Below are 60,948 nucleotides of genomic sequence, written 5' to 3' on the forward strand. Positions count from 1 at the left end.
GATTGTCCGAATTAGAAGTAATGATGACTACTGGCTTGCCACACTCTTAGATCCCCGGTACAAGTCCAAGTTTTGCAAAATAATTCCAGCCATAGAAAGGGACGCACGTATGCAGGAGTATCAGCAGAAGCTGTTACTCGATCTTAGCTCGGCTTTTCCACCAAACAACCGTGCAGGTGCAGGGAGTGAATCTCCCAGTTGTAACTTGACAAACAGGGGACTGTCTCGTCATCAACAGTCAAACCGTACCAGCAGCACCGTATCTGGTGGTAACAGCAGTTTTATTGAATCGTTTCATAATTTTTTAGACCCTCCTTTGCAAGGCCACCAGAGACAAGAAGTCTGACACATAGTCAACGGCTGGAGAGGATGATACAGGAGTATCTCCAAATGAACATCGATGCCATGACTTTGCAAATGGAGCCTTGCTCATTTTGGGCTTCAAATCTTGAAAAATGGCCAGAGCTCTCCACTTACGCCTTGGAGATCTTGTCATGTCCCGCGGCCAGCGATGTCTCTGAATGTGTCTTCAGTGCTGCTGGGTGTGTGCTGACAGATAAGCGCACGCGTCTGTCCAGTGACAATGTGGACAGACTAATGTTCATCAAGATGAACAAGTCATGGATCAGCAAGGACTTTGCTACCCCGGTGTCATCCTGGGGAGAGTAAAGGCTTGTGGATTTGGATTGTGCTTGATGCAAGTCAACATGTGAAGTTTACAACTAGGGCACAAGTGATGCCACTGAAGTGGTGTGTGTGGGGCCCAATTTTTGGAAAAAAGGGAGACTCCGCTTGGAGTCCCCTTGCTGTGTTTTTAAAAATGATCCAAGATGAACAAGTCATAGTTCAGCAAGGACTTTGCTACCTACCCAGGTGTCATCCTGAAGACAGTTAAGGCTGGCGTATTTTTGAATGTGCTTGATGCAAATCAACAGGTCAAGTTTGCAACTGGGGCACAAGTGATGCCACTGAAGGGGTGTGTGTGGCCCAATTTTTGGAAAAAAGGGAGACTCTGCTTAGAGTCCCTTTGCTGTGTTTTACATGATTTTAGAAGGGCGTGCCATGCCTATATCTGTGTCTCCTCCTCTTTTTCCTCGTCCAGCTGTTTCGTTTTCGCATGAGTATATGTCCTTGTCACTTTCCCATGTGTTTGTGGTATGTTGTGAGTTGTTTGTCACCTTTTGGACACCTTTGAAGGTGTTTTCTATGTGTTTTTAGGTGTTTGCCTCCCATTGTTTTCAATGGGGTTCGAGAGGTTCGTCAAACGGTTCGTCGAACGGCACCTCGAACGGAGCCTTCAGAGGCTCGCTCATCTCTAGTAACCGCAGTCCTCCATGCTGAAACATCAGTGTCTCACAGACACATAGTAGTAGAATGATTAGAAATAGAGTGTTCTGCTCCTCCTCGCATTGTTCCTTTCAATTGTATTGGCATCTGTGATGGTGATGCCGATATAAATGAAAGTACGATCGTCGTCAGGAGGTCCACGGGGCCACAGTGACTCACGGGCCCAATCTAGACAGCTCACTAGTGAATCATCTAGAATAGAGTGGCAAAAATGAGGTGCTCAAAATATCCACTCTGATCTAGACGGCTCACTGCTGAATCACCTAAAACAGAGTGGCTAAAATGAGGTCCTCAAAAAATCCACTCTGATATAGACGGCTCACTACTGAAGCAGCTAGAACGGAGTGGCTAAAATGAGGTCCTCAAAAAATCCACTACGACACAATGTGGATATTATGAGGACTTTCAGCTGCGCTCTGTTACGGTTTTTGCTTTGAGGCTCCTCCCACTCTTCGAAAAAATCCATTGCAGTCACCTCAGTACCAAATGTACCTAATGTAGTGGCTAAAATGAGGTCCTCAAAAAATCCACTCTGATATAGACGGCTCACTACTGAAGCAGCTAGAACGGAGTGGCTTTTTTGAGGTCCTCAAAAAATCCACTACGACACAATGTGGATATTATGAGGACTTTCAGCTGCGCACTGTTACGCTTTTTGCTTTGAGGCTCCTCCCACTCTTCGAAAAAATCCATTGCAGTCACCTCAGTACCAAATATACATAATGTAGTGGCTAAAATGAGGTCCTCAAAAAATCCACTCTGATATAGACGGCTCACTACTGAAGCAGCTAGAACGGAGTGGCTTTTTTGAGGTCCTCAAAAAATCCACTACGACACAATGTGGATATTATGAGGACTTTCAGCTGCGCACTGTTACGCTTTTTGCTTTGAGGCTCCTCCCACTCTTCGAAAAAATCCATTGCAGTCACCTCAGTACCAAATGTACATAATGTAGTGGCTAAAATGAGGTCCTCAAAAAATCCACTCTGATATAGACGGCTCACTACTGAAGCAGCTAGAACGGAGTGGCTTTTTTGAGGTCCTCAAAAAATCCACTACGACACAATGTGGATATTATGAGGACTTTCAGCTGCGCACTGTTACGCTTTTTGCTTTGAGGCTCCTCCCACTCTTCGAAAAAATCCATTGCAGTCACCTCAGTACCAAATGTACATAATGTAGTGGCTAAAATGAGGTCCTCAAAAAATCCACTCTGATATAGACGGCTCACTACTGAAGCAGCTAGAACGGAGTGGCTTTTTTGAGGTCCTCAAAAAATCCACTACGACACAATGTGGATATTATGAGGACTTTCAGCTGCGCACTGTTACGGTTTTTGCTTTGAGGCTCCTCCCACTCTTCGAAAAAATCCATTGCAGTCACCTCAGTACCAAATATACATAATGTAGTGGCTAAAATGAGGTCCTCAAAAAATCCACTCTGATATAGACGGCTCACTACTGAAGCAGCTAGAACGGAGTGGCTTTTTTGAGGTCCTCAAAAAATCCACTACGACACAATGTGGATATTATGAGGACTTTCAGCTGCGCTCTGTTACGCTTTTTGCTTTGAGGCTCCTCCCACTGTTCGAAAAAATCCATTGCAGTCACCTCAGTACCAAATATACATAATGTAGTGGCTAAAATGAGGTCCTCAAAAAATCCACTCTGATATAGACGGCTCACTACTGAAGCAGCTAGAACGGAGTGGCTTTTTTGAGGTCCTCAAAAAATCCACTACGACACAATGTGGATATTATGAGGACTTTCAGCTGCGCACTGTTACGCTTTTTGCTTTGAGGCTCCTCCCACTCTTCGAAAAAATCCATTGCAGTCACCTCAGTACCAAATGTACATAATGTAGTGGCTAAAATGAGGTCCTCAAAAAATCCACTCTGATATAGACGGCTCACTACTGAAGCAGCTAGAACGGAGTGGCTTTTTTGAGGTCCTCAAAAAATCCACTACGACACAATGTGGATATTATGAGGACTTTCAGCTGCGCTCTGTTACGCTTTTTGCTTTGAGGCTCCTCCCACTCTTCGAAAAAATCCATTGCAGTCACCTCAGTACCAAATGTACATAATGTAGTGGCTAAAATGAGGTCCTCAAAAAATCCACTCTGATATAGACGGCTCACTACTGAAGCAGCTAGAACGGAGTGGCTTTTTTGAGGTCCTCAAAAAATCCACTACGACACAATGTGGATATTATGAGGACTTTCAGCTGCGCTCTGTTACGCTTTTTGCTTTGAGGCTCCTCCCACTGTTCGAAAAAATCCATTGCAGTCACCTCAGTACCAAATATACATAATGTAGTGGCTAAAATGAGGTCCTCAAAAAATCCACTCTGATATAGACGGCTCACTACTGAAGCAGCTAGAACGGAGTGGCTTTTTTGAGGTCCTCAAAAAATCCACTACGACACAATGTGGATATTATGAGGACTTTCAGCTGCGCACTGTTACGCTTTTTGCTTTGAGGCTCCTCCCACTCTTCGAAAAAATCCATTGCAGTCACCTCAGTACCAAATGTACATAATGTAGTGGCTAAAATGAGGTCCTCAAAAAATCCACTCTGATATAGACGGCTCACTACTGAAGCAGCTAGAACGGAGTGGCTTTTTTGAGGTCCTCAAAAAATCCACTACGACACAATGTGGATATTATGAGGACTTTCAGCTGCGCACTGTTACGCTTTTTGCTTTGAGGCTCCTCCCACTCTTCGAAAAAATCCATTGCAGTCACCTCAGTACCAAATGTACATAATGTAGTGGCTAAAATGAGGTCCTCAAAAAATCCACTCTGATATAGACGGCTCACTACTGAAGCAGCTAGAACGGAGTGGCTTTTTTGAAGTCCTCAAAAAATCCACTACGACACAATGTGGATATTATGAGGACTTTCAGCTGCGCTCTGTTACGCTTTTTGCTTTGAGGCTCCTCCCACTCTTCGAAAAAATCCATTGCAGTCACCTCAGTACCAAATATACATAATGTAGTGGCTAAAATGAGGTCCTCAAAAAATCCACTCTGATATAGACGGCTCACTACTGAAGCAGCTAGAACGGAGTGGCTTTTTTGAGGTCCTCAAAAAATCCACTACGACACAATGTGGATATTATGAGGACTTTCAGCTGCGCTCTGTTACGCTTTTTGCTTTGAGGCTCCTCCCACTGTTCGAAAAAATCCATTGCAGTCACCTCAGTACCAAATATACATAATGTAGTGGCTAAAATGAGGTCCTCAAAAAATCCACTCTGATATAGACGGCTCACTACTGAAGCAGCTAGAACGGAGTGGCTTTTTTGAGGTCCTCAAAAAATCCACTACGACACAATGTGGATATTATGAGGACTTTCAGCTGCGCACTGTTACGCTTTTTGCTTTGAGGCTCCTCCCACTCTTCGAAAAAATCCATTGCAGTCACCTCAGTACCAAATGTACATAATGTAGTGGCTAAAATGAGGTCCTCAAAAAATCCACTCTGATATAGACGGCTCACTACTGAAGCAGCTAGAACGGAGTGGCTTTTTTGAGGTCCTCAAAAAATCCACTACGACACAATGTGGATATTATGAGGACTTTCAGCTGCGCACTGTTACGCTTTTTGCTTTGAGGCTCCTCCCACTCTTCGAAAAAATCCATTGCAGTCACCTCAGTACCAAATATACATAATGTAGTGGCTAAAATGAGGTCCTCAAAAAATCCACTACGACACAATGTGGATATTATGAGGACTTTCAGCTGCGCTCTGTTACGCTTTTTGCTTTGAGGCTCCTCCCACTCTTCGAAAAAATCCATTGCAGTCACCTCAGTACCAAATATACATAATGTAGTGGCTAAAATGAGGTCCTCAAAAAATCCACTACGACACAATGTGGATATTATGAGGACTTTCAGCTGCGCACTGTTACGCTTTTTGCTTTGAGGCTCCTCCCACTCTTCGAAAAAATCCATTGCAGTCACCTCAGTACCAAATATACATAATGTAGTGGCTAAAATGAGGTCCTCAAAAAATCCACTACGACACAATGTGGATATTATGAGGACTTTCAGCTGCGCTCTGTTACGCTTTTTGCTTTGAGGCTCCTCCCACTCTTCGAAAAAATCCATTGCAGTCACCTCAGTACCAAATATACATAATGTAGTGGCTAAAATGAGGTCCTCAAAAAATCCACTACGACACAATGTGGATATTATGAGGACTTTCAGCTGCGCTCTGTTACGCTTTTTGCTTTGAGGCTCCTCCCACTCTTCGAAAAAATCCATTGCAGTCACCTCAGTACCAAATGTACATAATGTAGTGGCTAAAATGAGGTCCTCAAAAAATCCACTACGACACAATGTGTGAAATTATAAGCACTTTCTCGGCTGCGCTCTGTTACGTTTTTCGCCGTGAGGCTCCTCCCACTCTTCGAAAAAATCCACTGCAGTCACCTCAGTACCAAATATACATAATGTAGTGGCTAAAATGAGGTCCTCAAAAAATCCACTACGACACAATGTGTGAAATTATAAGCACTTTCTCGGTTGCGCTCTGTTACGTTTTTCGCCGTGAGGCTCCTCCCACTCTTCAAAAAACTGAATTTCAGTCACTTCAGTACCAAATGTACATAATGAAGGCTACAGAGAGATCCTCAAAAAATCCACTCTGATCCAATATGGTAAGTTATGAAGACTGTCAGCTGCGCGGTTCCGTTTTTCCTTGTGAGGCTCCGCCCACTCTTTCAATGTCAGTCATGCGGCCACGACTTGTGGAAATACGGTAAAATTAAAATTCCAGCAAAACTGAACAATCAGCGCTGTGTGGAATTATTTATATTGTAAAAAATAATAATAAAATGTAAGTTATAATAATAATGAAACTAAAAATTTGCCCTTTGGAAAAAAATAATAAATATAACAGTGTGAGCTTCTAATAAATAAAAACATGAAATCATTCCAATTATAAATCTGATTCCAGCCCCTGCTGTAGAAACTGAACTGTGTTGTATGGAGAAAAGATCACAGAGATCATCAAAAAATCAACTCTGATCTAGCCTCCTCACTAGTGAAGCAGCTAGAACGGAGTGGATAAAATGAGGTGACCAAAAACATGTGACTACAGCGAGGCCTCAAGAAATCAACTCTGATCTAGTCACTTCAGCAGTGAGCCGGCTAGATCAGAGTTGAAAAAATGAGGACCACAAAAAACCCACTCTGATCTAGACACTTCAGCAGTGAGCCGGCTAAATCAGAGTGGAAAAAATGAGGCCTCAAAAAATCAACTCCGATATAGCCGGCTCACTACTGAAGCAGCTAGATCAGAGTTGATTTTTTGAGGACCACAAAAAATCAACTCTGATCTAGACGCAACCCTAGATATATGGCTGCTCTGTGCTTCCAGGACCTGTGATGATGTCACATGGAGGGGAGGAGTCAGGGGTCACATGATCAGCTCCTCAGTGTATGCAGGGCTCTGCTGTGCTGGTTGTCATGGTGCTGGATGAGGGGAAGTTTATGTGTGGGGTCAGGAGGGGTTTACAGTGTGGATGTAGCAGAGCCGTGTGTGTACGAGGTGTACGGAGCGGAGCCGTGTGTGTACGAGGTGTACGGAGCGGAGCCGTGTGTGTACGAGGTGTACGGAGCAGAGCCGTGTGTGTACGAGGTGTACGGAGCAGAGCCGTGTGTGTACGAGGTGTACGGAGCAGAGCCGTGTGTGTACGAGGTGTACGGAGCGGAGCCGTGTGTGTACGAGGTGTACGGAGCAGAGCCGTGTGTGTACGTGGTGTACGGAGCGGAGCCGTGTGTGTACGAGGTGTACGGAGCAGAGCCGTGTGTGTACGAGGTATACGGAGCGGAGCCGCGTGTGTACGAGGTGTACGGAGCAGAGCCGCGTGTGTACGAGGTGTACGGAGCGGAGCCGTGTGTGTACGAGGTGTACGGAGCGGAGCCGTGTGTGTACGAGGTATACGGAGCGGAGCCGTGTGTGTACGAGGTGTACGGAGCGGAGCAGTGTGTGTACGAGGTGTACGAAGCGGAGCAGTGTGTGTACGAGGTGTACGGAGCGGAGCCGTGTGTGTACGAGGTGTACGGAGCGGAGCCGTGTGTGTACGAGGTGTACGGAGCGGAGCCGCGTGTGTACGAGGTGTACGAAGCGGAGCCGCGTCTGTACGAGGTGTACAGAGCAGAGACGTGTGTGTACAAGGTGTACGGAGCGGAGCCGTGTGTGCACGAGGTGTACGGAGCCGCGCGTGTACGAGGTGTACGGAGCGGAGCCGCGCGTGTACGAGGTGTGCGGAGCGGAGCCGTGTGTGTACGAGGTGTACGGAGCAGAGACGTGTGTGTGCGAGGTGTACGGAGCGGAGCCGTGTGTGCACAAGGTGTACGGTGTGGAACCGTGTGTGTACGGAGCGGAGACGTGTGAGTACGAGGTGTACGGAGCAGAGCCGTGTGTGTGCGAGGTGTACGGAGCGGAGCCGTGTGTGTGCGAGGTGTACGGAGCGGAGCCGTGTGTGTACGAGGTGTACGGAGTGGAGCCGCGTGTGTACGAGGTGTACGTAGCGAAGCCGCGTGTGTATTCATATGCAAGTGACACGCTCGGGTCAGGAGAGCCACCGGCCGGTCCGGACAGTGCTGTGCGATCCTCGTACGGGTCATCCGCTCCTGTGACTCCAGCATATCCTTACACCTAATGGAATATACCGTGATGGAGGAGAACACCGGCATATCCTCACACCTAATGAATATACCGTGATGGAGGAGAACACAGGCATATCCTCACACCTAATGAATATACCGTGATAGAGGATAACACCGGCATATCCTCACACCTAATGAATATACCGTGATGGAGGATAACACCGGCATATCCTCACACCTAATGAATATACCGTGATGGAGGATAACACCGGCATATCCTCACATCTAATGTAATATACCATGATGGAGAATAACAGGCATATCCTCACACCTAATGGAATATACCATGATGGAGGAGAACAGCGGCATATCCTCACACCTAATGGAATATACCGTGATGGAGGAGAACACTGTCATATCCTCACACCTAATGGAATATACCGTGATGGAGGATAACAGGCATATCCTCACACCTAATGAATATACCGTGATGGAGGATAACACAGGCATATCCTCACACCTAATGGAATATACCATGATGGAGGAGAACACCGGCATATCCTCACACCTAATGTAATATACCGTGATGGAAGATAACACCGACATATCCTCACACCTAATGTAATATACCGTGATGGTGGATAACACCGGCATATCCTCACACCTAATGGAATATACCGTGATGGAGGATAACACCGGCATATCCTCACACCTAATATATATACCGTGATGGAGGATAACACCGGCATATCCTCACACTAATGGAATATACCGTGATGGAGGATAACACCGGCATATCCTCACACCTAGTGTAATATACCGTGATGGAGGATAACACCGGCATATCCTCACACCTAGTGTAATATACCATGATGGAGGATAACACCGGCATATCCTCACACCTAATGGAATATACCGTGATGGAGGATAACACCGGCATATCCTCACACCTAATGGAATATACCGTGATGGAGGATAACATCGATATATCCTCACACCTAATGAGCATATATTTTATCTCTAGGATAAACCACTACTAGGACAACTCCTTCTGATTTCATGTGTTCCAGCCTTTACTCACCTATCGTCTCGGTGCCATTCCAGTGTTCTACAGTTCGTGTTCCCGGGGCTCACCAATCCCCTCGTCCAATCAACGCCGGCTTCTCTCTCCCCGTCTTCGAACTAAAAGATCAATCAAATCCTCTGCAAAGGGATTATCGAAAGAAAAAATACCCTGTTCCTCTCCCCATCCTACATTTTGAGTGATGGGGAGAAACGTGACCGCACCGGAGCTCCCTCCATCTGCAAAAAGAATTCATAACTGAAACTGAAGAGAATTCTGCTGCAACACAATTGTATGGCAATAATAAAAATTATATTAGATCTCGAGAGTAGGAACTTTAATTATTAAGGTGAGATTTCAATCTCAGCATTGCCTTATCACCAATTATTCATGAACTCCCTAAAACGCACAAAAACAAAGTTAAATTATATAACATATTATTTTTATTGGAGGAGACATAACGGTGCGGAGCCAACTGGTCCTTATCTATCATATTCTGGAACATGTGTAATGATGATACGCGAGATGTTACTGGATAATAACGAGGGTTTGAGGACTTTGGTTTTACATCATGATCCCTCACCAATTCTTCCAAATTACGATCCTCATCCATTTAGTTTAGCATTACAATGGCCTTCTGTTCAGAGAAGGAGAATCCTTCCAATTCGTTAAACATTGTAAATTTATTACTAGAGTATTTCTGACCTGAAACATTTCTATCCTCAGGAAAAAAATGCCAGAGACAAAATTTAAGCTCTTGTCCAGGACTTCAATCTGCTCAACCGATAAGACTGTGGGTGTCAAAACCAAAACATTATGTCACGTCTAGAGTTGAGCGCGGTTCGTGGTTCTCCAGTTCGCGGCTCGAGTGATTTTGGGGCTGTTCTAGATCGAACTAGAACTCGAGCTTTTTGCTAAAGCTCGATAGTTCTAGATACGTTCGAGAACGGTTCTAGCAGCAAAAAGACCAGCTAATTCCTAGCTGGCTTTCCGCTGTAATAGTGTAAGTCACTCTGTGACTCACACTATTATGAAATTTCAGTGTATAGTGTGCGGGAACAGCGCATTCAGATCACTGCTTTTTTTTTCCTTGTCTTCCTTCCCTAAGCGCGCGTGTAGTGGGGCGGGCCAGCATGTCAGCCAATCCCAGACACACACACAGCTAAGTGGACTTTTAGCCAGAGAAGCAACGGCATGTGTGATAGGATGTCCATGTCACATGTCCCTGCATTATAAAAACGAGTATCTGCCTGTCCAGAAGCCATTATCTCTTCTGCGTACTTGGTGTCAGACATCACTGGCGCAGCTCCTGTCTCTGATACTGCTGTATACGCTCCATACACAGCGCTGGACAGCTTAGGGATAGCACTTTCTATCAGTCCTTTTAAGGGCTCATACAGGCAGGGTCAGAGCCATAGGTGACAGGTCCGTGAAAACAGAGTTTAACAGCTACACAAGATGACAGCGTCTGTGTAGCTAAGGTCAGGGATTTCCTCGCTGCATTTCCCCATTAGGAGGGATAGAAAGGCAGGCTTCCTTTCCTCTACCCAGAGACCCACAACCCTGGCACTGTACCATCCTGTCCTCTGCACACTCCAACTCATTATAACTAAGCCATTATACTAGCAAACACTGAGTGAACTTAGTGGCATCCTAAACGTGGCTGTTGGACTGCTGTATTGCCCCAGTAGTGCAAAGATATTTGCAGCACGTCTGCCTGCATTGCACACTAAAACTCATTGTTACTAAGCCATTATACTAGCAAACACTGAGTGAACTTAGTGGCATCCTAAACGTGGCTGTTGGACTTCTGTATTGTCCCACTAGTGCATTGATATTTGCAGCACGTCTGCCTGCATTGCACACTCAAGCTCATTGTTACTAAGCCATTATACTAGCAATTTATGCTGCCAGTTTAAGGGCCGTAGTTGCATTGTCAAGGATATTTATTCTTTATTATTCTGCTGTTAATAAAGCTAGACCACCGCTGCAATCTACACCACCTCTCAATTTTTACTACCACATTTTAAGTGCACAATCTTATCGCAATCAAAATGAGTGGCAAAATGACTGATGCTCGTGGAAAGGGGAAGAGGCATGTTGGAAAAGGAAAAAAAGGGTTTGTCCGTGGGGAAGGTGGCAAAGCTCCATTAACATCTGCTGAAGATAGACCATCTACCAGCAAAAGTAAGATGTCTACTACTTACCGTGGACAATCCGATGTGCTCCCTTTTTTACGGACACGAACAACTGGAACAAAGGTAGATGATGGCCAAAAAAGGAAAATGTTTGAATGGATCTCAAGTGGTCCAACAAGTGCCCTCTCCGCCACCTCAACTACCGCATCCAAAAAACACCACTCCTCTGAGTTGTCATCCCACTCAAACTTGCTTTCTCCCAGCTCTGAAGTCTCCATCCACCCTGCACAGTATGGTGGAACTGAGATGGCTGAGTCTGCAGAGCTGTTCAGTCACACTATAGCCTGGGAATCAGAGGTCTGCTCCCAAGCTACAGTGAGTACAGACCAGGAAATGGTCTGCAGTGATGCCCAGAACCTTTGTGACTCTGATTCAGGCCGTGAGGACCAAGTTTCTGAGCATAATGTTGACCCTTTGTTACAAACTGTAACACCTGTGGTTATAGACAATGAGGAACATACTGATGACGATGAGACACAGATACCAGATTGTGATGACAACTTAAATATTCGGTCAGGTCAAGAAGAGGCTCGGTCTGAGGGTGAGGGGAGTGCAAACACAACAATTGATGATGAAGTTCTAGATCCCACCTACTGTCAACCCACAGTCAGGCACTCGAGGAGGTCAACAGACGCAGTGGAGGAGGATGCAACCGACGACGAAGTTACCTTGCGCCTTCCTGGACAGAGTCGGAGCACTGGTAGCACGTCTACAACTGCATCATCAGCCACCACTCTGCCTCTGAGCACTAGTCGGGGGGGCTCAGCAGGTCGCATGTCCTCTAACCCTTGCCTAGCCTGGTCCTTTTTTGACATAGAAAAAGATCGCCCAAATTATGTGATGTGTAAAATTTGTCGTGATTCTGTTAGTAGAGGTCAAAACCTCAGCAGTTTGACAACTTCTTCCATGAATCGTCACATGAATAAATATCATAGGTCCCAGTGGGAAGTTCACCGTGCTGCAATGCGGCCTAGCGGAGCGAACCATCCACGGCCTGCCCCTTCCAGTGCATCCGCGCGCTCTTCATCTTCTAGGACTGTGGGGACAGCTGTCACACCTGGTTTTCCACGCACAACTTCCACCACTGTAACCGCAACAGGCAGTTTGCTTGGTAGGTCGTCAGTTGGTTTGGAAGGGGAAACAAGTGCGTGTGTACAGCTCTCTCAGACATCGATAGCACCAACGTTGGATGAAGGCAACATCATGTCCCCGCCTGCACTTTCCTCACAAACCTGCATTTTTCCAGGGACAACCTACTCAACACCATCTACACACAGCAGCCAGATCTCTGTCCCTCAGATGTGGACAAATAAAAGGCCATTTCCTGCGACCCATGACAAAGCTAAGAGGTTGACTTTATCCCTCTGTAAGCTCTCGGCTACCGAAATGCTGCCTTTCCGCCTGGTGGACACACAGGATTTTCGAGACCTTATGTCTGTCGCTGTGCGCCAGTACCAGATGCCCAGTCGCCACTACTTCTCTAAGAAAGGTGTGCCCGCACTACACCAGCATGTCGCACACAACATCACCGCTTCCTTGAGAAACTCTGTGTGTGAACGGGTGCATTTTACCACCGATACTTGGACCAGTAAGCATGGACAGGGACGTTACATGTCGCTGACTGGGCACTGGGTAACTATGGTGATAGATGGTGAAGGGTCTGCTGCACAAGTCTTGCCGTCCCCACGACTTGTGTGTCAATCCTCTGTCTGTCCAAGTTCCGCCACTGCTTCTGCCTCCTCCACCTCATCTGTGTCCTCCACCTCCGCCCCAAGCCTGCCTGGTCAGGCCACCAGCGTTCTCACTGCGCAGAAGGAATCATGCACCCCTCATTACTATGCTCGCAGCAGAGCGCAACGTCATCAGGCGGTCTTTAGCTTGACATGTCTTGGGAATAGGAGTCACACAGCTGAGGAGTTGTGGTCAGCTCTGCAGTCCGAGTTTAATAAATGGTTGTCTCCACTCAACCTGCAGCCTGGTAAGGCCGTGTACGATAATGCTGCAAACCTGGGTGCGGCCCTTCGCCTGGGCAAGGTGACACACATGCCTTCTATGGCTCATGTGTTGAACCTTGTTGTCCAGCAATTTTTAACACACTATCCCGGCCTAGATGGCCTTCTGAACAGGGCATGAAAACTGTCTGCTCACTTCCGCCGTTCAACCGCCGCAGCTGAGCGACTTGCATTGCTCCAGAAGTCTTTCGGTCTGCCGGTTCATCGCCTGAAATGCGATGTGTCGACACGCTGGAATTCGACTCTCCACATGTTACAGCGACTGTGGCAGCACCGCTGAGCACTGGTGCAATACGTCATGATGTATAGCCTGGGCCAACGAGATGCAGAGGTGGGGCAGATCACCCTGATGGAGTGGTCTCAGATCAAGGACCTATGCACCCTTCTGCACAGTTTCGACATGGCGACGAATATGTTTAGCGCTGACAATGCCATTATCGGCATGACAATTCCAGTCATTTTCATGCTGGAGCACACGCTAAACACTATTCGGAGTCAGGGGGTGGTTCAACAGGAAGGGGAGGAAGTACATTAGGATTCATATGCGCAAGGGATAACAACATCACCAAGGTCCAGACATTCATCATCACCAAGCCGGCAGGCATGGGACGGTGGGGGAGAGGGATTAACAAGGGCGCATGGTAGCAGGCAAAATGTTGAGGAACGTGCAGGAGAACATGAAGAAATGGAGGACGAACTGTCCATGGACATGGAAGACTCAGCAGATGAGGGAGACCTTGGTCACATTTCAGTTGAAAGAGGTTGGGGGGAGATGTCAGAGGAAGAAAGGTTAGCACCTCTATGCCACAAACACAGCAAGGACTTGGTCCGCATGGATGCGCAAGACACTTGAGCGCCTTCTTGCTGCACTACCTACAACATGACCCTCGGATTGTCAAAATTAGAAGTGATGATGACTACTGGGTTGCCACACTATTAGATCTCCGGCACAAGTTTAAATTTTGTGAAATAATTCCAGCCATAGAAAGGGACGCACGTATGCAGGAGTATCAGCAGAAGCTGTTACTCAATCTTAGCTCGGCTTTTCCACCAAACCCCAGTGGTGCACGGAGTGAATCTCCCAGTTGTAACTTAACAAACATGGGACGGTCTCGTCATCAACAGTCTAACCGTACCAGAAGCACCGTATCTGGTGCTGGTGACAGCAATTTTATTGAATCGTATCATAATTTTTTTAGATCATCCTTTGCAAGGCCAATAGTGACAAGAAGTCTGACACATAGTCAACGGCTGCAGAGGATGATACAGGAGTATCTCCAAATGAACATCGATGCCATGACTTTGCAACTGGAGCCTTGCTCATTTTGGGCATCAAATCTTGAAAAATGGCCTGAGCTCGCCACTTACGCCTTGGAGATCTTGCCGTATCCAGCTGCCAGCATTGTCTCTGAACGTGTCTTCAGTGCTGCTGGGTGTGTGCTGACAGATAAGCGCACGCGTCTGTCCAGTGACAATGTGGACAGACTGACGTTCATCAAAATTAACAAGTCATGGATCCAGAATGAATTTACAACCCCTGTGTCATCCTGGGGAGAGTAAATGCTTGTGGATTTTGAATGTGCTTGATGCAAATCTAGCTGTGAAGTGTACAACTATGGCACAACTGCTGCCACTGAATGGGTGGGTGTGTGTGGGGCACAATTTTTGGAAAAAAGGGAGGCTCCGCTTGGAGTAACCCTTGCTTACATTGTTTTTAAAAGGAGCCAAGATGACCAAGTCATGGTTCAGCAAAGACTTTATCTACCTACCCCGGTGTCATGCTGGGGACGGTTAATTATGCCGTATTTTTGAATGTGCTTGATGCAAACTAGTTTGCAACTAGGGCACAAGTGCTGCCACTGATGGGGTGTCTGTGTGCCCAATTTTTGGAAAAAAGGGAGACTCCGCTTGGAGTAACCCTTGCTTGCTGTGTTTTTTTAAAAATGATACAAGATGAACAGATCTGAAGGCAAGATGAAGGCAACATCATGTCTCCGCCTGCACTTTCCTCACAAACCTGCATTTTTCCAGGGACACCCTACTCAACACCGTCTACAGACAGCAGCCAGATCTCTGTCCCTCAGATGTGGTAAAAAAAAAAGGCCACTTCCTGCGACCCATGACAAAGCTAAGTGGTTGACTCTATCCCTCTGTAAGCTGTTGGCTACCGAAATCTTGCCTTTCCGCCTAGTGGACACACAGGATTTTAGAGACCTTATGTCTGTCGCTGTGCCCCAGTACCAGATGCCCAATCACCACTGCTTCTCCAAGAAAAGCATGCCCGCGCTACACCAGCATGTCGCACAAAACATCACCACTTCCTTGAGAACATCTGTGTGCGACAGGGTGCATTTCAACACAGATACTTGGACCAGTAAGCATAGACAGGGTCATTACATGTCACTGACTGGGCACTGGCAAACTATGGTGAGAGATGGAGAAGGGTCTGCTGTACAAGTCTTGCCGTCCCCACGAGTTGTTTCAATCCTTCTTCTGTATGTAGAAGTTAATACACTGCTTCTGCCTCTTCAACCTCGTGTGGGTCCTCCACCTTGGCGCCAAACCCTGTGTGGTCAGGCCACACTTCCTTGCAACTGCGCGCACAAGGACTACCACACACCTCCTTACTATGCTGGCAGCAGAGCTCAATGCCATCAGGCGGTCAAAGTTTTACTTTGAAATGTATGGGAAATGTGAGTCACACCGCTATTACAGAGAATAGTAGTCAGGCAGGGTCAAAACATTAATTGAGGAACAGGAACAGAATGGGACGGCCAGGACTTAATCAGAAAACAAGCAGAGGTGAAATGCGGATCGGCCAACAAGGTACATAAACAGCAAGCAGGAAAAGTAGTCAGGTAACAAGCACACAAAATCATAAAACTGAACTGGGGGTAAAATTAACCAGAGGTTCATAGCTATGGCTGGCAGTGGTCTGCAGACAGGATGGGCATAAAAAAGGGTGTGGTGTCTTCCCATTGGTTGTAGCTGAATGATGGTACTTCATCTGTGAGACACCCACCAGCTACATTCAGCCAGAGATTCTGCATCTGTCAAGGTAATGCAGCCCAGTGGGTGAGCATAACCTGCGTCCACCTGCGCCGCTGGCATCGACTACTCTCCCATCATCAGCACTATTCATGAAAGGAACACGTTGTCACCTGGCGACCGGAGTACAAATTGACGGAGCGGACTCCGTTGGTGACTTAACAGCCGTGTGCGGCAATGATGCAAACCTGGCTGCGGGCCATCCTCAGGGCAATGTGACACACGTGCCTTGTATGGCTCACGTGTTGAACCGAATTCTCCAGCAATTTTTAAAACACCATCACGGCCTACATGGACTTGTGCAGCGGGCACGCTCGCTATGTGCTCACTTCCATCGTGCGCACACAGCAGCTCAACAACTTTCATCACTCCGGAAGTCTTAGGGTCTGGCAGTTAAACGCCGGAAATGCGATGTTCCGACACGCAGGAATTGGAATCTGCACATGTTGCAGCGTGTGTGGCAGCACCGCAGAGCCCTGCTGAAATACGGTATGACATATAGCCTGGGATAACTTGATCAAGAGGTGGTGCAGATCACGCTGCTGGAGTGGTGTCAGATCAAGGACCTATGCACCCTGCTACACAGTTCACAAATGTCGACGAAGATGTTTAGCACTGGCAATGTCATTCTCAGCATGACAATTCTGGTCATCTACATGATGGAGCACACTGTAATTATTATTCGGAGTCAGGCGTTGGGACAAGAGTAAGGGGAGGAAGTACAGGAGGAGTCATATGCGGAAGGGATAACAAGATCTACGAGGTCCAGATGGTCAGCGGCACCTATGCGGCATTCATGGTGAGGGAGAGGGATTAACAAGGGCGCATAGTATCAGCAAAAAGTGTTGATGAAAGTGCAGGAGCCCATGAAGAAATGGAGGACGAACTGGCGATGGGCATGGAAGACTCAGCAGATGAGTGAGAGCTTGCTCACATTTCGGTTGTGCGAGGTTGTGGGTAGAGGGCAGAGGAAGGATGCACGATTCTCACCTCTCTGCCACCAACACACCAAGGACTTGGTCCTCCTGGATGCACAAGACACATGAGCGCCTTCTTGCTGCACTACCTACATGACCCTCGGATTGTATGAATTTGAACTAATCCTGAATACTGGGTTGCCACACTGTTAGATCCCCGGTACAAGACAAAATTTGGCGAACTAATTCCTGCCATAGAAATAGACGCACGTATACAGGAGTATCTGCAGAATGTGGTACGCAATCTTAGATCTACTTGTCCACTAAACACCAGTGCTGCACAGAGTGAATCTCAACGCTTTGTCATGGATAGGAGGAAATGGTCTTTTACTTGTCCACATCGGAGGGACCGAGGGATGGCTGCTGTGCTGAGATGGCGTTGAGTACGGTGTCCCTGCACAGTTGCACTTTTGGTCATATCCCAAAATGAGTTGAAAAAGGACAGATGCTGTTGGAAAGGGGAACAGGTGTGTTGGAAAGGGGAAAAAAGTTTTGGTCCGTGGATTTGGTGGTTAAGCAACTGTAACATTTGCTGAAGAAACAACATCTGTTACAGTGGGACTGGCAGATTTGGATAAAGTGGTATATAATCTGTGACCGCTATATAACGAAAATTAATAAGAAAAGAAAGAGAAAGGTATATATCCCCATCAGCAGTCAGTGTCCACCGTGCTCCCAGTTGGAAAAGGAGAGGTTGGCAACTTGAAGGTTTGGTGGAGGATACAGAGCTGTGTGGCTATGAAACTAATAGTAGCCTGAACCGAGTTAGACGCCATTCGGATCTGGAGACTGTGAGCCCTGTTAGCGTCACAGGGTCCACATGCCCACCCAGCCCAGGAACTCCCTGTTAACAACACAGGGGCCATTGAGTACGCTGACCGTGTGCATTGGGGCCACACCTGTGGACAGCAGGCGCATCAGCAGCAGCAGGCCTGTTAATGCCACTGGGCTGCACAAGCAGGACTGTTAGGACAGGAGCTGGTCTTAACCGTTCTGCGTTACCAACTGTGGTGGTGGCCTGCATCCACCACCCGATCCCTGCCTACCTCTGGCCTAAAGCCGCAATGGGTTCAACACATGGAGGTGTGCTCTTTCGGAGCATAATAGAAGACTGCGCACCTCCTTGTTGGCTCCAGCCCCTTTTATAACCTGGGTCCGCCCCAAACCAGGGTGAACCACAATGCACCTCCTGGAGACAAAAGTAGAGTGACACGTCATGAGTGGCATAACTAGCGTCCTATTTGGAAACGCAACTTCAATGATGACCTCATGGCTGCCATGACCCAAACACCTCACCAGTCATCGTCTGAGCATCAATAATGCGGTGACAAGTCATAGGTGTGGGCCTCTGCAAGCCATTTGGGAGGACACCTGATGCCCTGTAGTCTATATGGGACCCCCACATCAGGGCCAGGGCCAAAGAGTTCATTACCGGACCTAGTCTCTGATGCAGGAAGTGCCTGAGCATGCTCAGTAGCATGAAATACAGTCTCTGAAAAAAGACTATCAGCTTTAGCATGGTGTCTATGCCCAAAACAGGACTTAGACCCGGCACGGAATGCAAGCACCTGTGCAAAGAGGCTTTTCACACTTAGTGTGGGAGCATGCGCTGTATCCCGAAATGAAAACTTAGCGTCAGGAATGGCACAGTCAGGCTGAGCATACTCACTAGGCGAAACACTGTAATTATGCTGCAGCTGGGGTACATCGGCACACGCATGCGCACTAGCTGCCTCTCCACACTTAGACGTGGAGGGGAAATTTGTCTTGGAGATGCTGTCTATGAACAGAAGGAAAAGCTAAAGGAAGCCTGACTTTCTATCCCTCCGAATTATGAAATGCAGCAATGAATTCCATGAGTTTGCTATAACATTAGCGTAGCAAAATGTGCATGAGGGTGTCATGTAGAGGTGCTATAAATAGCTTGTCACCAGTGGGGCACTAATGGAATACAACAGCCAGTTCTATGATGCCACAAAATGGCAGTATTTTGTGCTATCATTATAGCTTATTAAAAACAGAGCACGAGGTTGTCATGCAGAGGTGCTGCACATAGATTTGCAGTAGTGTGAATAGACAAAAGTACAATAGCCACGTTTAGGATACAACTAGGTACAGTGAGTGTTTGCTAGTAAAATTGCTTAGTTTAAAAAAGTTGTAGTGTGCAATGCAGGCAGACGTGCTATGCAAATGTCTTGGCACTAGTGGGACTATAGCAAAGTCCAATAGCCACGTATAGGATGCCACTAGGTACACTGAGTGTGTGCTAGTATAATGGCTTCGTTATAATTAGTTGGAGTGTGCAACGCAGGCAGATGCGCTCTGCAAATGTCTTGGCACTAGTGGGACTATAGCAAAGTCCAATAGCCACGTATAGGATGCCACTAGGTACACTGTGTGTTTGCTAGTATAATGGATGAGTTTAAAAAAGATAGAGTGTGCAATGCAGGCAGACGTGCTGCAAATAACGTTCCAATACTGTGAATTGACAAAAGTACAATAGCCACGTTTAGGATACAACTAGGTACAGTGAGTGTTTGCTAGTATAATGGCTGAGTTTAAAAAAGTTAGAGTGTGCAATGCAGGCAGACGTGCTGCAAATAACGTTCCAATACTGTGAATTGACAAAAGTACAATAGCCACGTTTAGGATGCCACTAGGTACAGTGAGTGTTTGCTAGTATAATGGCTGAGTTTAAAAAACTTGGAGTGTGCAATGCAGGCAGATGTGCTCTGCTAATGTCTTTGCACTAGTGGGACTATAGCAAAGTCCAATAGCCACGTATAGGATGCCACTAGGTACACTGAGTGTTTGCTAGTATAATTGCTTAGTTTAAAAAAGTTGGAGTGTGCAATGCAGGCAGATGTGCTCTGCAAATGTCTTTGCACTAGTGGGACTATAGCAAAGTCCAATAGCCACGTATAGGATGCCACTAGGTACACTGAGTGTGTGCTAGTATAATGGCTTCGTTATAATTAGTTGGAGTGTGCAACGCAGGCAGATGCGCTCTGCAAATGTCTTGGCACTAGTGGGACTATAGCAAAGTCCAATAGCCACGTATAGGATGCCACTAGGTACACTGAGTGTTTGCTAGTATAATGGCTTCGTTATAATTTGTTGGAGTGTGCAACGCAGGCAGATGCGCTCTGCAAATGTCTTGGCACAAGTGGGACTATAGCAAAGTCCAATAGCCACGTATAGGATGCCACTAGGTACACTGAGTGTTTGCTAGTATAATGGCTTCGTTATAATTAGTTGGAGTGTGCAACGCAGGCAGATGCGCTCTGCAAATGTCTTGGCCCTAGTGGGACTATAGCAAAGTCCAATAGCCACGTATAGGATGCCACTAGGTACACTGTGTGTTTGCTAGTATAATGGCTGAGTTTAAAAAACTTGGAGTGTGCAATGCAGGCAGATGTGCTCTGCAAATGTCTTTGCACTAGTGGGACTATAGCAAAGTCCAATAGCCACAGATAGGATGCCACTAGGTACACTGAGTGTTTGCTAGTATAATGGCTTAGTTAGAATGAGTTGGAGTGTGCAGAGGACAAGAGGGTACAGTGGCAGGATTGTGGTGCTCTGGGTAGAGGAATGGAAGCCTGCCTTTCTATTCCCTCCTAATGGTGAAATGCAGGGAGGAAATCCCTGACCTGGGCTACACAGACGCTGTTGCTGTTTGCAGGACCTGTCACCTATGGCTCTCTGACCCTGCCGGTACGAGCCCTTAAAAGGACTGCTAGAATGTGCTCTCCCTAAGCTGTCTAACGCTGTGTATGCAGCGCATACAGCTGTATCGGCGATAGGACAAAGGACGGAACTGCGACAGTGATGTCTGACACCAAAGACGCAGAAGGCAGATAATGGCGATCGTGAAGAAAATGTCCGGTTTTATAATGCAGGGACATGTGACATGCAGATCCTATCACACATGCCGTTGCTTCTCTGCCTCAAAGTCCACTTAGGTGTGTGTGTGTCTGTGATTGGCTGACATGCTGGCCAGCCCCACAAGACGCGCGCGCTTAGGGAAGGAAGACAAGAAAAAAAAAAAAAAAAAATGGCGATCGCCATTATAGAAACAGCAGTGATCTGAAGGCGCTGTTCACGCACACTATACACTGAAATGTGATAATAGTTTGATTCACAGAGTGACTTACACTATTACAGCAGAAACCAAGCTAGGATTTAGCTGTTTTTTGGCTGCTAGAACCGTTCTCGAACGTTTCTAGAACTATCGAGCTTTTGCAAAAAGCTCGAGTTCTAGTTCGATCTAGAACATGCCCCAAAATCACTCGAGCCTAGAACTGGAGAACCACGAACCACGAACCGCGCTCAACTCTAGTTAGGAGGTGTTTTATGTGCTCTACCATAGTAAAGCTCCCCTGATGAGTCTTACACGAAACGCGTAGGAGACCTATGAGCACACCCTTTACCGGTCATCATTAAGGGGTATGGTGCAGCTATTTACTATAGCTCCCCTCAAAAATCCAGCAATTATTTCACGGCAAACTTCGCCGGATGTCAACCTCAACACCGGTGACACCGTTCCATATGTATTTTTCCTATTGACGCTTTTTCATGCATATTTCACTATCTATGTGAGATACAAACATCGTACTTTCATTTCTTCAGGTTTATATAGAGGCGCTAATTAACATAGTGACAGTTTGGCCTATACACCATTATTATTTATAGGGTTTCTCACTTCTCTGTGGTTTACCCTGATTGATGTTGGTGTTAATATTGACCTTAGACTCTTTACACTTTTAGTAATTAGGGACATTAGGGGCTGATATATTTTTCTCCTGCCTCAGTCTATGATTTATTGTTGCCCAATAATTATCCTCAGGGGATTGGCTCCCTTCATTTATAAGAGGCATTTTTATACATATTCGTTGTGTGTGTCCTTATCTGTTTCCCCCCAATTATTTTAAATATTTATTATTAAAAGTTATATTTTAATATTACCCAGCTATTATATGTATTTGTTATTTGGGGTATTGCAATTGCTTTTTGCTATAATTAGTGTTATCCGTGAAATCCTCTGCGTTTTACGTATTTTCAGAAATCTCATATCCGCAGTGTAAACTGGCGGTAGCTGCAGGATTGTGACCCCAGTATGTAATTTATGCTGCTGATATAGGTACGAGCCTCACTCACAAAGGTGACATATGCAGCTTCCCCGCACATTTATCACAGTGATATCTGCAGCGGGATTTACCAGTCCGGTATCATGCGGGTCCTCCACTGCCGGAGGTCCTCAGCAAGTCTGCTCCATGGGAACATTGTCCAAAGATTATTGGAAAGTGACAATTTACACATAAATTTAGGAAATGCCTAAATACCACAATTGTTCCCCTACATGACGTCCCTCAGCATTGATCAGGAGGCCGGGATGTCACCTATTATTTTACCTTCTGTCAATATTCCCTTAGCAGAACTTACTATGGATTCCCTTTTCTTAGAGCTGGGCCTGTGGTCTGTTACAGGGGTCATTAATGTCTTACTCTGCTTCCAACTTTGACTTAATGGGACATTCGATTAATTTGACTTTTTAGAGAAGTTAGGGCAGAATTTCTTTTCACCAGGTCGGGGGAAGTATGTGATTCTGGAAAAAATAAATAAGAGACACATTACTCACCAGTCACAGCCCCTGCTGCTTCTGATCTCCGGCCTTCTGTACCTGACTGCAGCCATAATGTGCCATATACAACAAGTGACCGCTGCAGTCCATCACTGGCCTCACAGTACAGGTGATGTAAGGGTAAGTTCACACAGTGCGTTTTTCGAGGCGTTTTTGCGCGTTTTTCGGGTGCGTTTTTGCTCAGAAAACTGCATGACTTTGGTTCCCCAGCAAAGTCTTTGAGTTTTCATTTTTGCTGTTTGTACACAGAGTTTTTTTAGCTGCGTTTTTGTGGTGCACACAAAAACGCAGCATGTCAAATAGCGTTTTTCACTGTGTTCTTCAATATGTTCTTCATTCTCCACTAGTGTATGCAGGAGAGCAGACAGCTGCAGAACTATAAGGCTCAGCATGCTCAATCCAGGACTGTATGCTGGAGGGAGAGGCAGGGGGAGCAGAACTACAAGGCTCAGCATACTCCATCCACTAGTGTATACAGGAGAGCAGATGGCAGCTGTAGAACTACAAGTCTCAGCATCCTCCATGCAGGACTGTATGCTGAAGGGAGAGGCAGGGGAGCAGAACTACAAGTCTCAGCATCCTCCATCCAATAGTGTATGCAGAAGAGCAGACATCAGCTGCAGAACTACAAGGCTCAGCATCCTCCATCCAGGACTGTATGCAGGAGTTTTTTCGCCATATTTTTGTATGCTAGCCAGGTACAGCAGGCAGGTACGGGCTGCCCCCAAGCCCCAGCTGCCTATTTGTACCCAGCTGGGAACCAAAAATATAGGGAAGCCCTATTTTTTTAATTATTTCATGAATTTCATGAAATAATTAAAAAAAAAATAAATGACGTGGGCTTCGCCCAATTTTTGAGTCCAGCCAGGTACAACTAGGCAGCTGGGGATTGGAATCCTCAGGGCTGAGTACCCAAGATTTCTGGGCACCCCGGATGCGAATTGCAGTCTGCATCCACCCCAGAAAATGGCACTTTCATAGAAGCGCCATCTTCTGGCGCTGTATGCAACTCTTCCAGCTGCCCTGATGCCAGGTGGCTCACTGGGTAATGATGGGGTCGGGGCTAGCTGTATATTATCAGCTGGCCCTAAGCCCGAAATTCATGGTGTCATGCCAATATTAAACATGGCCACCATAAATTTCTAGTAAAGATGAAAAAAAAACACAACACACAGAAAAATATTTTTATTAGAAATAAAACACAACACAATTAGTAACTCCATCTTTATTGAAATAAAGAACCCTCCCCCCGCTGCAGTAATCCTGGGTCAATGGTCCCGCGCCGTCCAATCCGGATCCAATATCATCTGATCGGTTTGCTGGAAGGCAAAGCGATCAGATGATGTGTCAGGTTCAAGGATGTGAATCACATCACACATCAGCTGATTGTATAAATGGCGTTTATACAATCAGCTGATGCATCAGTGCAAAAAACAAAAAAAAAATTCTCACTTCTGTGCAGACTACTGTCCGATCGCTGCAGGACCCGGCGGTAATCAGCTGATGAAGTCTCCTGACGGCATCAGCTGATAGTTTAAGCCGGCCGGGAGGTAAAACGCCAGCGGTACCGCGAGACTTACGATCAGGTGATAACCGCCAGGTCCTGCAACTATCGTACGTGCTGCCCGGGAGTCTGCACACAGCCGGAGCAGGGGTGGTGGTACCTGGAAGAGGAGCTGGGAGCGGACATGGCACCGGGAGTCTGCAGACAGGTATGACTTTTTTTTCTACTGTTCACGTTTTGATTTCGCAGCTGCTTCCACCTCCCGTCCGAACATGGCGCAGGACGGGAGCGGACATGGCGCCGGGCGGGAGGTGGAAGCAGCAGTGGCAGTACCGGGAGGATTCACGCTTCTGTGTTTACTAACAGAAGGAATCCTCTTCCTGTACATGTCACTTTACTACCCACCCGTTGTGTTTATCGCTGCGTTTTTAGTCATAGAAACACACTAAAATGCAACTATATTTGCAATTTGCGTTTTTCATTGCGCTTTTGAACATCTCATTGGACTCAATGGGTGGAAAACGCAGTGAAAAACACAAAAATAATTGACATGCTGCGTTTTTGTGGGCACCACAAAAACGCAGCTAAAAAAAACGCTGTGTGCAGACAGCAAAAATGAAAACTCATAGACTTTGCTGGGGAAGCAAAGTCATGCAGTTTTCTGAGCAAAAACGCACCCGAAAAAAACCCCGCAAAAATGCCGGGAAAAACGCACTGTGAACTTACACTTATGATTCTCCACTGAGGGTCTTACTACATAATACTGGTGACCGATGCTCTGGGACATGAACCTAGGAAGATGCTGAATACAGCAGTGAATTGTAAACTGCTGGAGCCGCTCCTGGTGCCTGATATCATTATCTAGTGTGCTCGCTCCGTGGTCTTCATTTACAATGTAAGCTGTTTTGTCACCATTACCTTAGTGAATAACCCCTTGACCTACGGTCATTTTCTTGTTTTTCATTTACATTTTTTCCTCCCCTTCTTCCAAGAGCCATACCTTTGTTATTTTTCCATCAATCTTGCCATATGAGGGCTTGTGTTTTACAGGACGAGTTGTAGTTTGGTAAATCGTTACTTTTACCATATAGCGTAGTGGAAAATGAGGGGAAAAAATCCAAGGGCAGTGAAATTGCAAAAAAAGTGCAACTGCCCTATTGGTTTTGGGGTCTTTTTTCACAGTGTTCTCTATATGGTAAAACTGATGTGTCGGTGTGAGGCCTTAGGTCGGTGAGAGTTCGTAGATACCAAACATGTATACTTTTAGGCTCTGTGCACACATTGCTTTTTTCCTTGCAGATTTTAATCAATACTACAAGGAAAGAAGCTTCCCAGCAAAGTCTATAAGACTCCTGAAGTGCTGTGCACACGGGGCATTTTTCCTTGCAGATTTAGTTGCAGAATAAAGAAGCAGCAAGTCAAATCTTTCTGATTTCTTTCCTGCGATTTCCCTATCTCAATAGATTAAAAAAGAATGGAAAAGGCATAAAACGTGCTTTATTCAGCAGCTTTTCTGCCAAAACATGCTTTTTTGTGCAGAAAAAAAATCTGCTACATGTACACATAGCCTTAGTTTTATCTAAGGGGTTAAAAAAAATTCAGAAGTTGCGCTTTTGTCGCCATTTTCCGAGCCCCGCAGTGTTCTCATTTTTTGGGATCTGGGGCTCAGTGATGGCTTGTTTTGCATCTTCAGCTGGTGTTTTTAATTATATCATTTTTGTGCACATGCAATGTTTTAGTCGCCTGTTTGTGGGAATAAAAAACCCACAATTTTTGGCGTTTGGAAATTTTTTCTCGCCACGCCGTGTACCGATCAGATTAACTGATTTTATATTTTGATTGATCAGGCATTTCTGAATGCAGCGATACCAAATATGTGAGCAGAAATCTCTGTAACACCATACAAATTTGGATGTGGGTATGGATTCTGCCAAATCCCCACATACAGCACAAACTCAAAACCATGGATTAAGAGAAAAGAGAACAAGAGTTTTTATAGTGCAAAAATTGTGCAAAAAATGTTATTATAAAGAAGATGAACATCGATTTAGTCTAAAAACATATTGAAACACCAGGACCATGCCTTGAGATAGACACCACTTAGGGATTAGAGGCGCCTCTCCCCGATGAAGATTGAAAACCGATGTATCGAAACGTGCGTTGGGCGTTTTGAGGTTCCATTTCCAGTGACCTGTTACCGAATTCAGCTTTACCACCGCCACTTTTGCATGTCCTACTCCAGTATTACATCTCGGTATGCTTTAGACGTTTTGAGGGGATCTGACTTCATGTTGTCCGTAGTTATACTCCACTCTGGAGATACTATATTCTGATATTTTGATGATTGTGCCATCTGTACCCTCATAACATGTAATTAGTTTCATGAATCCCTAAGTGGTGTCTATCTATCTCGGGGCATGGTCCTGGTGTTTTAATATGTTTTTAGACTAAATAAATGGATGTTCACCTTCTTTATAATAGCATTTTTTGTACAATTTTTGCACTATAGAAACTTTTATTCTCTTTTTTTCTTGATACCAAATGTGTATTTTTTTTAATTTTTTTAACTGTTTTATTTTCAGGGGGGCAAAAGGGAGGGTACGGTAATTTGAATTTTTAAGTGTTTTTTCTTATTTTTTTCCTATTTTTTTAAAACTTTTTATTAATATTTGCTATTTATTTTACTAGTCCCCGAGGGGGACGTTATCACTGCATAGTCCGATTTCCTAAACATTTCATAAATACTGCTTTCCTGTAAGTGCTGGCGATCTGTCGGTTCTCCCAGGGAGTGCACCATGGCAGTGTCAGAGGTCATCAGCTGACCCCACGCTACCATGGAAACACATTGGCGCACCGTGATCGTGTCACGGGACAGCCGATGGTGGTGGGAAACGGCACAATCCCCACCGCGGCCATTTAAGTTGTGCTGTCACTGTTTTACAGCGCGATCTAAAGGGTTAACAGGTGCAGGTGGATCTCCGATACACCTGAGCCTGATAGCCACACATGTCTGCTGATCAGATCAGTAGACATGTGCAGAGATTTCCTCGAGCTCACCACCAGAGCTCGCAGTAACCGGAGATAGGCGACCAAAGACGTACCTGTACGCCCTTGGACGTAAAGGGGTTAAAAAACAAAAGCAATTTATATTTAATTATATATAGAAAATAAAAGTTGTACATTTATTTACACACAACACTGCTGAATGGACAGTATATGCACGCTCAGCTCTGCTATATAAGCACATTTACATACAGTTCTGCTAAATACAATGGAGATCAAAATTATAGAACAATGTCTGATCACTTGCTTTTTTCAGAAACAATGTAATAACTTTGTCACCAAGGATGTTCCAGAGGTTTTCTATTGGGTTTAGATCAGGACACTGGGCGGCCATTTCATTGTTTCAATGTCTTGTTTCAAGGAACTGCTTTACCCATTTTGTTGTTTCACAGGGGACATTGTCCTGCATGAAAATTGCTGGCTGATTGATTGATGAACGCAAAGAAGGAACTACGTGTTGTTGAAGAAGGTTCTGATACACACTTGCATTCACTCTGCCATGTAGCTGTATGAGAGGTCCAAAATCCTGCTGCAGAAAATATTCCCCAAACCATAACACATCCTCCACCACCATTCACTGACTTCTTAATACACTTTGGGTTTAGTCTTTCCCCAGTTCATTGCCGAACATAATGTTTCCCATCAGACCCAAATAAATTAAACTTGCTTTCATCGCTATCTATAAAGCACTTCTCTGTCCACACTACATGCTCCTCACCAAAGGTGAGTTCAGCCTTTTGATTCTTTCTGCTAATGAGAGGTTTAGTAACTGCAGAGTGGGCTTTCAGTCCAAATGCTCTTAAACATCGTGACATTGTATGACAAGACAGATCCTTACCCTGTTCGGTGCTAACCTGGCGAGCAATTCCAGCTGCAGTGCTGAAACAGTTACCCATGGATATTCCCCACATTATCCTGTCCTCTCTTGTGAGGGCGAGCAGTCTTCTTTGGGGAATTGAAAGAAGAACAAGCAACTTCTCTTGCTAGGGCTGTTAGGGCCCCCTCTTTGGCCTTCATCTGGATAACCTGCTGCCGGAGTGTTTCAGTCACTTTGGAATGGCACACCATTTTTGCAAAGTCAGTGCAAACTGTAAAGTTAGGCTGCCAGTTACGTAGGGTTTGTCAGATAATTAGGAAATTAGCACCAGGTGCCAGATTCACCAATAACTTGAAGGGATCTGAAAGCGTTCTCTAATTTTGATCAGTGTTCTTTTAGATTTATCTCATTTACAGTTTTATTATGTGCTTTTTAAAAAATTCAATTTATGAAATAAGCTTAAAATCCTGCGAGTTTCCTCATGCTAGGATATAATCACATAGGATGACACAATGACCGCGACATTTAGGAAATTGTGATCTTCACTGTGTATACATTTATATACAAAGACACTGTGTACCCATCACCCCATTTTACAATCCCTTACAGGGTGATTGCTCCTTATGACCTGAAAAGTCCTGGAACTCGTGGGGTGGAAGGTTCCTCAGCGGGTCACTCAGGATGAGCAGCCTCTGTGCAGGTGCCGACAGCTTCCTCTCCTGCTCTGCACCGATCACATTGATCAGTGTGGGGCAGCAGGAGAGAGCAGTTCTCTCTGTGATTGGGAAAGACACTGTCTCAGCATTCTCCATAACAGGAAGCTGCCTCCAGACTATGAGACACACTCATTTATCAGAAAGTTGTTTTTTTTATTAGAAGTGCGTCTTATAGTCCAAAAAATATGGTAAGTTCTAAAGTCATTTACGTTTCTCATTTTACGACTGTCTATTATGTGATTTTTGTCCAATCTGTCAATAAAATATATAATTTCTCCTGGTGTGAGTTATTATTGATGGTCAACAAAATATGATTTTCCTGTTATTTATTTTTCACATTCTACGCATGATAATGGCTTCTCCCTGTGTGGGATTTTTGATGTTTAAAAAGTTCCACTTGTGTTTAAAATATTCTGAACATGAAAAATGCTTCTACTCTCTGTGACTGTTCTGGTGATAAAGAGTTGATCTACTTGCAAAACATTTCCCACATTCTACACATTAAAACGTCTTTTCCCCTGTGTGAGTTCTCTGATGTCTATTAAGATTTGATTTGGTGTTAAAACATCTCCCACATTCGGAACATGAAAAAGGCTTCTCCCCTGTATGAGTTCTTTGATGTTTAACAAGATGTGATTTCCGGTTAAAACATTTTTCACATTCTGAACATGAATATGACTTCTCCCCAGTATGAATTCTCTCATGGATAACAAGATTTAATTTCTGGCTAAAACTTTTCCCGCATTCTGAACATGAAAAAGGCTTCTCACCTGTGTGAGTTCTCTGATGTCTAATAAGACTTGATTTGGTATTAAAATATTTCCCACATTCTGAACATGAAAAAGGCTTCTCCCCCCTATGAGATCTTTGATGTGTAACAAGATGTGATTTCCGGTTAAAACATTTTCCACATTCTGAACATAAAAAAGGCTTCTCACCTGTGTGAGTTCTGTGATGTCTATTAAGACTTGATTTGGTATTAAAATATTTCCCACATTCTGAACATGAAAATGGCTTCTCCCCTGTATGAGTACTTTGATGTGTAACAAGATGTGATTTCTGATTAAAACATTTCCCACATTCTGAACATAAATATGGCTTCTCCCCTGTGTGAGTTATCTGATGTTTTACAAGGTTTGATTTGTGATTAAAATATTTCTTACATTTGGAACAAGAAAATCTCTTCTTCTCTGTGTGAATTTTTGGATGTTTAACAAATGGTGTTTCAAGAGGAAAACTATTTCCATTTTTTAATTGTGAAATGGGCTTATTTCCTTTAAGAGCAGTTAGTTTTCTAATGCCTTTTTTGTGACTTTTATTTATTTTAGTAGTCTGTAATGATTCAGAAGAGAGGACCCGTTTCATATGATCAGATGAGAGATCTTTGCTGTGAAAGAAAGATGGGATATCTGGAATAATGGCATTCACTTTAGTTGACTCCTGTGTGATCTCAAGGTCATCTGATTTATAAATTGAAGATGTCAGTTGTCCCACTGGTCTCGTGGTACAGTCATCTGCTAAGAATAAAACCTGTTATTTATTTTCATAAAATATGCTGGAAATTAATATTTTTAAACATTTCTACTTAAAATGTCCATAGCAACAGCACATTATGTAGTAAAATAAAATTATTAACTAAGACAATGACAGCTCACAGTCTAATAGAATTCAGAAAAAAGACTGACTGGAACACCTATATATGTGAATTAGGTGCTAGCCTAAAAATACATGACTATAATAAGGATAATAAGCTGCATACTAAAACCACTATCAAAATATAAACATGAAAAATGGTAACGCATTCCTGCTATAAGGATACTATGAACAATGAAAAATACATTTAGCTATCTGGAAAAATGAAAAACATGAAAAATGGTATTGCAAAACTGCTATGAATATTTGAAAGTAATAGAGATGTTTAGCAAATATATTGATCAATGCAAATGAGCCCGAAACCAACGACAAGGTAATCTCTATTTTTTTGGGAACCTAACCTTAATGCCTCTCTATGTGCTATTAAAAATCTGCAAGTATGGGCAGACAGGCTCCTGGCTATATAGGATCATGAATAGAGTCTGGTAATAGGGCGGGGTTCTGGGTTCTCAGTCAGAAGGATGTTGCTCCTAGCAACCAGGAAAACAACTGCTGTAGGAAGGAGGGAAATAGGAGTGCAGCAAAGCCCAGACAGATGTTGGTGGTAGGGGACTCTATAATTAGGCGGACAGACAGGGTCATCTGTCGCCGAGACCGTGAATGCCGAACAGTGTGTTGTCTGCCGGGTGCTCGGGTTCGGCATATTGTGGATCGGATAGACAGATTGCTGGGTGGGGCTGGGGAAAACCCAGCGGTCATGGTGCACATTGGTACTAATGACAAAGTTAGAGGCAGGTGGAAGGTCCTTAAAAATGATTACAGGGAACTAGGAGAGAAGCTGAAGTCCAGGACCTCCAAGGTGGTGTTTTCAGAAATACTACCGGTGCCACGAGCGTCACTAGAAAGACAGCGGGAGCTTAGGGAGATAAATATGTGGCTTAGAAATTGGTGCAGGAAGGAAGGGTTCGGGTTCATGGAGAACTGGGCCGACTTCTCAGTCGGCTACAGGCTCTACGGTAGGGACGGGCTGCACCTCAATGGGGAAGGTGCAGCTGTGCTGGGGGAGAAAATGGTCAGACGGATGGAGGAGCTTTTAAACTAGGATCGGGGGGGAGGGAGGGTAGTGGAGCAAATAAGGGGATAGATAGAGCAGATAGAGACAGGGAAACGGTAGGGGTCAATGAAGGATTAGGGGGGGATGGGACATACAAGGAACGTAGGGAGGCTAGGAGTAATAAAAGGTGTTAATAGGATTAAATGTCTACTGGCAAATGCAAGAAGTCTTGTAAACAAAATTAATGAATTGGAGACTCTTATGTCATCCATGGATTATGATGTGGTGGGCATTACGGAAACCTGGCTGGATGAAAGCCATGACTGGGTGACAAACATACAGGGTTATAGTACATTTAGGAAGGACAGGAAAGGCCAAAAAGGTGGTGGGGTGTGTATATTTATCAAATCTAACCTAAAACCTGTGTTGTATGATGACATTGAGGGGAACAGCAACAATGTAGAGTCAGTATGGGTAAATGTACATGGGGAGGGGAATAATGGAAAAATGCTAATTGGAGTTTGCTATAAGCCTCCTAACATACCTGAACAAATAGAGGGTGAAATGCTGGAACAAATTGAAAAGGCAGCTAATAATAATCGGGTTCTTATTATGGGGGATTTTAACTATCCAGACATACAGTGGGACATAGAATCTTCTGGTTCTGCTAAAAGCTGTAAGTTCTTATCTACCATTCAAGACCATTTCCTCTCTCAGATGGTAGGTGAACCGACCAGGGGAGATAATTTGCTAGATCTGGTCCTATCAAATAGACCGGATACAATTTCAGATCTACAGGTCCGGGAACACTTGGGCACCAGCGATCATAATATGGTAAGCTTCGACATAATATTCAATAGAACATTTCAAAGGGGAATGCTAAAACCTGGAATTTTAGGAAAGCTGATTTCAACAAATTAAGGGAAGAGCTTAAATGTGTAGATTGGGACAGAGTCATGGTAACTGGGGATACTGAACATAAATGGGGTAAGTTTAAGGATATACTACTAGAGTCCTTTAAAAAACGTATACCCTCTGGTAATAAAATGTCCAGGAATAAAAAGAAACCACTATGGATAAATAAGACTGTACAAAGTATAATAAAACAAAAACAAAGGGCGTTTAAAATCTTAAAGGCTGAGAATACAGAAATAGCATTGCAGGAGTATATAGATATCAATAGGCAATGCAAAAAAGAAATCAAACAAGCAAAACTAGCTACTGAAACAAAAATCGCCAATGACATTAAAATAAATCCCAAAATCTTTTATAAATACATTAATGCCAAAAGGAAAACAAAGGATAGTATCGGACCCTTAAAATATAATAACAAGTTAGTTATAGAGGACAAACAAAAGACTGAGATATTAAATAGGCATTTCTCATCTGTATTCACCAAGGAACTGACTGTACCAGGGATCATTCAACAAGTGAAAAATCAAAGTCCACCACCCGATATAATTAATTTAACACAAGATGAAGTACGCCTACGTCTGAGTAAATTAAACATTGACAAATCCCCAGGGCCAGATGGCATTCATCCACGAATATTGAGGGAATTGAGCTCCGTAATCGACAGACCGCTGTATCTCATCTTTTTAGACTCACTTGTAACGGGGTTGGTGCCTCAGGATTGGAGGATTGCTGATGTGGTACCGATATTTAAGAAAGGTAAGAGGGTAGATCCAGGCAACTACCGTCCAGTAAGCCTGACATCAGTAGTATGCAAAGTTTTTGAGGGCATTTTAAGGGATGACATGCAAAAATATATTGCAGAAAATAATATGATAACTGACAAACAGCATGGATTCATGAAAGATAAGTCGTGTCTAACCAACCTGTTGGGGTTCTATGAGGGGGTAAGTTCAAACCTGGATATTGGTAATGCAGCTTATGTGATTTATTTGGACTTTGCAAAGGCATTTGATACTGTACCACATAATAGCCTTATACTAAAGCTCCAGAAGCAAGGACTAGGGGACACAATATGCAACTGGGTAAGGAATTGGCTAAAAGATAGGAAACAAAGAGTAGTCATAAATGGTACATTCTCTAAATGGGCTATAGTCAGCAGTGGGGTGCCACAGGGATCTGTGCTTGGACCGATTCTTTTTACTCTCTTTATTAATGACCTTGTGGATGGGATTGATAGTACAGTGTCAGTCTTTGCCGATGACACCAAACTATGTAGGATATTAAAACTGACCTGGATAGTACAATATTACAAAAAGATCTGGATAAGATGTCAGAATGGGCAGATACTTGGCAAATGAGATTTAATGTTGATAAATGTAAAGTAATGCACCTAGGACGGAGTAATCCTATAGCTGCGTATACATTAAATGGAAGTAAACTCGGGACTACAGAACAGGAGAAGGACTTGGGTATTCTCATTACAAATAAGCTGAGCAGCAGCACTCAATGTCAAGCAGCAGCTGCTAAAGCAAACAAGATTTTAGGGTGTATAAAAAGAGAGATTAGATCCCGTGATCCCAACGTATTGTTACCCCTCTATAAATCACTTGTAAAGCCACATCTGGAATACGGGATCCAGTTTTGGGCTCCACATTTTAAAAAGGACATTCAGAAGTTAGAGTCAGTTCAAAGGCGGGCAACTAGACTATTACAAGGAATGGAAGGCCTCCCATATGATGGCAGGTTGAAAAAGTTAGATATGTTTAGCTTAGAAAAAAGACGTCTCAGAGGAGATCTCATTTATATGTATAAATACATGTGTGGTCAATATAAAGGACTGGCACATGACTTATTTCTTCCAAAAACAATACTAAGGACCAGGGGGCACTCACTGCGAGTGGAAGAAAAGCGATTCCGACACCTAAATAGGAAAGGGTTCTTTACAGTTAGAGTGGTCAGACTGTGGAATACACTACCACAAGAGGTTGTAATGGCAGATACTATAACAGCTTTTAAAAAAAGGGCTGGATGATTTCCTCAGTACACAAAACATTGTTGGTTATAAATGACTTAGTGACTAAATGTAGAACTGGTGGAGGAAGGTTGAACTAGATGGACCTAGGTCTTTTTTCAACCTAAGTAACTATGTAACTATGTAACTATGTAAGAAACTGCATGCTACTCAGAAAAGAGACTGACTGGAACACCTATCTATGTGAATTAGGTGCTAGGCTAAAATTAGTTAGTGTGCACCTTATTATCTTTATTATAGTCATATATTTTTAGGCCATTACCTATACCATACCATTTTTCATGTATTTCATTTTTTCCAGATAGCTAAATGTATTTTTCATTGTTCATAGTATCCCTATAGCAGTAATGCTTTACCATTTTTCATGTTTATATTTTGATAGTGGTTAGTATGCAGCTTATTATCCTTATCATAGTCTAATAGAAGACCTCATGGCATGAACCAGTAGAGTGTGGTGTTCAACAGTTTGTTCATTCTGCCTCCCAAATACTGGAATAAAACACCACTAAAAATGTTATGTAGGTGAATATGATACCAAAATAAACTTCTACCTCTCCCACAAAAATAAGCCCCCTCTCAGTTCCATCATCTGTCAATGGAAAAACAGAGTATTCCAACATGATGACGACTCCAAACACACCTCCAAGACGACCACTGCATTGCTAAACAAACTGAGGATAAAGGTGCTGGACTGGTCAAGCATATCTCCAGATGTAAACCCTATTGAGCATCTGTGGGGCCTCCTCAAATGGAAGGTGGAGGAGCAGAAGGTCCCTAACATTCACCAGCTCTGTGATGTCATCATGGAGGATGGAAGGGGATCCAGCAGCTCCTGTGACGTTCTTGTAAACTCCATGCCCAAGAGAATTAAAACAGTGCTAGAAACTAATGGTGACCATAGATAATTTTTCATTTTGAGCACAATTTCACTTAGGGTGTACTCATATTTGTTGATTTTCTATTTTCTCTGCCTTCTGGTTCTGACCCTGCTACCTGACTAATCTTTCTGAACGTGGTATTTGATACTATGAAGAGAACAATTTTCTAAAATCTAGGCCCCTGAAAGTAATTTTAAAAGTGAATTGTTATCCAAAAAACAGGAAGTACATCTACTGGTAATTAAAAAGAGAAACCAAGGGAAAAATTGTGAAAATATACCCTGCTGTAACTAAATAAAAGCATAGTGCATATAAATGTGGCGCCCTGGACTCCCCAGGTCGTCACAGGTACTGCAACAACACACCCCACACCCCGAGATAGGCACATCAACCACACACAAATCCTTGTTGCCTCCCTCCAGGGGCTGATGTCCACACCAGGTGGGGCGGAGCCAGGCGGTTGGCCCCGCCCATCGAGGAGTTCACAGTACTGGAGGCGGGAAAAAGGAAGTCAGATCGGAGTTCAGTTGAGTGCAGTCGAGTTAGGAAAGTGGTAGGAGAGGAGCAGACTGACCGTGTCCAGGTACGTGGCCCGGACACATACAGCAAGGTTGGAAGACTGTGGTGGCCGTCTGCAGGAGAGGCGGATCGACGCGGAACCGAAGGACCGGGGCTGGGCGGTGGCCCACAGGTACCGAACCGGGGAGCGAAGAGAAGCCAGCACAAACCGGCAGGGCCTGCGGACCCCGACCAGGCTTGGAGTCACCGTGAAATAGGTCAAATCCGTTAGCGACTGGAACCCCGGGGGTTCCCTAGCAGCCAAGACCCAATTGAAGGCAACCGTCCGAACAGAAAAGGGAAATACAGCTACCGCCACAGCTTTTGCCCACAGGGCCAGAGCCTGCGGGCAAAAGGGCTCCTCCGGCACCTATACGCTGAGGAGCGGGTTACCGGTGGGAAGCCATCGGAGCTGAACACGCAAAAGGTGCAGGGAAAGGCAGCCGCCACCAACCATCCGGGAGAGACCACAGCAGCCGGCTGCAGGACCCGTCCATCCAGCCGTTTGTTTTACCAGAGACTGTGCATCCGTTCTTGGCTGAGTGAGTACCATCGTGCCATCCGGCACTGCGCTGCCCCCACACCTCACCGACCCCTGCCTGTCCCGAAACACACCTCACCGGGCCCCGGGACCACCAACCCCTACCCACGGAGGGGGAAAACATCCCAGCTGCTTCTTAGCAACGCTCCCAGGATCCCCGTCACCAGCAGCGGTGGTGTCCCAACCTCACCAAAAACCGTGGGTGGCGTCACGGACTAAATCCCCAAACCAAACCTCCCCCTTTCACTCACGGGCGAGGAGCGCTGCTTGAGTCCCCGGATCCGGCCCACCGCTCGAGCCACCGAGCAGCAGCAGCAGCCAGCGTAGACGAGCAGCGCGCCCCTCCCGCCCGTGACAACTTGGCGTCACGAACAGGATCTTACCATTCTACTGGCTGGTAGAGGTGCGCCCTGTGTTCCCCGCCGGCGGTGTACGGCCGAAAAATTTCAGAATCCGCCATCTTGGGCGCGAAGATTTTCCCGCTCGAGCGTCTTCTCGAGCAGTGGAGGCGCAAAAGTCGAAGCCCCGCCCCTGAAGAGGAGGTGCTGAGAAAAGACCAAGGTGGGGCGGAAACAAGATTTCGGCGCCCGACGGAGCCGCTGGAGGAGCGGCGGTCGCAGCGGCACCCGTGGATGGAAATGGGCCAGCCCAGCCGCGGCCCCCGCCATTGCTCAGGTGATGCCGCTCTTCTTGCCCTATGTGCCCGGAGCTACCTGGCTGCCGGAGTACGACGGGAAACCTGATGCTTTACAGGTCTTCCGGAAGAAGCTTAACCCGGTCCTAGAACTGTATCCCCTGACCGATAAGCAACGTGCAGCGGTGGTGCTAGGGCAGCTAACCGGCGCGGCTGAGCAGGAGACGGAGACCTGGACCGAGGGGCCACCATCTTCGAAAAGCTATAGATTGCCTTCGAGACCCGCACCGAAGCCGAACTGCGGATGCAGTTTTATCAATGTCGACAGCGGCCTGCAGATAGTATCAGAGACTATGCCCTGCGTCTGCAAACTTCCCTCCGTGCACTGAAGCGGGTAGATACCATTAATGATGCGGACAGCAACAAAATGCTGGTTGAGCAGTTCGTGCAGGGGATAGGGTCTCTGGAGGACCGCAAGCAGCTTCGGCTGTGGGCCCTAGAACACCCTAATGTGGACTTTGCTGTGCTGAAAGAACGGGCCATCAAAGCTCTGCAGCCCCCAGCATCTGACGCTCCTGAAGCGGCCCCATGGCCGGCCGAGACGGCTCCCATCGTGGTAGCCCCCCCTCCTCCAGATCCCTTGGCGCTTGCAGCCCCTGGCGGAATGATGGAGGAGCTGGCTGCCCAGGTCCGTCGCATGGATGGAGACCTTTCCAAGGTCCTCGCCACCCTCCAGCCTCCGACAAGACCCAAGCCCCCGGGAAGGATGCAGCTCGCCGACAGCCCAGAGGACGTCCCCTGGATGCAGCGGAGAAGGGCCAATGACTCACGGTATGGACCTCCAATTTGTTACAGGTGCAGCAAACCCGGCCACTACTCCCGACGGTGTCCGTTAAACGAGCAACCCCTGGGGCCACGGGCCAGATCTCAGGAGTAGAACCCAGTGGCCCCCCAGACTGGCGGGACCGGTACATCGAAGCCCGGCCCATCATCCCCCTGGCAGTGGACGGCATCCCGCTGATGGCGCTCCTGGACACTGGATCCCAGGTAACCACGATACCCTACACACTGTATCAGCGGTACTGGGGAAATGATGAACTTGCCCCTCCAGATGGTAGCATGACACTGGTCGCAGCTAATGGACTCCCCTTAACCCAAGTGGGGTACAAACAAGTGGCCATGACCGTAGGACGGGCTGAACTGCAGCACCAGGGAATGATTGTGATAATGAATGAACCCAGTGATCATAACCCGAAGGTAGTGCTAGGGACTAATGTGATGGAGCACTGCATGAGTGAGGTGCTGACCCTACTGCAGCAGCTGGCCACCACCGCAGTGGGAAGCCGACAGAGGGCTGTGCAGCGTGCGATCCGGGCCTTGATGTATCGGCAGCAAGTGAACACAACAGGAGGGGAGATTGGGGGAATGAGAGTGATGGATGCGGCCCCTTTGATTGTGCCTCCCCGGAGTGAGATGATGATTTGGTGCAGGGCAGCGGTAGGTCCCCAGGGGCGGGATTACCCAGCTATGGTAGAACCCATGCCCTCCGAACACTGCCCCACAGTAATGGCCGCCCGGGGGGTGGTAGACGTCAAGAAGGGGAGAGTACCCGTAAGGGTGTTAAACTGCGGGGAAGAAGAGGTTAGGCTTCCCCGATATGCTACCCTCACCAAGCTACTTACTCTAGACCCCCACACCATCCAGGAGGCCGGGTCCCCCGACCTCACTGCTCCCGGCCAGTCACCACCCATCCCAGGAGTGGTTAGACGAATGGTGTCAAGAGTTACATGTAGGCACTGATGACACCCCCACACATCACAAAGAAGGGGTATACAGGGTGGTACAGGAGTACGAGCATGTCTTCAGCAAACATTCACTAGATTTTGGGCGGATTAAGGGGGTCCAACACTACATCCCCACCGGTTAGCATCCCCCCATTAAAGAGAGATATAGACCTATTCCCCCTGCATGCTACCAATGCGCCAAAGACATGTTGAGGAACATGAAGGAGGCGGGAGTTATTCGGGATAGCTGCAGTCCCTGGGCCGCCCCGCTGGTGCTGCTAAAGAAGAAGGATGGCACCATGAGGATGTGTGTGGACTACCGAAAGATAAACCAGATAACGCATAAGGATGCCTATCCTCTGCCCCGTATTGAAGAGTCCCTGGCCGCGCTGAGGACCGCCAACTACTTCTCTAAGCTTGACCTCACCAGTGGGTACTGGCAGGTGGCCGTGGCGCCTGAAGACCGTGAGAAGACCGCCTTCGCTACACCCATGGGACTCTGAGTTCAACAGCATGCCATTCGGGCTGTGCAACGTTCCTGGAACCTTTCCACGGCTGATGGAATGCTGTCTGGGACATCTGAATTTTGAAACCGTCTTGCTGTACCTAGACGAGGTAATTGTATACTCACAGACGTATGAAGCCCACCTGGAGCACCTAGCCGAGGTGTTCGCGTCCCTTGCCAAGTACGGGATGAAATTGAAGCCCTCCAAGTGCCACCTATTGAAGCCCAGGGTGCAGTACCTCGGACATGTGGTGGGCGTAGAAGGCGTCGCCCCAGATCTCGAAAAGATCACTGCCATTCAGGACTGGCCGATGCCGACTACGGTGAGAGAGGTGAGGCAGTTCCTGGGTCTGGTGGGCTATTACCGCCGCTTCATTAAGGGGTACACGAAGATGGCCGCCCCCATGCAAGACCTCCTCGTGGGACAGACCAAGGGTGGTAGGTCCCCTGGAACCCCGTTGGCGTGGGGAGAAACGCATGAAGAATCCTTCCGTCAGCTGAATACGGCCTTGACCGGGGAAGAAATCCTGGCGTACCCCGTCTACGGTCTCCCATTCATCCTCTACACCGATGGCAGTAACGTCGGCTTGGGAGCAGTCTTATCCCAGGTCCAGGATGGAAGGGAGAAGGTGATCGCCTATGCTAGCCGGAAACTCCAACCTACGGAAAGGAATCCCGAGAACTACAGCTCCTTCAAGCTTGAGCTCTTAGCGCTGGTGTGGGCCATTACCGAGCGATTCCGCCATTACCTAGCGCCAGCCAAGTTCACTGCTTATACGGACAATAACCCGCTAACCCATCTGGATACAGCTAAGCTGGGTGCATTGGAACAGCGGTGGGTGGCCAGGTTGGCTAACTATGACTTCACCATCAAGTACCGAGCCGGCCGTAAAAATGCCAATGCAGACGCACTTTCCCGAATGCCTCACCTGTTGGGAGAAGGGCCGGACGAGGACGACCTTGAAGAAATCGAGTTGCCCGCGTTCCACCGGCCACCAGCTGAGAAGTTGCACGTCCATCAACAACAAGTGAACTTAGATCCGCTGCCCAGCCAAGGGTGGCAAGAAGCCCAAGATCAGGCACCTGCTGTCCGCTTGGTTAAGACCCTGGTGGAACAAGGCTCCGCCGGAATAGACCTTGCCACCCCCGCCCGAGGCCCAACGACTATGGAAGGAGCGAGTCAGGCTGTATCTGCATCAGGGGAAGCTGTATCGGAGTTGATTAACCCGAAGACTCACGAGAAGGTCCGTCAGCTGGTGATCCCCCAGGAGAACGTGCCCACTGTCCTGCAGGCGTACCATGACGGTGCCGGGCTACTTTGGGTGGAAGAAGTTGGAGATGCTGTTGAGAGAGCGGTTCTATTGGAGCGGGATGCGGGAGTCTGTGGAGGCCTGGTGCCGAGAATGTGGTCCCTGTGCACTGAGAAGGGACGAAGCCAGTCAGAAGGCCCCTTTGCGCCCAATCATTATGCATCAACCGCTGGAGCTGGTCGCCCTCGACCATGTGAAGCTCACCCCTAGCCGAAGTGGGTACACCAAGCCCTGACCATTGTAGACCACTATTCAAGATTTATGGTGGTTGTCCCAGTCAAGGACCAGACCGTCCGTACTGCCGCTAGAGCATTCCAGGCCTATTTCTGTCGGCCACACGGGTACCCGGAAAGGGTGCTTACTGACCGGGGCCCGGCTTTTGAAGCAGAGGTGTTTCAAGAATTCTGCCAGTTGTACGGCTGCAAGAAAATCCGGACCACACCTTACCATGCCCAGACCAATAGCATGTGCGAGAAGATGAACCATCTGGTCCTGGGTCTCCTCAAGACATTGCCGCTGGAAGAGCGGAACCTGTGGCCAGAAAAGCTGCCCGACCTGGTTGATATGTACAATAACATTACTTCCACAATTAACCAGAAGGAGGGTGCACCGCCAAAAAATAGTATAAAGTAACAGAGCAAGTGCTCACCCGTGCGGCGAGAGTACTATACAGACAAGAGAAGAAAAGTACCGCACATAATGGGGAGCACAGCAACAATAGTTAATAACGACAACCTTTATTTGTAGTAAAAGTTAAAATCCATTAAAATACAAAACACACACCTAATAACACGGCATGCGCCCACCGTCCAGCTCCAAAACAATGTTATGCATATGATACAAGCATTAATGATACATTGCAATATTTATAATAGCATTACACAGCCTATATACAGCCACAACAACCCAAGGTAAGTGCATAGCAGGAGCATATACCCTTGTAAAGCCACAAGACAAAACAGCCCAATGATACCAAGATATAGTTAGGATTATATGGTTTGCAACTGCTAACCAGGGTCAAATAGCCTAAAGTGGCGCTGTGCCTGAGCTCATGCACAAACCATAGGTCCCTCTAGGGAAAGGGAGGGTAAGGAGCATGGAAGCGAGGACGGAGGGTAAGCATAGAATACCGTGAGCAAGGACCCACGCGTATCGCCGCAGAAAAACGGCTTCCTCAGGGTAGGCGTGCCCAAAACTACAAAACCGGAAGGTTATAAAGGATATATCATTGTAAGAAATATACGAATCACCTGTTCGGTGTGTTAACTATTGGTCCGGACCGGTCCGTCATGGAGGGATGTATATAGATCATCGCAGCGTAGTATATGCGATGAGCGCCGCCATCTTGGAAAGTCCGCGCATGCGCGGGAAGTCCAGGATGGCAGCGCGAGAGGCTCAAAAAAGCGGCGCACGCGCAGGGCTGCCGTAGTGTAATAGGAGGTATTTGCTGTGCGCCTATAGCTATGACACAGCCCTCCTATATGTTGCGTATGGGGGCACACAGTGAGAAGGAGACATCACCCAAAGAGAGGAAACGAGCATAAGTTTGGGGTAAGGAGCATAATCGGCATTAAGGTCCCGATAATTGAGTAGGAACAGGAAAAGGGGGGAAGAGAAGAGAAAGAGGAGAAGAAAAGAAAAGAAAAGGAGAGGAAAAGGGAAAGAACAAAAGAAAATTATATAGATCAATATTTTTTATGTTCAAACAAAAGCCCATAATTAACATGCACAGCAAGGATAGTATAATTACATATGGTTGTAATATAGGACCCATATATGAGTGGTAATACAGATACCAGATGGTAGTGTGCCAGTCACAAATATACAAGGGTTGCACACATGGTGTGTAAGCATATTCAAAAGACTCCTTGACATTTGTCATAAGTGCCGATACGTGGACACAAGGATCATCTCATCTTCAGAGCAGCTAAAGCCGCCCTCTTTTTCAATACAAGCAAACGCCAAGAAGTACCGTTTATACGTGTACATACACACATGAGTGTCCATGGTGTGCATCTTCAGAGCTGCTTGACCCACCCTCTTTTCAATCCAAAGAAACGTCAAGAAGTGCCATTCGTATATGTGCATACACATATGCATGTCCGTAGTACACATCTTCAGAGCTACTTAAACCACCTTCTTTTCAATCCAGAGAGACGCCAAGAAGTATTATTTGTGTATGTGTATACACATATGCATATCCATGGTATGCGTATCAAGGCAAGCCAAAGATGGGGATATGATGAAGAACAAATGACCATACGAGAAGAAGAAGAGGATGATTCGTGTCCTGGAGACGTAAAGATAAAAAGATGAGAGACACCAATCCTATTAGCCCAGAAATCCAGTGAACAATAGTTCCTCATTTAGCCCCCCAGGGGCGACGGTATCCAATGTAAATATCCACTTTGCCTCATTCTGTAGAAGCCATTTGTGGCAAGAGCCACCTCTACCACTGCCTATATATTTCTGTAGACCCAAAATACGGATACCTGAACAGGATCCCTGGTGATGTTCCAGAAAGTGCGCTGCAACAGGGGTGATGGGATTACCCTTTTTCTGATCAGCAGCCGCCAAATTGATAGTTGAGAGGTGTTTCTGTGCCCTTTTCCTGAGCTCCTGGGAGGTTTGGCCCACATAAAGCTTATTACAGGGGCAAATCAAGGCATAAATTACGTTTTTTGTTTTGCAATTTATGTAGGCCTTCAAAGCATGTACAGATGAATCCTGTGGATTACAAAAGTTTTTAGAGACAGGGCGCATGTATCTACAAATGCTACAATCCCCACAGGGAAAAGAGCCCCTGAGGGAGACGCCCCGGTTTAGCCTGCCCACCACTCCCGAGAAGTGGCTCTTAACAAGGGAATCTTTCAAATTGGGAGCCCTCCTTGCTGTTAATAGTGGGTATGGGCTAACCACTTGGGATGTCTGGGTATCCCTTAACAAAATATCCCAATGGTTTTGTAGGATACCTCTGATCTTACCCCATTGGTCGTTGTACGTCGTGATAAATCTGGTTCGGCAATCCTGCTTCCTACATCTGGGGATAGCAAGTGATGACTGAGTTTCAGGCCTTGCGCGTTGAAATGCCCTGGAGATGGTGCTCCTAGGGTAGCCGCGCTCCAAGAACCTATGAGTAAGATTACGAGCTTGTTGTTTAAAGTCATCATCACTTGTACAGTTGCACCGGACCGGGGCCCGGCTTTTGAAGCAGAGGTGTTTCAAGAATTCTGCCAGTTGTACGGCTGCAAGAAAATCCGGACCACACCTTACCATGCCCAGACCAATAGCATGTGCGAGAAGATGAACCATCTGGTCCTGGGTCTCCTCAAGACATTGCCGCTGGAAGAGCGGAACCTGTGGCCAGAAAAGCTGCCCGACCTGGTTGATATGTACAATAACATTACTTCCAGCTCTACCAAATGTACACCGGCGTACCTGATGAGAGCTCGGCCCGGTCGGCTGCCAGTAGATCTGGACATGGGTTTGGAGGCCCCAGAAGCCCTCCCTTCGACCGCTGGATGGGACTCTCGGCGAAGGGCGCAGTACCAACAGGTCCAAGAATACATAGAAAAGAACTTATGCCGGAGTCGGGGACAGCAGGAGCAGTGCTTCAAGAGGAAGGCCCCCGCGGGTCCCTTTCAGCCTGGGGATGTAGTACTGAAGCGAAAAATAAGGGCCCATAAGCTGGATGATCAATGGGAGAAGACCCCGTATATTATACAACCCACTGAGTGGGGGAATGGGAAGGCCTATCAGATCAGCCGTGACCAGGGGAAGACTAACCACGGTTTCCAGGGACCACCTGAAGAGGTGCCCACCACCGTTAAGGGTGGCAACTGAAGTCCCAGTCCCCAAACCAGCCGGGGAGAAGAAAAAAGGGGTAATTCACACCATGATGGGCGATATCCCAGCAGATTGGCCTATCTGAACGGCGCCGTAATCCTTCCACTGATACTGTTCCCACAACCCGTGGAGGAAAAAGAGATGGAAGTAGCCGCGAGCGAGCCAGTGCCCAGGGATGCACCTGTACCCAGTCCCCCTATGTCTCTGCCTGCCCCACACGATGTACGGGAAGAGGAACCGGTTGTCTCCTCTGTCCCCTCGATTGTTACAACTGACACTGGGCCCCGAAGGTCCACGCGCCCCAACCTAGGCTGACCCCCGCTTAGGTATAGGGAAACTACCATTTAGGGGGTGTAATACGTTGGGTGTGTAAACAAATGAAAGAGTGAATGAAAGTAATCAACCGAGATGTTAACCTGATTGTCAACCGTGATTGAACCGGTCGTTGCCGGCAAGTTGTCCCCGTAGGGACCCTTTGCACCGCGCATAAGGAACTGCTTATGAACAATGCCTGAGAACTTGCAGGGCAACCACAAACTAGTGGAAATGTAAATATTTCGCATGTTTCCGTTGCCGCCTCCGGAGAGGCTTATTTGGAGGATGGGCCTGGAGGAAAGGGATGGCCCAGGCCCGCCACTACCGTAACCAGTGGCGATCCTCCGGGGGTCAGGGACCCCTCACGGACGTGGGGTTCCCTGAAGGGGCCGTCGGGTGCGAGTAGCCGTACCCGTTCCCGCTCGGGCAGCCTTGATCTGGACTGGGGTCAAGGGGTGCTGCCCATTTTCTTAGGGGCAGCATCAGGGCCAGGTTGCTTGGGTGGGAGAGCGGAAGCCATTATTAATAAAAATGTTGAAATCTGTATGTACCGTTAGTAACGTTAAAGAAAGTGCCTCCCGTAAGGGAAGATTTATAAATATGCTTATGTTGACCGTTATTACCTGTTAATTTATCTTTTTCAGTTGAAAAATAAAAATCGGTAATGGACGGGCAGCCCGCGGACGGTCTGCATTTAACCAAGGGGGAATGTGGCGCCCTGGACTCCCCAGGTCGTCACAGGTACTGCAAGAACACACCCCACACCCCGAGATAGGCACATCAGCCACACACAAATCCTTGTCGCCTCCCTCCAGGGGCTGATGTCCACACCAGGTGGGGCGGAGCCAGGCGGTTGGCCCCGCCCATTGAGTTCACAGTCCTGGAGGCGGGAAAAAGGAAGTCAGATCGGAGTTCAGTTGAGTACAGTCGAGTTAGGGAAGTGGTAGAAGAGGAGCAGACTGACCGTGTCCGGGTACGTGGCCCGGACACATACAGCAAGGTTGGCAGACGGTGGTGGCCGTCTGCAGGAGAGGCGGATCGACGCGGAACCGTAGGACCGGGGCTGGGCGGTAGCCCACTGGTACCGAACCGGGGAGCGAAGAGAAGCCAGCACAAACCGGCAGGGCCTGCGGACCCCGACCAGGCTTGGAATTGCCGTGAAATAGGTCAAATCCGTTAGCGACCGGAACCCCGGGGGTTCACTAGCAGCCAAGACTCGATTGAAGGCAACCGTCCGAACAGAAAAGGGAAATACAGCTACCGCCACAGCTAGAGTTCCCAGGGCCAGAGCCTGCGGGCAAAAGGGCTCCTCCGGCACCTATACGCTGGGGAGCAGGTTACCGGTGGGAAGCCATCGGAGCCGAACACACAAAAGGTGCAGGGAACGTCAGCCGCCACTAACCATCCGGGAGAGACCACAGCAGCCGGCCATCCAGCCGTTTGTTTTACCAGAGACTGTGCATCCGTTCTTGGCTGAGTCAGTACCATCGTGCCATCCGGCACCGCGCTGCCCCCGCGACCCTGCACCTCACCCGAAACACACCTCACCGGGCCTCGGGACCACCAACCCCTACCCATGGAGAGGGAAAACATCCCAGCTGCTCCTTAACAACGCTCCCGGGATCCCTGTCACCAGCAGCGGTGGTGCCCCAACCTCACCACAACCCGTGGGTGGCGTCACGGACCTATCCCCAAACCAAACCTCCCCCTTTCACTCACGGGCGAGGAGCGCCGCTTGAGTCCCCGGATCCGGCCCACCGCTCGAGCCACCGAGCAGCAGCAGCAGCCGGACCCGAGCGCCAGCGCAGACGAGCAGCGCGCCCCTCACGCCCGCGACATAAACATAGGGTACTTAGTAAACACTGTTTTTGATTAGAAAAAAAGTAGAAAAAAAAAAAAAAAGCATAAAAACATCTCACCAACGACAAAGTGTACCCAGTTGGGACAGTGCCTACACTCTCTAATATTAAACCTTTATGCACTATGCTTTTATTTAGTTACAGCAGGGTATATTTTCACAATTTTTCCCTTGGTTTCTCTTTGTCTTATGGCCAGTGTGAACATGAGCTCACAAGCTCCCTGTTTACCATCTCATACTCCGACTCACCTTTTTGTTTTTTTGCTTTTACCTACTGGTAATTGTATATCTGGGAGTCCATTATGACAGCACCCGAAGTGCGTTCTGGAGTGAAAGGCACGCACTGCACATGACCGGAAGCGCAGTCGCGGCCATCATGGCAGGAAGGAAGGCCTCATGCGAAGGAAGCAGCTGGCGCCAGGAGCATTGTCCCACTCTACTGGGACAGGGTTAGGGACCTCCATGGAAGAGGTGTAGGCCTCGGACCACTTGACAGGAGGAAGGAGAGAGTTGAACCCCCCGATCCTCCCGAGTCTGCCTCCAGGTAGGTGCCTCACGCTGCTGCACTACCTCCTGCGTCTCTCCTGTTATAGAGACAGGAAAAATACTGAGAGGGTGAGGGTGGCAGGGGCTTTTAACCTCTCGTGTGTTTCCTGTCCGTATAGAGGACATGAGGAGAATCCTCCTATGATGCTGTCATGAGGGACATCCTGGAAAGATTTAATTGAATATATAAACACTTGATTCTAAACTTTTAAGCCTTCTAGCATTTAAAAAAAATAAAAGGATGTTGGAAAAATTAAAGGGAGTGTTTGAAAAATGCTGCCGCCCTAAAGAAGAAATAAGGTAAATGTTATTTATTATCTATCTTGTGTGGTTTCTGTTTTAAGAAAATAAAACTTTAAAGTTTGAAAATTACAACCTAAAATTCCCAGAAATATAAAGTACAATGTGTCTCAGAACAAATCTCAGAATCATTGGATCAGAAGAAGCCTCCAAAGTTATTACCTCGTTAGGAACAGAAAAACTGGGTCTGGTAAGTGGTGAAATCAGAGTATTTTGGGCGCTAACTACTGTAGTGAATAACTGAGTATAGACAATAACAAATCTACTGAAATAATCAGACTCATCAGTCTTCATCAGTAAAATAATTAGTAACGAGCGGTGACACATCTCTGGGTGATTAGAGGATGCGGCTCGGTGGCTCTTATCTGTAGATTAGAGCCATCAGCCATGCACAGCTGAGGGATAGATCACGGCAGACGGGGAATGGTCTTTTTTTGCAGTTTATGGCAATTCTGTTGAAGTTAGTCGGTTTTAAAGAAAATTAAAAAGTCAAAACAAAGGCAAACTATTGTAGAGAAATTCACACTTGGATCTCACTGCACATTTAATGTTGTCCATCATAAAAGCAAAGTTTGATCAAAAAGACTGGACCTGATGTTGTAGGGGCCAAATTATCACATTCAGCAGCACAAAATACAGAGAAGGAAGATTAATCTTATATGATGCCAGGATTCTAGGAAGGAAACAGCATCATCATCCTACGATATCTCCTACAGGCCATCATAATATTCTACAAGTGATTTTCTAACTTCTACGTACGCTGCCATTTACATTTCTAGTTTACAGATCTGGGCGGATTGTCTAAGGGGTACTTTACACGTTGCGACATCGCTAGCATCGGCTAGCGATGCTGAGCGAGATAGTACCCGCCCCCGTCGCACATGCGATATGTGGTGATTGCTGCCGTAGCGAACATTATCGCTACGGCAGCTTCACACGCACTTACCTTGTCGGCGACGTCGCTGTGACTGCTGAAATATCCCTCCTTCAAGGTGGAGGCGCGTTCGGCGTCACAGCGACGTCACTAATCGGCCGGCCAATAGAAGCGGAGGGGCGGAGATGAGCGGGACATAACATTCCGCCCACCTTCTCCCTTCCGCATTGCCGTCGGGATGCAGGTAAGGAGATGCTTGTCTCTCGTGCGGGTTTACACACAGCGATGTGTGGAGCTGCAGGAACGACAAACAACATCGTACCTGCAGTTGACCCGACATTATGGAAATGAACGACGCTACACAGATCAACGATTTTCAACGCTTTTGCGATCATTTATCGTCGCACCTAGGATTTCCACGTTGCAATGTCGCTACCGGCGCCTTGTGTGCGTCACTAACGACGTGACCCCGACGATATTTCGGAAGCGATGTCGCAACGTGTAAAGCCCCACTTACTCCAACAGAAGGACCTCCTATGCCCAAAGTAATGGGGACAGATTCAATGCATTGGTTTAGAGGTGGAATGGGGACCACTTGATTGTGATATGGCCGAACTACACCACCGATAAAGAAGCCACAGCCGGTGACTGAGAAGAATATGTGACTTCTGTGCATTTAGTGGTCACTACTCACCTGGGTGGTTATCTGTAGGAATCTCCTCTTTACTCCGCTCATCACCCCTCACATATGTCTCTGTAGTATTAATATGGGGCAGATCTTCCCCCTGAAACAAATATTGTAAAAGTCACAGACAGATGGAGAAGTCCCATCTATTTTTTTTTAAATCAGATACTTTTTTATTAAAACAGAATACATACAACAGAATAACAAATCGGCATCCAAATTAAATTTATCACATCTATTACCCCTTTAACTCCCCCTCCCGCCCCCTCCCCCACCCCGGCAGCAACACTTCTCCCCGATACTACATCCCATTTAGTACACACTTAGGATACCCTTCAACTGTAGTATAGAAACCATCCCGTTGTGCAAGAGGAACAACTAGTAACACAAATAAAACAAAACATACACATCAGAGGTCTCAGACGGCTATCCCGGTCCCAGACCAGTTTATTGGTCCATCACTCGTCTTATTCGCATTGCAGCCAAGGAGACCACAGCTTCTCAAACATTTTAACATTCCCCCTTCTTTCATACACTCCCCGTTCCAGCTGAAGAATACATTTCACCCTTTTAATGTACTCTCCCCTGGTCGGGGGTTCTTTTTTAATCCAGGACCTGGCGATTAGCTTTCTTGCCGCATATAGCAGCCTAGCAATGACAATTTTCATAGTATTTTCCACCCCAAGCTCCTCAACATATCCCAATAGGCATATCACTGGTTCCCTGGGGAGGACACACCCATATGTTCTTCCTATCTTGTGGAGAACCTGAGTCCAAAAGGAGACCAGTCTCGGACAAGACCACATCATGTGAAAAATACCTGCGTCAGATCCCTGACACCTTGGACACTCCGAATTCCTTTTCAACCCCATTTTAAACATCAGTAAAGGAGACCTATATACCCGGTGAATCACGTATAGGTGAGACAGTCTGGCTGGTTCGCTCATGGAAAGTTTAGGGATATACTCTAAGATACTCTCCCACACCTCCTCCGTTATCGGCCCAACTTCCTCCTCCCATTTAGATTTAGTTTTAATTGGGTAGTCTAAAAGAAAGGTATGTAGTATATCTTTATACGTGCCAGAAATGATCCCTTTAGTGCTTCCTCCGCCCTTACACACATACTCCAGTACCAGGTCAGTCTGTATGGCCACACTTTGTTTAGCCGCTTGGGCTGCAATCGCATGTTTTAATTGTCTGTAGTTGAGCCAGCCGGACGCCGGTAACTGAAACTCACTCTGTAACTGCGGGAATGACTTCACAATTCCTCCGTCCAATATCTGATGCATGTATATCACACCCTTGCGTCTCCACTCCTCAATATTCCCCATTTTCTGAATCTCCGGGAGATTACTGTTATCCCAGATAGGTGTAAACTTAGTTAACCGGGTCACCCCTCTCACCCTTTTCAGCCTATCTCAGGTCTTATTTATAAGTGCCATTGTAGGAGATGTTCTACCCAGGAGCCCCACCGCACCATCCTCTAGTCCCATTACCAATGGACTTCTACCCACTATGTATTCCAGTACTTCTTTAATGCCCCCATCTTTCTCTCGATCAGACCAACCCCTGAGGTGTTGACATTGCGCCGCTATATAATACAATTCCGGATTTGGGATTGCTAGACCCCCCTCATCCTTCGGCCTTTGTAAAGTCTCTAATCGCACCCTAGGCTGCTTTTTACCCCACACCAGGTCCCTAAACAGCGATTTTATCCCTTTAAATCTTTTCCTTGAAATACAAACAGGGGCATTGTGCAAATTAACCCTTCCAACAACTGACAAATGTAGCTTGTTCCAGGCATCCACCTTGGCTCTCAATTTTTTAAGAAGAGGCCATAAGTTCACCTGTATGTATTTTTCTACTGGCAGAGATATCTGGATACCTAGATATTTAAATTCGTCCACATTCTTCAATTTGTTAGCCCCAGTATCCTCATTTGTCCAGGCTACTTCCCCATCCACTTTAAAGAGGCTCGATTTAGACCAATTAATGGTCAGTCCCGAAACTTCTCCAAATTTCTCTATTATCTGCATGGCATTATCCAATGAGACTGATGGATCCCCCAAGAAAAGTAATAAATCGTCAGCATAAAGAGCTATTTTCTCCTCTAAATGCCCATACTTAAATCCATGGATCTCCTTTGTTTTCCTAATGGCCGCCGCCAGAGGCTCTATTGCAATAGCAAATAGGAGCGGCGATAGTGGGCAGCCCTGCCTCGTTCCCCGGTGCAACTCAAACGCTGAGGAGGTCATACCGTTAACTCTAACTTTAGCAGTAGGCCTATTATACAACAGCTGCACCCACTTTACAAACCTTGGGCCAAAACCCATATGCTGCAACACTTTCCACAGATACCCCCACTCAACACTATCGAACGCTTTCTGGGCATCTAGCGAAGCGATCACCCTCCGGCCAGGGTTGTCAGGCGGCAACTGTAGATTAAGGTACAATCTCCTGATATTAGCAGCTGTTGACCTATTGGCCATGAACCCTGATTGGTTCATATGGATTAGGTTAGATATAACTCCAGTCAGCCGGTTTGACAACACCTTAGCCAGAAGCTTCACGTCCGCTGTTAATAACGAGATGGGTCTATATGAGTCTGGAAGCCTCGGATTTTTATCCTCCTTAGGAATTACTACTATTATTGCTTCTCTAATAGATTCAGGCAATACACCCTCCCCCTCCGCCACCTCAAAGACTTTCAATAGTTTGGGTAATAGGATTTCTTCTAACTGTTTATAAATTTCAACTGGTAGCCCGTCTGCTCCCGGTGCCTTGTCATTGCTCATGCCATGCAGAGCGCCCTCCAGTTCATCAATAGTAATAGGTGACTCCAGTTTATCTCTATCCGCCACAGACAACACCGGAAGCTCGCCTCGCTCAAGAAATGAGTCCACCTCTTCCACCCTCATCTCGACAATAGAAGAATATAGCGTGCGATAGAAATCTTTAAAGACCCCAAGGATCTCCTCAACCTCAGTGACCTGTGTCCCCTCCACCGTGTCCATACCATGCACAAATGAACTACTCCTTTGAGCTGCAGCTATGACCGATAATAGATGACCAACTTTTTCCCCCTCCTCATAAAAATGCAATTTTTGGAATGCCTGCTTCCTTACCGCCTTCTCCAAAAGCATCTTATTAACCTGTTCATGCGCCTGCCTAAGATTTTGCTTCGCGTCCGTAGTAGTACTCCGGATTGCTTCCAGCTCTGCCTTATCTAAGGCCTCCAGGCTATCTTTCTCATCCTGCCTCGTCTGTGTTTTACGTTTACAGATATCCCTGAACAGGAGCCCCCTGAGGTATGCCTTCATCGCATCCCATACCACCAGCGGACCAGTGCTACCCTCGTTGTGGATAAAGAATTCCCCAAGATCCCGTTCTATATTCCCCATATTAATATGACGGATCCATGCTGGATGAAGCTTCCACTCTCCCCTCCTTCCCCCTGTCAGGGTCCCCCGTCGTATGGATACTAGAATTGGGCTATGATCTGAAATCACTCTTATCAGATATTGCATGTCGCTTATCATTGCATCCATCAGATCACTAGCTAGAGCCATGTCAATGCGGGACAGAGTGTTATGTGAAGCCGAATAACAAGAGAAGCAGGATACCCTCCCATTCCTCACTCGCCAGGCATCCACCATTCCAAGTTCCCCAATAAGAGTGCCAAACGAAGTCATACAACTATCCTGGATACCTGGAGGTCTACTACTCCAATCCCAGTACAGGTCTATCACATTATTGAAGTCCCCCACCAGTAAAAAAGGGATTACTCCCCCCTTCTCAGAGAACTCCCTTATCTCCCTTACTTTGGTGCACTTATATGGAGGTGGTATATATATTGCAGCTATACACATGAGTCTGCCAAATATTTTACACTTGACGGCCACACACTGTCCCTCTTTATCCACATACACTTCTATCTCTTCATATTGCACAGAGTTATGGATCAGCAGTGATACACCCCTTGCATAGTTGGAAAAGGTGGAGTGATAGGCCTTCTGCACCCATCTCCTATTTAAAACATGTGTTGTCTCCTTTGTTAGATATTACTGACGGGTTCTGGTCTTGAACATATTTAATTAATGCCGCTCTCCTAGACCTATCTGATAACCCTCTAATATTCCAACTCAACACCTTAATTCTATCCCCCATTATCCCACCCAGTAAAACCATCAAACCTTGTAGTATCTCCCCATGCTGCCTCTACCCTACCCCTTTCCCCCCTCCCCACCTGCTCCCCTCCCCTCCTACTCCCCACCACTTCGTGTTTTCGAGTACTCCCGTGAAGCATCGGGTTTTCCAAACCTGGTCCATAATCCCTACTAAATTCCCCCCTACCTCCCTCGCCTTCCCCTCTTAGACACATTTTAAAACTCGTCCCTTTTCCAACAATTCTCCACTCCCCCCCTTTCTATGTATAATCATATTCCACTCAACCAATATAACAGTAAAATGGCGAACAGTAATTAAACTGGAATCTCAAATTGTAAATACCACTACCGCGCCTAATTAGGCAGTCCCCATGTCCTGCGAAGCTCACATCAAACCCTTCGCATTCCCCCTGCATACTACCTCAATCCCAAAGAGAAGGAGAAAAAAAAAAAGAAAAAACAAGAAGGGTCCCCTGTAAGCTCCTAAGGATGTTGTAGAGCCTCAGCCGGCCTTCTCCAACACACTGCAGATTCAGACAGTCAGCTCATTCCTTCAAACGGATCCGCTTTTCGTTTGCGTCCAACCACTGCATGGCTTCCTCTGGAGTTGTAAAAAAGTGCACCCGCTCCAACGCCGTCACTCTTAGCTTTGCCGGGAACATCATTGAGTATTGCACCCCCATCTCTCGCAGGCGCCTCTTTACTCCTGTAAAAGTCATACGTAGCTTTTGAACAGAAATGGAGTAGTCCGGGTATATGGAAATTCTCTGGCCGTCAATCATAAGATCCTCCATGTCTCTTGCCTTTCGCAGTATAGTGTCCCTGTCTCTGTAGTTGAGGAGCTTGGCTAGCATAGGGCGAGGGCCCCTGCCTGCTGGTTGTGGCTGCATCGGGACTCTGTGTGCACGTTCCACGGCATAGAGCTTGGATAAGAAATTAGCACCCATTTTCCCCCTGAGCCAGTCTTCTACATATTCAGTGGGGTTTCTTCCTTCCGCTTTCTCAGGGATGCCGACAATTCGGATGTTATTTCTTCTAGAGCGGTTCTCTAAATCATCATTTTTTGCCATGATTTCAGCTATCTGCTGTGCAAATGTTTTTTCAGACTTTTGTAGTTTTGTAATATGATCCTCTGTTATCCCCACTCTCTCCTCTACAGCCGTTGTTCTCAGATCGGCTTTCTTGAGGTCTTTCTTGATGTCAGCAACCTCTGCCTGTAATCCCTTCACTTGCTTCGTCAGGGTAGTCAGAGCTGTTTTACAAAAAGACACCACTGCAAAAATGTCCTTTAAAGTGGGGTTTTCTGGAGCCTCCTGTGCACTATGTGCTTTCTCCACTTCTGTCTTATCTTGCTGCTTTTCACCATCCCCCATCTCATCAGAGCTGGCATTATCTTCTCCCTCCTCACCTCTGTTATCTGTATGCTGAAGTGATTTCTCTGAAGTCCAGGCAAATTTCTCCAGCCTTGCCACGACCTGCATCCTCTCCTGACAGGCTGCATTAACTTTCTCAGCTTCCTGCCTTATCATGGCACCATCTTGAGAGCTGGGGACTTTCCCGCCTCCATTATCTTTTTGCCTGTGACGGACCATGGCATTCTGCATCCACCAGACTCACCCCAGACAAGTCCTCACCACCTTATCTTCCTGACAGCCGGCTGAGGCAGTGATAACAGCGGTATTCAGGGATTTATCAAGGGAGTTTGCAGGAGAGCTCCACAAACACGTCTCTTCACATTGCCGTCCAGGCCACGCCCCGAGAAGTCCCATCTATGATCAGCTCTAAGGGTACCTTCACACTTAGCGATGCAGCAGCGATCCGACCAGCGATCTGACCTGGTCAGGATCGCTGCTGCATCGCTACATGGTCGCTGGTGAGCTGTCAAACAGGCAGATCTCACCAGCGACCAGTGAACAGCCTCCAGCCAGCAGCGACGTGCAAGCGACGCTGCGCTTGCACGGAGCCGCCGTCTGGAAGCTGCGGAGACTGGTAACTAAGGTAAACATCGGGTATGGTTACCCGATGTTTACATTAGTTACCAGCGCACAGCTGTGTGTGCAGGGAGCAGGGAGCCGCGCACACTGAGCGCTGGCTCCTTGCTCTCCTAGCTACAGTACACATCGGGTTAATTAACCCGATGTGTAATGCAGCTACATGTGCAGAGACCAGGGAGCCGCGCACACCGCTTAGCGCTGGCTCCTTGCTCTCCTAGCTGCTGTACACATCGGGTTAATTAACCCGATGTGTACAGCAGCTACATGTGCAGAGAGCCGGAGCCGGCAGCACAGGCAGCATGAGAGCTGCAGAGGCTGGTAACTAAGGTAAATATCGGGTAACCACCTTGGTTACCCGATGTTTATCTTGGATACAGCTTACCTCAGCTGTCAGACGCCGGCTCCTGCTCCCTGCTCGCTTCATTTCGCGCTCTCTCGCTGTCACACACAGCGATCTGTGTGTCACAGCGGGAGAGCGGCTTTGAAGAAAACGAACCAGGGCTGTGTGTAACGAGCAGCGATCTCGCAGCAGGGGCCAGATCGCTGCTCAGTGTCACACACAGCGAGATCGCTAATGAGGTCACTGCTGCGTCACAAAAAGCGTGACTCAGCAGCGATCTCGGCAGTGAGCTCGCTGTGTGTGAAGCACCCCTAATCCTGCCATCTCCACCACTCTCATTACACAAGTATAACACATATAATACTGGAGGATAAAACAAGACTGAGCACAAGACCTTCACAGCCGTCTACACATCATAGGGAGATTTCATGGCCCCTTATCTCCATCTACCTGATGATCCTGAGGAACATCGGGATCTTCTTGTTTACAGTCCTGTGGGAGAAGAGGACGGGGACATCTCTCTGGTGTTGTCCTCTTACTGGATAGAACTGGAGGAGACACACACAGGGACTGAATTCATTCCTTACATACAGATAATTATAGGCCGTGTGTATTTAGTCCTGTCTATTACCTGGTGATGTGAGGGGCTGGGGAGCCTCCATCATGACGTCCTTGTACAGATCTTTGTGTCCTTCTAAATACTCCCACTCCTCCATGGAGAAATAGACGGTGACGTCCTGACACCTTATAGGAACCTGACACATACAATGATACCGTCATCCCCCGATCCCTTCATAGCGTTACTGTATAATGTCCCAGCATTCCCAGCAGTGTCACCTCTCCAGTCAGCAGCTCAATCATCTTGTAGGCGAGTTCTAGGATCTTCTGGTCATTGATGTCCTCATGTATCGGGGGGTGAGGTGGGGGCCCCGTGATTGGGCTCAGGGGTCTTCCCCATCCCTCAGACACAGGGGCCTGACAGCGCTCACTAGAGGTCTTCACTAATATGTAATCCTGGTTATGGAGAGACACAGTAATAAATCTCACTCCAGACATTTCCAGAGTCCTCACCTCTCCAGTTCTGTCCATCTGTTATTCCCATAGATAAGAATGATGTAATGTGACGTCATCAGAATCTCTCACCTCTCCAGTAAGCCGGAAGAGGATCTCTAGGGTGAGGTGTAATATCCTCTCCGCCATCTTGTCCCTGTCCATATCCATCCTTCACGGGGCAATCAGGAGAATTCTCTTCTATAGAAGATCTCCACTGAGAGGATCTGATATTGAGGGACCTGAATGGGGAGAAGATGACGATGTAACATCATAGAGAATCCGCTGTAATAACACAATTACTGGAGATAATAAGCGGAAACATATAATGAGAGCATTCTGGGGGAACATTATACTGTGGGGGGCAAAAAGGGGCCGAGGACCGAGGGCAGAAAGGGGCGAGGACCGAGGGCAGAAAGGGGCCGAGGACGGAGGGCAGAAAGGGGCCGAGGACCGAGGGCAGAAAGGGGCCGAGGAACGACTGTGGAAAGGGGCTGAGGACCGAGGGCGGAAAGGGGCCGAGGAACGAGGGCGGAAGAGGCCGAGGAACGAGGGCGGAAAGGGGCCGAGGAACGATGGCGGAAAGGGGCCGAGGAACGAGGGCGGAAAGGGGCCGAGGAACGAGGGCGGAAAGGGGCCGAGGAACGAGGGCGGAAAGGGGCCGAGGAACGAGGGCGGAAAGGGGCCGAGGAACGAGGGCGGAAAGGGGCCGAAAAACGAGGGCGGAAAGGGGCCGAGGACCGAGGGCGGAAAGGGGCCGAGGACCGAGGGCGGAAAGGGGCCGAGGAATGAGGGCAGAAAGGAGCCGAGGACCGAGGGCAGAAAGTGGCCGAGGACCGAGGGCGGAAAGGGGCCGAGGACCGAGGGCGGAAAGGGGCCGAGGACCGAGGGCGGAAAGGGGCCGAGGACCGAGGGCGGAAAGGGGACGAGGACTGAGGGAGGATAGAGGCCGAGGACCTAGGGCGGAAAGGGGCCGAGAACCGAGGGTGGAAAGGGGCCGAAGACCGAGGGCGGAAAGGGGCCGAGGACGGAAAGGGGCCATGGACCGAGGGCAGAAAGGGGCAGAGGAATCAGGGCAGAAAGGGGCCGAGGACCGAGGGCAGAAAGGGGCCGAGGACCGAGGGCAGAAAGTGGCCGCGGACTGAGGGCAGAAAGGGGCCGAGGACCGAGGTCAGAAAGGGGCTGAGGACTGATGGCAGAAAGGGGCCAAGGACCGAGGGCAGAAAGGGGCTGAGGACTGAGGGCAGAAAGGGGCCGAGGACTAAGGGCAGAAAGGGGCGAGGACTGAGGGCAGAAAGGGGCCGAGGACTGAGGGCAGAAAGGGGCCGAGGACTGAGGGCAGAAAGGGGCGAGGACTGAGGGCAGAAAGGGGCCGAGGACTGAGGGCAGAAAGGGGCCGAGGACTGAAAGCAGAAAGGGGCCGAGGACTGAAAGCAGAAAGGGGCCGAGGACTGAGGGCAGAAAGGGGCCGAGGACTGAGGGCAGAAAGGGGCCGAGGACTGAGGGCAGAAAGGGGCCGAGGACTGAGGGCAGAAAGGGGCCGAGGACTGAGGGCAGAAAGGGGCCTGAGGGCAGAAAGGGGCCTGAGGGCAGAAAGGGGCCTGAGGGCAGAAAGGGGCCTGAGGGCAGAAAGGGGCCTGAGGGCAGAAAGGGGCCGAGGACTGAGGGCAGAAAGGGGCCGAGGACTGAGGGCAGAAAGGGGCCGAGGACTGAGGGCAGAAAGGGGCCGAGGACTGAGGGCAGAAAGGGGCCGAGGACTGAGGGCAGAAAGGGGCCGAGGACTGAGGGCAGAAAGGGGCCGAGGACTGAGGGCAGAAAGGGGCCGAGGACTGAGGGCAGAAAGGGGCCGAGGACTGAGGGCAGAAAGGGGCCGAGGACTGAGGGCAGAAAGGGGCCGAGGACTGAGGGCAGAAAGGGGCCGAGGACTGAGGGCAGAAAGGGGCCGAGGACTGAGGGCAGACGGGTTTCCTCACTTCCGGCCTCTCATAGTTGGGGTGTTTGTATCTATCAGAGGAAAAGGAAAAAAAACCTCACAATTCATAGAAATCAGCGAAAGAAAAACTCCAAGAAAGTCTCGGAGCTGAAGGAGTTAATGCCGCCTGAGCCCAGTAATGGGGAATCTCCACACACCTCCACCTGCAGAGCCGCACACTAGATATATAATACCCTGCACCTACCTCCACCTGCAGAGCCGCACACTAGATATATAATACCCTGCACCTACCTCCACCTGCAGAGCCGCACACTAGATATATAATACCCTGCACCTACCTCCACCTGCAGAGCCACACACTAGATATATAATACCCTGCACCTACCTCCACCTGCAGAGCCGCACACTAGATATATAATACCCTGCACCTACCTCCACCTGCAGAGCCGCACACTAGATATATAATACCCTGCACCTACCTCCACCTGCAGAGCCGCACACTAGATATATAATACCCTGCACCTACCTCCACCTGCAGAGCCGCACACTAGATATATAATACCATGCACCTACCTCCACCTGCAGAGCCGCACACTAGATATATAATACCCTGCACCTACCTCCACCTGCAGAGCCGCACACTAGATATATAATACCCTGCACCTACCTCCACCTGCAGAGCCGCACACTAGATATATAATACCCTGCACCTACCTCCACCTGCAGAGCCGCACACTAGATATATAATACCCTGCACCTACCTCCACCTGCAGAGCCGCACACTAGATATATAATACCCTGCACCTACCTCCACCTGCAGAGCCGCACACTAGATATATAATACCATGCACCTACCTCCACCTGCAGAGCCGCACACTAGATATATAATACCCTGCACCTACCTCCACCTGCAGAGCCGCACACTAGATATATAATACCCTGCACCTACCTCCACCTGCAGAGCCGCACACTAGATATATAATACCCTGCACCTACCTCCACCTGCAGAGCCGCACACTAGATATATAATACCCTGCACCTACCTCCACCTGCAGAGCCGCACACTAGATATATAATACCCTGCACCTACCTCCTCCTGCAGAGCCGCACACTAGATATATAATACCCTGCACCTACCTCCACCTGCAGAGCCGCACACTAGATATATAATACCCTGCACCTACCTCCACCTGCAGAGCCGCACACTAGATATATAATACCCTGCACCTACCTCCACCTGCAGAGCCGCACACTAGATATATAATACCCTGCACCTACCTCCACCTGCAGAGCCGCACACTAGATATATAATACCCTGCACCTACCTCCACCTGCAGAGCCGCACACTAGATATATAATACCCTGCACCTACCTCCACCTGCAGAGCCGCACACTAGATATATAATACCCTGCACCTACCTCCACCTGCAGAGCCGCACACTAGATATATAATACCCTGCACCTACCTCCACCTGCAGAGCCGCACACTAGATATATAATACCCTGCACCTACCTCCACCTGCAGAGCCGCACACTAGATATATAATACCCTGCACCTACCTCCACCTGCAGAGCCGCACACTAGATATATAATACCCTGCACCTACCTCCACCTGCAGAGCCGCACACTAGATATATAATACCCTGCACCTACCTCCACCTGCAGAGCCGCACACTAGATATATAATACCCTGCACCTACCTCCACCTGCAGAGCCGCACACTAGATATATAATACCCTGCACCTACCTCCTCCTGCAGAGCCGCACACTAGATATATAATACCCTGCACCTACCTCCTCCTGCAGAGCCGCACACTAGATATATAATACCCTGCACCTACCTCCACCTGCAGAGCCGCACACTAGATATATAATACCCTGCACCTACCTCCACCTGCAGAGCCGCACACTAGATATATAATACCCTGCACCTACCTCCACCTGCAGAGCCGCACACTAGATATATAATACCCTGCACCTACCTCCACCTGCAGAGCCGCACACTAGATATATAATACCCTGCACCTACCTCCACCTGCAGAGTCGCACACTAGATATATAATACCCTGCACCTACCTCCACCTGCAGAGCCGCACACTAGATATATAATACCCTGCACCTACCTCCACCTGCAGAGTCGCACACTAGATATATAATACCCTGCACCTACCTCCACCTGCAGAGCCGCACACTAGATATATAATACCCTGCACCTACCTCCACCTGCAGA

At 47.5% G+C, this 60,948-nt stretch overlaps 1 protein-coding gene across 1 annotated transcript; it reads right to left on the bottom strand.

The window, feature by feature from the left end:
* Positions 1-27,622: 27,622 nt before the first annotated feature.
* Positions 27,623-49,332, bottom strand: LOC142259304 (uncharacterized). Its single transcript, XM_075331775.1, has 2 exons — positions 49,244-49,332; positions 27,623-30,520 (listed from the first exon to the last, which is right to left on the bottom strand). The coding sequence occupies exon 2, from the start codon at positions 30,369-30,371 to the stop codon at positions 29,508-29,510; it is 864 nt and encodes a 287-aa protein (XP_075187890.1). The 5' UTR covers positions 30,372-30,520; positions 49,244-49,332; the 3' UTR covers positions 27,623-29,507.
* Between the last annotated feature and the right edge of the window lie 11,616 nt (positions 49,333-60,948).

This window comes from Anomaloglossus baeobatrachus, assembly GCF_048569485.1.
Source record: "Anomaloglossus baeobatrachus isolate aAnoBae1 chromosome 5 unlocalized genomic scaffold, aAnoBae1.hap1 SUPER_5_unloc_7, whole genome shotgun sequence".
NCBI lineage: Eukaryota > Metazoa > Chordata > Amphibia > Anura > Aromobatidae > Anomaloglossus > Anomaloglossus baeobatrachus.

Excerpts from the sequence above, each read along its gene's own strand:
- LOC142259304 (XM_075331775.1), bottom strand. The coding sequence starts at position 30,371 with ATGAAACGGGTCCTCTCTTCTGAATCATTACAGACTACTAAAATAAAT.